The sequence below is a fragment of the Cryptomeria japonica genome, chromosome 10, assembly GCF_030272615.1.
Source record: "Cryptomeria japonica chromosome 10, Sugi_1.0, whole genome shotgun sequence".
Lineage (NCBI taxonomy): Eukaryota > Viridiplantae > Streptophyta > Pinopsida > Cupressales > Cupressaceae > Cryptomeria > Cryptomeria japonica.
Window position 1 is genome coordinate 32,705,759 of NC_081414.1, and position 72,089 is coordinate 32,777,847.

Consider the following 72,089-nt stretch of genomic DNA (forward strand, 5'->3'; position numbering starts at 1 on the left):
AAAGTTGAAATCAGAAGTGCACTTTGCCATTTTTTGCAAGTGGCCCATTGTACATGCACTAAGTATAAAATGTCAAATCATCATTTTGGGAGGGTTCTTTGATTGAGTGAATTTGGGGGGGCATCTTGTGTGATTGTGCCTCTCTTTCCTTATGCTCTTTCATTTTTGTTGCTATGAGTCCTCATAAATTTCCACCTTTAACTCCACATAATTATGCATCATGGAAAATTAAAGTATGGAACAAATTAATGGAAAAAGGTCTCACACATTACATAGATGGAACAATAGCAACACCACCTAATCCTAAGGTTGATCCTAATGCTCACTTAGAATGGCTCACTAAGAATTGAATGGCTCTTGGAACTTTGCATAAGTATGTATTAGATGACCTCATTTTTCACATTAAGAAGTTTACTACAATCAAAGAGGCTTGGGATATGTTTCAGAAATTGTATGGTCAAGTTGATGAAATCAAAGGTTATAAGATTGACAATGAGCTCACCAACTTGGGTCCCAAGAGTTTTGATACAATCCAAGATTATGTCACCAAAGCAAATGAGCGAAGAGAAAAGCTTAAGGATTCTGAAATTGACAAAAAGGATGCTCAATTGATATTCAATTTGTTGGACAAGCTTGCACCAGAATATGTAGCATTTGTTTCAAGCTTCCAAACTCATCGTTTGACAGTGGGGAGTTCCTACACTATGCCTCCATTTGATGCTTTCATAGAAATGTTGATGTTGGAACAACCTAAGTTGTTGAACTGTGGGCTTCTCAAGTATTCAAAGTCCAAGGCTTTGGTGGCTAATCAAGGGAATCAAGGAGGTCAAGGCAAAGATTCCAACAAGAAGAAGAAGTAGTCTAAGTCAAAGCCACAATAGGAAAAATGGAAATCATCCTCTCCATCACAAGGCAATTTTTCATCCTCTTCCAAGAAGGGGACACCACCTAAGAAGGATAAACCAACTTGTGCTTATTTCAAGAAGTATGGTCATGATGAGCATCAATGTCACACCAAGCAAGTTGATGCATTGACAAATCTTCTTAAGAAAAATAACATCAATTTGCAATCTGCCTACACAAAGAAGGATTCAATTGCTTCCTCTTCCTCACAATCTAAGAGAAAGGGCAAGCATTTGTGGCTACAACAGGTTCTTCACAGCAATGGATACTTGACTCGGGTGCCTCTTATCACATGGGTTCTACAAAGGAGAAGTTTTCTTCATTGGAGCTATCAAAGGTACCTCACATTTATATAGGTGATGATACACAAGTTGAGGTTGAAGGGAAAGGTTCAGTTGACATGGATGATGGAACATTTGAGAATGTTCTCTATGTTCCTAACTTGTCTACCAACCTTCTCTCTATCTACTAAATCACTCACTATGGGAATGGGAAAAAGGTTGAGTTTACACCTGATTCATATGTGGTAAAGGAAGTTGATGATGATGCCTTGGTAGCAATGGGACAAGTCAATGACAACTCAAGGCTTTATTCATTCTCCCACTTTGTGCCTAGTTCTCCTTCTAGGGCCTTGCTTACTCATTCAAATTCAGAAAGTAAGCTATGGCATGAGCGGTTTGGTCACCTCAACTACTACTATCTTCAGCAGCTTAGCACTAAAGACATGGTCACGAGTCTACCTCGAATCAATTTTTTAGAGGGTGTATGTTCAGGTTGTTCCATGGGCAAGCATCCCGAGGAGAAGTTTGATAAGGGGAAAACTTGGAGAGCTTTGGAAGTTCTTCAACTTGTTCACAATGATGTAGTAGATCCATTTTCATCACCTTCATTTAGTAAGGCCCGCTATGTCCTCACCTTCATTGATGACTACTCCCGCTTCACTTGGGTCTACTTTCTTATTCATAAGAGTGAAGAATTTGACAGATTTCAGGACTTCAAGACTTGTGTGGAGAAGCAATCTAGGAAACTGGTCAATATTCTTCATATAGATAATGGAAGGGAATATGTGAAAAAAAGACTTGAGGATATTTGTACATTTGAGGGGATTGATCTTCAACATTTTGTTGCATACACTCCACAGCAGAATAGAGTTGTAGAGCGCAAGAATAGAACTCTTAAAGAAATGGCTAGCTGTATGATACATGCATGTTCTCTTGATCACGCCTTTTGTGCAGAGGCTATCAGTGTGCCACACACATCCAGAATCAGGTTCCTCATAGAGTTTTGCAAGGTATTAATCCTTTTGAGGCTTGGGCTAGTAGGAAACCAATTCTGAGACATTTCAGAGTCTTTGGGTTTCCAGCATGGACTTGCATACCTCCGCAAAAACGCAAGGTATTGGAACCTTAGAGTAGGCTTTGTATTTTTGTTGGATATCCTGAGGGTGTTAAGGCATATAGATTGATGGATCCTAAGAGACATGAGGTGTTTATTGAGAGTGTTCACTTTGAGGAAAGCTCTCCTAGCTTAGCCTCTCTACCTCCTCCACCTTCCTCCATTGTGGATAGTGATGCTAGTGATTCAGATGATGAGACTCCTTCAACTCCGACTTGCAGGGTTACACCTCCATGGGGTCTACTTGCAGTTGAGGAGCCTCATTCTCCACCTCCACCTAGACCTCATTGGGCTCAAAACACACTTTATTTAGTAGGTTCTCTTGTTGGGGATCCTTCAAATACACAAAGGACTCGATCACAACATCAGGACCTTCCACATGCATTCATTGTTACTGCTTCCAATCCGTAGACATTTTGGGAAGCATCAGGGGTTCCTGAGTGGGACCAAGCTAAGGAAGAGTATAGTTCCTTGATGAGGAACAACACATGGGAGTTAGTTCCTCTCCCTAAGGGGAGAAAGATGGTTCCATGTAAGTGGATCTATCGAACCAAATTTGCAGCGGATGGTAGTGTGGATAAGTATAAGGCTCGGCTTGTTGGGAAAGGTTTCTCTCAGGTTCCAAGTGTTGACTATATTGAGACTTTTGCGCCCATAGCCAAGATGAACTCCATTCGCTTGACACTTGCTATTGTTGCAGCTCATGGTTGAGTTGTACATCAGATGGATGTGAAGAGTGCTTTTCTTCATGGGGATCTTGATGAGGAGATTTATATGGAGTATCCACAGGGTTTCATCCAGGATTCTTCGTTGGATTGCAAACTAAGGAAATCTCCCTATGGCCTTAAGCAGTCCCCCAGGGCTTGGTAGACCAAGATGGATTCCTTTCTTCTCTCATCAGGGTTCACCAGGTGTCATTCTGATCTGAATGTCTACATTTTGCGACAGGATGACTCACACTTGATACGTGTGCTCTATGTTGATGATTTGATCATTATAGGGAGCACCGCCTCCATCATTAGTAGTGTCAAATCTGCTTTGCATGACAGATTTTCTATGTCTGACTTGGGTCTTTTGCACTACTTTCTTGGGATAGATATTTCACAGTCATCTTCCGGGATCACTCTTTCACAACCCAAGTATTGTCCTACAACGAAGCAGGTTGCCAACATCTTTACCAAACCTTTCACTGAGAGTAAGTTCCAGCAGTTGCGAGCTCTTTTGGGAGTGCAGGATGTCTCATTAGTGGGAGTCAGCTGACTTATCCTTCTTCTTTGAGAGTCTTTTGTACATTCATCTCTCTTTTGGGGGGGAGTTTTCCCACTGGGTTTTCTCCCTTTTTTCGTTTGTGAGAGATTGCATTGCATAGTTTTGTTTGCATTTGGATATTGTACATGGGTACCTATTATGGCCTAGTAGCCAGGACCCATCTTGCATTGTTGACTTGAACCTTCATTCCCCTAAGTTGCACTTAAGGGGGGGTGTTGGTGTAAATAGATATTCATCATGGATATTATTACACTTTACTTAAGTTAACTTAGGATAATGCATCTCTGTGTAGTTTGGATATGAGACACTTAGGGAAGTGTGCACATAGGGATATAGCTTGCAGGAAAAATTCCACCTTTTGTGGTCTTATCTTGTTGTTACACTCCACATTCGGTCCACCTCTTATGGAATATTATATTATTTCTCCTACCTATCCCTAGTATTTCTTACCTACCCTTGTTTCTCATTGAGCCACATGTCATGATTGTGTGCTCGTATATCCATATGACCTTGCCTATATAAGCAGGCTCATATTCATTGTATTGGTTAATCAAGTTGATCATTTCTATATTGATGAGAATACAATTTTTTATTGCCATTCTATTGTCTCTCTTTATGCTTTTCATTGCACCCTTGATCTTGGCAAAATCTCACACTCTCAATTGAAAAAACAAACAAAAAATGACCGAATATGCAAATAATTGGAATCAGAGTGTGAATATTCCCTCACATTGTTTCTTTTCTATGATATTGTTTATGGCTAGGTAGACATCTTCACAACCGCATTAATATTATTATTATCATTAACTCTTCAACAATATAGTGTGTATCACTTGAAATGCTAGTTAGCTTGATATGGCATTCCACAAATATTCGATGATGTGAATAATTCATGATATTATTTACTAGAGCATGATTTGTGTTGACTTGATTATATTAGAGGAGGACTCGGAAACTCAATTTAAATAATCCATGATATTATTTCTTTAAATCATTATGTCACGAACCCTATTTTTCCATAATTATTTAATTAGGAAAATAATGTTTATTTTTCAAATGAAATTGAAATGAAATGAAAATAGAACTATTAATGAAATAAGATAGGAGATCGAATGTACTGAAATGATTTATATACAATTGAATGATCGGTAATAATTTTAATTGGGGATTGTCAATGCTGATGAATTATTGAGTGCAAGTGATGAAAGGACAGGTGAGCGAAATTGAAGGCGAGAACATGACTCAGGTAGAGTTGTTTTTAACTAATGACTTCGGTAGACTAGGGGAATTGAAGTTATATATACATTTATGTCTGCATTGATGAATGATTTTGAGTCATGAATGAAATTTAGTGAATAATGGTAAATGTTATGTTTTATTTGTCTATGAAGAGTGAAAATTTGTTAATAATTTGAACATAGTGACTCTATGATTTAACGTCCTCTATGTAGAAGTATGTAATTTATTGAAACTATATTTAATGTTGGTTTTCAAAATTATAATATAACCATACGTATTTTATATGTATATTAGTTCCAATAACTAGGACTCGATCATATACATATATATACATAGGTAATTATGGTTTATGTGTAATTATATTGATTACTCTTAATATGATTATTTATAAGTTAAATAATTTGGAAAAGAGTTAGGGATTTTATGAATTAACGTACCTTATATAGAATGATTTATTGTCTTTGGTATAAGAAAATGTAATTTTTTTAATGATTTCTTTGTGTATATTGATACAAGTTTTTATGCATGGTAGTTAGATAACTACGATTCCATTGGACATGCGTACACATATATGTATATTTAAAGGTGAATATTTGAATTAAGCTTATGCGATTATTATCTTATTATACAAACATGATTATTTATAATAATGTATTTATGAATATACATATATAAAATTATGATTATATATAGTTTTTTCTAAAAACCGTTTAAAGTTTAGACTTTCTTGCAACTTATAATTTAGTCGTTTATTATATATATTTAAATATATAATATGCAAGGTGGCGGGTTTGAATTAAACATAAGACAGCGACTATGTCGCATGTAAGTAAAGTAAGTTTATGAAGGTGCCGACTAGGCACATAGGCTATCGACTAAACACAAACTTAGAGTTTGCATCTCCATCGACGTGGATAGTCTGCAGTAGACTTGGCAGCATGAACAATAATCTCGCTCATGACAAACACTTAAGTGTTTGTAGTTATAGTTAACTTTGTCGACCCCTCCACCAAGCAAGCAATCTGCAACGTGATAGCAAACACTCCTCTATCAGTGACTGCAGACTCATCGATAAATAACTCCCTCATCCCGTGAAGAGTGAAATCAACTGCTAGTTCCACCCGCAAAGAGAAGGATTAGCAGGCACGTGGTACCATGGAATTAAGGATGACAATGATAGGAAGTTGATGCATGGTCGACTCATCTACAGAAGATGTAACTACAACTGCCATCTCTCCAAGACGTGTAGACTAGAGATAAGGATAACCGATAGCATGATAAAGACTTGAGAGAGAGTTAAGTTGAAGACTCATCGAAATGCAGAAGAAGACTTCAACTTAATAACCCTAACCGAGCCTCTAATTTAGAGAGAGATCATAGGGGAATTTAAAATAAATAGAGACATAGGATAGCGAGATGAAGACACACAGAAGGAGAGACACGAAAGACACACGAGAGAAGAAGAACGACAAGAAAAGATTAGAAAGAATAGAGAGAAGAGATTAGGAAGGATTGGAGAATGGAATATAGAAGAAGATAGGAAGTTAGTGAGAAGCAAGATAGAGGAGAGCAAGAACGAAGAAGAGCGACAAAGAGATTAGAGAGAATAGAATAATGGATATTTTGATGTGTTTACGATCGAGTCGTAAAAGATCAATGATGAGCATCTTCGATTTAGTGTCGAACTTAGAGGTTACGCTCGTGAATGAGTGTTAATTACTTTATTATTATCAGAGGAATTCCCAGAATATAGAAAGGATACAGACTAGGAATAGAGAGCTCGTGAGATAGAAGAGTGCAGAGGAGGAAAGCATTGGAATCCGGACGTATTGTCAACAATTTGAAGTTATCAAGGATCATAATAGACCTGGATCGCATTTCTTGAGGTAGGCTCAAATTTAGTATGTTTTGTTGAAAAGATTTAAGAGATAAAGAATGATCTAGTTTTAGATTTATGAAATATTCTAATGGAAGAGTTAGAGTCGCATTCTGAATCAATTTATAATTGTTTAAATTACGATCATGCAAATATAGATGCAATAATGATATATTTTATGAAAGTTTGCTGATAAAACTTAGTGAACTCTTAGAAATTAGATCACCCAATCCTCTAGAAATAGAATAAGAGGATAGAGAGAGAAAACTCTGAAATTGAACTGCGAAGAAGATGAAATATTAGGATTATGACTTATTAAATAGTGAAGTTTATTTTAAAATCATAAGAAAAGACTTACACTTTCAAATTAGATCCTTTCATGAAGAGAAAGATGGTTATAAGATGTCTCATTAAAAAGGCCATATAGAGAGGCGCTTTATAAATTTTCATCATGTTAGATTGTTGTTATGGTAAATTAGTAAAATTAGTGAGTTGAGTATTTAAATCATGAAAAGTCACATATTAGTATTAAACTAAATATGATGTTTTGAGAAAGAGGTAAATGAACCAAGACACATGGAAAGATAGAAAGCTTAGACGATAGAAAACTTAGATTTCTAAACTATAAGAAATGGAATGCATGTTAATGATTACGCTTTTAAATGTTTGATCATTGAATAAAAGAATGTGTACTCATTTTATTCAATTTATATGTAAGGTACATACATGTGTTACACCTTCTTTTTACTTTGTATTTATTCGAATAATGTTGTTGAAATTAAATTTGCTTTTCAAATTACGAAAGATTGTATTCAATAGGGTGAAAGAGATGAAATAGTGTTTATTTTACAAAGGTGATAGGGAAAATGTTATTTCAATTAGTCAAAAGATTGTATTCTTAAAATGTATTCTTGTTTGTGGGAACCAAGCTATGGATAAACTTGTGTATAGAAAGTTACCTTCCGGGACGGGTGCCGAATATGGAATCTTAGACAGAATAGTTATTTTTTCTAGCTATTTATTTTTGCTATGCATGACATTATAATCGACCGAGTAATGATTTGAATTATCCATAGAAATAGATGGAATTCTTTATTTTATGCTCTCTACCATATCCTTGATTGATAATGAATGCTTGTTTCTTAAATAAATTAGAAAAATAAAAATGCTTGTATTATCTAGGCACACACCAGATTCCCTCTTGCCTTTCGAATTCTTTGGTTAAAATAATTCGTGCAGGGTCGGGTATTTTTGATTGACCAAGAATAATGTTGTTGAAATTATATTTGCTTTTCAAATTACGAAAGATTGTATTCAATAGGGTGAAAGAGATGAAATAGTGTTTATTTTACAAAGGTGATAGGGAAAATGTTATTTCAATTAGTCAAAAGATTGTATTCTTAAAATGTATTCTTGTTTGTGGGAACCAAGCTATGGATAAACTTGTGTATAGAAAGTTACCTTCCGGGACGGGTGCCGAATATGGAATCTTAGACAGAATAGTTATTTTTTCTAGCTATTTATTTTTGCTATGCATGACATTATAATCGACCGAGTAATGATTTGAATTATCCATAGAAATAGATGGAATTCTTTATTTTATGCTCTCTACCATATCCTTGATTGATAATGAATGCTTGTTTCTTAAATAAATTAGAAAAATAAAAATGCTTGTATTATCTAGGCACACACCAGATTCCCTCTTGCCTTTCGAATTCTTTGGTTAAAATAATTCGTGCAGGGTCGGGTATTTTTGATTGACCAAGAATAATGTTGTTGAAATTATATTTGCTTTTCAAATTACGAAAGATTGTATTCAATAGGGTGAAAGAGATGAAATAGTGTTTATTTTACAAAGGTGATAGGGAAAATGTTATTTCAATTAGTCAAAAGATTGTATTCTTAAAATGTATTCTTGTTTGTGGGAACCAAGCTATGGATAAACTTGTGTATAGAAAGTTACCTTCCGGGACGGGTGCCGAATATGGAATCTTAGACAAAATAGTTATTTTTTCCAGCTATTTATTTTTGCTATGCATGACATTATAATCGACCGAGTAATGATTTGAATTATCCATAGAAATAGATGGAATTCTTTATTTTATGCTCTCTACCATATCCTTGATTGATAATGAATGCTTGTTTCTTAAATAAATTAGAAAAATAAAAATGCTTGTATTATCTAGGCACACACCAGATTCCCTCTTGCCTTTCGAATTCTTTGGTTAAAATAATTCATGCAGGGTCGGGTATTTTTGATTGACCAAGAATAATGTTGTTGAAATAATATTTGCTTTTCAAATTACGAAAGATTGTATTCAATAGGGTGAAAGAGATGAAATAGTGTTTATTTTACGAAGGTGATAGGGAAAATGTAATTTCAATTAGTCAAAAGATTGTATTCTTAAAATGTATTCTTGTTTGTAGGAACCAAGCTATGGATAGACTAGTGTATAGAAAGTCACCTTCCGGGACGGGTGTCGAATATGGAATCTTAGACAAAATAGTTGTTTTTTCCAACTATTTATTTTTGCTATGCATGACATTATAATCGACCGAGTAATGATTTGAATTATCCATAGAAATAGATGGAATTCTTTATTTTATGCTCTCTACCATATCCTTGATTGATAATGAATGCTTGTTTCTTAAATAAATTAGAAAAATAAAAATGCTTGTATTATCTAGGCACACACCAGATTCCCTCTTGCCTTTCAAATTCTTTGGTTAAAATAATTCGTGCAGGGTCGGGTATTTTTGATTGACCAAGAATTCCGGGGAAGTGTAAGCTTCATGGTTGGGTGGAAAAAGCGCCTAAATCTTGTTCTCGTCTTCATTCAAAGGACTGAAAGGAAGCGACTCAGAGTGGAGATCGACGGATGTATCTCACCTTCTTTCTAGTTGTATATTACTTAAGGCAATATGAAAGCCTAAATAGGGAATAAGGATATATATATATATATATATAGATTAATTTACGTCTTTACACATTATCTATCTAATAATTACAATGCATCTTTGACTGTATTTTTTATTTATTAATTAAATTAAAAATTAATAATATTATATTCTAATATTTAATTGAATTTATAATTACAAAAAATACAGTCAATGATACATTTTCGAGGATAATCCCTCGAAATCTTTAAATCTATTGATTTTGCTGTAAATCTCAAGCTTACTACAGATAAGTTGTAGAGAATTGTACCAAACTATTGATAATTCCACTTGTATGGATTCCCTTGAGTCTTATTGATATTTAAAATTAAAATCAAGGCACTACTTTTTCAACCAAATGTTAGTGAAGACAAATGAATATAAAAAATTTGTTTGAAGATTTTTAGGAAAGCCTTTTGGGGACAGGTCTCCGCTTTTAGTTGGTTGAAGTACCACCGTTTATATAATGCTTATTTTAAGTTCAGTGCTTTTATAATAGTAAGCGTTTTGGGATTCAGAATTTCAGAGCCACACGGATGAATATTTAATAAATAGTGTGCATCATTATTTGATTCCTTCCATGATTTTGAGATGATCAGAATTTTAAAAAAATGTTAAATAATTATACAATCTGATTGTAGAGAGGCGTGCATGGGATCGAATCATACCTCGTCTTGCGCACCAGATCTCATCAATTGGGCACAAAAAGAATTTAGCATATATAATAATAGGCATATATTATCTAATGATAAAATAGATGTAAAGGACAGTTGTGACATTCTTTCCCTTTAAAAATTTATTTTCTTTTGATGCATCAAACAATTTTATTTTTTTTGGGCATAAACTTAATATAAACCAACTTTATCATGACATCAAATATAAGGTTGCCAAGATTTTATATGCGAGTTCATTATAATTTTTAATTTGAATGCGCTGATTAGGAAGTTTGCGAATTTCACATGTATTCATAAGACCATAAGAATATGGTTCTTATGTCCTACAATCAATCACCCTTTTAATTTGAATGCATTGACTACCTGATCTTTACAGACTTCAAATGTACCCATAAGATCATTAGAGTACGGTTCCTATGTCCAACAATCAATCAACATTTCAACACAATTATTATATTAGAAAATAAGGATAAACAATGTATAAATAATCACATTTGGTAGACCATATCTAAATCCACTCCACTATTAAAGCTCACAAAGAAGTAATTCATTTGCATGGTTAATCAAACTAAGGTAACCATTAATCTCAATATAATTTTAGTCATCTACACTTCTCCTAACCAATCTTGATATAAATGCATGCTAACCATAAATTTTTATCCCTATCCAAGATATCAATAGTTCCATTTCCTATTTAAATAATAATTAGTTTAATTATCATCAACTTAAACTAATTTACATGATCAATAATGCAAAGTACAATTATGTTTCATATAAACACAATTCAAAGAGTTACTCATAAAACCCATAATTCAATATAATAAGAATAGTAGTTGTATAAATAATTGAAACTATATTGTATGGTTTGTCCTAGAATAATCTACCTCATTTTCTTGATAAAGAGGAAGATAAGAAAAATGATCAACTAGGACAATAAGGTACAAAGCAAGGAGGTTTTGATGAACTTCTTTGTTCTATTGAAAAGGATGAAGAGAGCGTACAAATGTCAAGTTCAACACAAGTTTTAGAGTAGATACAAGATACACATGACCATGAAAGTCTATGGTAGTTTATGAGGAGAAAAATACTTGGAAAACCATATGCCGACAAGGACAACCTTGTTTCTAAAAGTGGAGAATTTGACACACACAAAGTTGTTGGTTGAGATGAACATGATATCAAATCAAACCTCTGGATTCAAGAAAGTGGCCTTGATGTTTCTATCAGTCTTTGAGAGATCTAGTATCAATCAAAACCAGTCCTCTCATGCAATGCAGAAACATGAGTATGAAGAAGACTTTTTCTAGGATGATCTAGAGGTATTTTGTTCAACCTTAGATTAAATACTAGAACCTTTTGAAGAGGAAAATCATGATCAATATGAACAAAAGGTGGAAGTGATCATGTTTCCAATTGAGTCACTTGAAGTGAAGAAATCCAATATGCAATATGGTATATAAACAATAATTTAATTCGATGCTTGACTTCTTGCATAATGGGTAGTCAAAGGCTATTTGTCTTCTTAGTTTTAGTAGGAAAAACTCTCACAAAGATCACCATGGTTTATCACGGTTTAGAAAATTTAACAACTTATCTCCCTAGGTTTTTAGAGGGTGTGGCTTAGCAATGTTAATTTAGGATGTCTCACAAAACAAGTATTTGGGAGTTTTAAGCAACAAAATTGGAAGGAAAACAATACAAATAAATTTAAAACTTGTTAGTTATCCATGCCTCTGAGAGGAAAAGTAATTTCTTTGGTCTTCTTTTTGAGAGTTTAGGTTTCTGCAGTTATGTTTTCATTGAAGGAGTCATCCTTTGCTGGTGTTGAAGAGGTCCCACGAGGTCTTCACTTAGTGAAACTGGGTTATAGCACGTGCATTCATGGCATACTAAATAATCCCCCTATTTTCAAAAAATACTTCCCTAAACTCCTTTTTTTGACCCCGTCCCAATACACAGCCCGAATTAAAAGCTCCCCTATTTTCACCAAATATTGTATTTTTTCATAGCCAGAATTAAAAAACCCCCTATTTTCACCAATAGGCAATATATTGTACCCTCATTTTTGGGATATTAAACCCCCCAATATGAATGCACATGATATAATATTGCCTAGCCAGTGAAGCCCTCGTGAGAGGTCCATTGAGAAGGTTCACCATGCTGCAATAAAGGAGTATAAGTTTACAGAATGTTGGAAAAAGTTTAAAAGAAACCCAATTTACATTCATATCCATGTTGGAAATCTCACCTATAATATAAGGGAACACCTATATCAATTCTTTGTCAACCAGGATGATGTGTGCATGAAGGGATTTATCAAATGTTGAGACAAGGTATGTGAGACAACTATCACTATCCTTTTATATCAACACATAGTTTTTCCCAAGTACCATGTGTGAAAGGACACACATGTAGATGTTTAAATGAATATCTAGAAATCGTCAATAATGGAATCTTGTGTGTGGCATTGGTATTGAGTAACTTCTAGAAGACTAAATGCTTGTTTTATAAACATGGTTCTCCTTGTACGTGGATTCTAAATCAGGTTATAAAATATCTTATGACTTCTTCTCACCCTTCTCACCATGGTAGCCTTTCATCTCTAATTTTGTAAAAAGTTATTCTTTCAAAACACCAATAACCTATAAAATCCTAGGAACTTAGCATAGAGTTGTCATATCACTAATTGAGTGCTTTAAAAAAGGGAATAGAAATGTGATAAGTTTGAAAGAAAAGAGATATTTATTATGATAAAATCTTGTGAAAATAGTATAGTCATGTAGGAAAGGTACATAAGAAGAAGTAATTCCATCCATCATGATGTATGATTGTTATTTTACAAGGGACCATAACTAAAGTTCTCTTCCAGAGTATTTCAATCCTTTTCAACTTGATTGTGTGAATTTCACCTATTTAACAACTCCTCTAGCTAATTTCTTTCTTTAAAAAAGTTAGAGAAAGGTTGCTAATTTTTTCTCTTCAAGAAAGACAACTAAATTTGTCATTTGTATTAGATTTTCTCTCTTAGTGGTGTTCAATTTTCTCTTTGATTATAAGCATTGTTGGAACATGGATCTTTATAAGAAATGTGAGTTACAAAAATGATGGAGAAAGTGTTTGTGTTTCCAAGTAGTCTAAGGTGTGATTGCAAAACACATGGGTATTCAATGGGTATGTGCACAAAGATGGTGGTCAGAAAAGTGGACACGACCCCAAAAAAAACATGAAAAAACAAGTAGCGCGCACGCAGTTATAAAATTTGAAATCACCGCGTACACGCTTAGATCCGTTGTTCTTGAGCCTAAAAAAGGTAGTGCATACATGTTGCTTTTAGGAAAGTGAGCATGTATGCGCTACTTTTAGGAAAGTGAGCGCATACACGCTACTTTTAGGAAAGTGAGTGTGTATGCACTAATAAGCCATAAAGGATCGCATATGCGGTACCTGTCAAAAAAAGTTTTAAAAAAAATACTGGGTCTTATTTTCCCATGACATCCACATTTTTTTTCCCATTTCCTCCGCCAAACCACGAATGGGGTGCCTCATTTCTCCTCCAGACACTATGTATCAAGGTTAGTTTTTGTTAATTTTTGTCTTTCTTTCCCGTTTGTTCAATTTGTATTACGTTTTGAATTTAATTTTGTTAATTTTGATTAGGTTTTTTCATTTTTTATTTCAAAACCCAGATTTTGATGATCCAAAACAAGAACAACAAAGTGCACCTCCTAAAAACCCACAAGATACACCCCCAATTCCTCCTTTTCACTGCACACTTGAAACACATGAGCAATTAATTAATCGGTTAGGGCAAAATAAGTCTAAAATTAATAGAATGATTGATATATTGAAAAAATCCAAACTTGAGCATCATAAATCCCTCACCACTAGCCTAGAAACATTAGCTAGTGGTGTCATAGTTATTTCCACACAAATTACAAAATGGGGAAACTTTAGGGATAGGTGTCGTCAATATTATGTTGATGGGTTATCATACGAGGGAGTGGAAAACAAAAATATTAGTAAACAACAAATATGTGCCCTTTTTGTTGATCCTAAAACTAGTCATTCGTTACCTCTTAATGCAAAGAGGTTTCTCATATATTGGTGTACCAATGTGCAGATGAAGAATCTTTTTTGGCAGAGGTGGTGGATGGTCTTTGATGATCTACCTTATAATAATTATGAGGTGCCATTAAATTTTTTGAGAAAAGTATACTGTGATTTTGTGCTCAATGTGCGGAAAAACTATTTTAACATGAGAGAGTTTGATGGTAGAGGTGGCGGCTCTGCCCAAGATAGACCTAGAGCTTGTAGGCGAGTAGTAGCCTCCTAGCACCCAAACCCAAGGTGTGTCAGGTTGTCCTAGTAGAGCTAAAAGAGTCGATGTAGCTACAAACTCTTCAGGCGGCCACAACACTGACTGGTGCCATCATCCAACATGGGACATCGTTAGCACACCCTATTGTACTATATGATGAGCCATTAGTTGCTCGAGGTGGCTATAGAGAGCCCATTCAGTATATGTGTGTCAATTTCTCAGGGATATGCTCAAGGATAGATGATGTGGTCGGTGCAGATGGATCCACATCTCATCTGTGCACGATTTGTAGAAGTAGATGTCAAGCCCGCACGATTGAGGATTTCATGTTGATAGATGAGTTGATGGACATGGTGTTTGCCTATCAGCAATAGACACAGGTGTGTTGATTTGAATTCATAGCATTTTATTTATCAGTCACTTTAAATATGTAATTACATAAATGATTTTTTATTTATACATTGATTTAAATTGAGACAAATAATATGCATTTTAGGATGCAACAATGGTATCCCATACTCCTCCCACAGTTACTACAGCTACAACTTCGATGCTTGAGGTATAAATTTTGTAACATGTTAAAATAGAATATTACACCTTGAATTCAAAAATATTATAAGATATACTAACTATCTTTAATACTTGGTCCAATTTTAGGTTTGTAAGTGTTGATAGGGGACCAAATGTCCCAGATTGATGACATCACGCTCTCAGCGATCGATTGGCCTACAAGGCTATACGGTATCATATTTTGTACAACCCTTTTTATATATTGTTTTGATGGAATATGAAAGTCATTTCATTTTAAATTTTTAAATTATGTTTAATAGATTATCTGTACTAATATCTCATGTTAATTTTTTTTTTTAGGGTACCCCCTCCACGTCTAGGCCTCGTCCTAAGAAAAAGAATTCCTCGAAGACGGCAAAACGTGGGAAGAAGGTAATTGAACACATTTTTAGTTGTACAATTGTTTGAAAATGTTGAAATCAAGTATTAGTTGGGGTTTGTAGACTGATTAGTGTTTTTTGTCTATTTTCAATGTACAATGGTCATTGAGCTATTTGGATTTGTTGAATGCACCTAATTTGCCCATGGATCAAGAGAGGGCAGAGGTATGTGTCTCTACTTTATTTTCTTGATTTCATGATTATATGCACGCGTACATGTGAACTTGTGATATATTATAATTTTATATTTTTTTCAAACAAGAAATATCCATAGCTGCTTCATCAATGGTGACCCCTCCTTCATGCACTCGAGAAGCATCTCAGGACCCAATAATTTGATATATTACATTAATTTTTTTTAACCTACAATACTTATCATTATATTAATTGTATTTAATCTTTGATCATTTTTTGTATAGGTAATAGCGACAGTTTCTCCATCAATGGTGAGCCATCCTCTGTCAATTGGAGAAACATCTCAAGCACCGGTACGCCATTGTTCTCTATATTATAGCTTTTAAGTGTTTTTATGTGTTTATGTTAGTACATTGTATTAATTATACATTTAATCTACAATAGACCCCTTTGCGGTACAACTATATCTTCAAGAAAACTCCTAAGAGTGAAAAGGAGAGGAGAGTGAAGACATTAGCTCCTAGATTAGCCGATGAGGTAATCTACATTTCAATTGAAAAGGAATTATAGTTAAATGCATGGTTATGTTGTTAATTGTGAACTATTTTCTACAAAAGAATTCTAACTTGGCTTTTGAATTGTGGTTTTGCAACCATCTACAAAGTCACTTACTACATCAAAGAGGCTCAATTTTGATGATCCACCACAAGTTTAGGATCATATAGTGTTAGTTTTGGTCATAGAATGACCAATACATGTAGATATATTCTACATTTTTATTTTATATCAATTTGGACATGGGATATGCCACATTTTTGTAATACTTGTATTGACTTGGCAGACATGCCTTTTTCTGACATATATAAATGTTGATATTCGATCCAATAAATGTGTACTGAGTTCATTATTTTTTATTCATTTTTATTTCATGGTTGTTCTTTTATAAAGTTAATTGACCATTTGCCTATGTAATTAACAATATGAATATAAACAACAAAAATCTATGATATAAAACATTGCAATCGTGGAATATGTTTTGATAAAATTTCTAAAATGTTGAATTAACCCTACAAAACTCCTTGTATTTAGTTCATTATTGAGTATTCATTGTATTTGGTGGCTTCTCTTTTATAAATTTAAATAAATATTTTCCTATGTAATCAACAATATGAATATAAACAACAAAAATCGACACTATAAATATAAACAACAATATGTGTGTGGTGCGAGAGCACCCTCACTCTCACAATGGTCAAATTTTGGTTGTCATGTGCATAAACCAACGTCACGAGTGCATTCGGGTGGGCAATTTTACACTAGGTATGCTCCTCTCATGCATCCCAAAGCATTGGAACGTCGAGTCATACCCTACCAGTGCGATCTCTCAAGTGTCCTGAGTCCAAAACATTATCAAACTTTGACGGACTGTTTCTTCTAATCTAGGACACATATGATCGATCCATTTGAACCTGTGGGGTCACGTGAAGCTCCTCTACAATGGCCTATCTCAATTTTTGATGACTCAGAGCCATTTTCAATTGGTAGCATTTTTTTGCCTGCTGCAAAAACCGTCAGTTGCGTGCAATGCAATGTTGCAGGATAGGCTATAATTGATTTGGTTCATCGTGTGCACAAAACGATGTCACAAGTGCATCCGAGTGGGCAAATTTACACTAGGAATTCTCCTCTCATGCATCCCAAAGTGTTAGAACATCAAGAGTCATACCCTACCAACACGATCTCTCAAGTGCCCTGTCCAAAAAATTATCAAACTTTCATGGACTATTTCTTCCAATCTAGGACACAAATGATCAATCTGTTTAAATATGTGGGGTCATGTGAGGCTCCTCTACAATGGCCTATCTCAGTTTTTGATGACTCAGAGCCATTTTCAATTGGTAGCATTTTTTCGCCTGCTGCAAAAACCGTCAGTTGCATGCAATACAAAGTTGTAGGATAGGCTAGAATTGATTAGGTTCATTGTGTGCACAAACTGACATCACGAGCACATCCAGGTGGGAAATTTTATGCTAGGCATGCTCTTCTCATGCATCCCAAAGCGTCGGAATGTCAAGAGTCATACCCTACCGGCACAATCTCTCAAGTGCCCTGAGTCCAAAAAATTGTCAAACTTTGATGGATTATTTCTTCCAATCCAGGACACATATGATCAATCTGTTTGAACCTGTGGCATTACGTGAGGCTCCTCTACAATGGCCTATCTCGGTTTTTGATGACTCGAAGCCATTTTCAATTGGTAGCATTTTTTCGCCTACTACAAAAACCGTCAGTTTCATGCAATGCAAAGTTGCAAGATAGGCTAGAATTGATTTGGTTCAACGTGTGCACAAATTGATGTCATGAGCGCGTTCGGGTGGGACATTTATGCTATGCATGCTCCTCTAGTGCATCCCAAAGTGCCGGAACATTGAGTCATACCCTACCGACGCGATGTACAAGTTGCTTGAGAACTTTTTTGATAATTGTTTTGACAATAATGACAATTTTTGCTCAAATTCTATCTAGACTCAATCTATGACCCAATAATGACTCAAATAATTCTCCATGATTATTCAAGAATCAAGAATGCTCATGATTGACCTTATCACATCACATAAACTCAAAACATAGTCACAAAACATAGACACAAAAGATAGTCACAAAACATTGTCACATTCAAAAATTTGCCTCTAAATATGGTCAAATAAGCTCTTGGCTATTTGAATATACAAAAAAATGTCTTACAAATTATCTCATGGGCTTTTATACAAAATTTGGCATTACAATATGTGTGATTCATCTCAACGCCATTTTAATATACAAAATTTGGCATCTACATATGTACAAATCAGCTCATTGCCATTTAAATATATAAAATTATGCCCCTAAACATGTAAAAATCAGCTCATGGGCATTTATATATACAAAAAATGAATCTAGAACAATTCGTCGATGATATATAAAAAATTCTCAAAATCATTCTACTCTCAATCGTAGAATCAATCAAGTGAGCCTTCAAGATCGACTCTAGCCCATATTATGTCAAGTATTGCTTAGTGGTCAAATTCATGAACTTCTCATAAAATCTTGTTATGAGGTCTACCACGATACTTCATCAAATGAATATTTATTGCAATAACAAGGTTAGAGAAATGAAGAATATTTCTGTGTGTTTCAAAGTCCTCGAACAACCAAACATCAGAATTCTTCATAGGGTATCTCCTAAGCCATGTTCTTGTCACGACAATAGACCCTATTAGGTACTCAATACCCTCTCCATCAATGATTGTGGTTGTCAATTTTATTTTTGGCTCAACACAACGACACAAATAGTAATTTGATCCTTATTCATTGTTCTCTTTCGCAACAACTACATACACATGACCAACATTTTATAAAGTGTTAATTAATACCAAAAATAAAGTATGATGTACAACAAAATGAACCAAAAAGAATACTTGCAAAAAAATTAACTCAAAAAATCACTTGAATCCACTAGGTCGGATACATGGTCAAAATCCACTGATGTCTTCATCTAGCTCAATTGTAGTGCTTTGGGAATTTGATATGTATCAATGGGAACCAACGGTCTATAAGACCATTTGTCAACCCACTCTTGTGATTCACATTCTTCCCACAAACAATACATGCATGAAGAGCAAAAACATACCATCTGTCTCATATAAATTACTAGTGAACTTGAATTTGAACTCATAAATGAGTGCATGTCACTTGATCCTGCAACTGTACAACAATCTAGATAGTTTCCAATATTAAATTCAATGATCATCCAAAAATATCTATGAACCATTGACGTACCTAGATTACTTGGACCCATTATAGATTAAAATATCTATGGTGCCAAGAGGAAATGTGTCCTTACATAACTTGAATTTCTCATCTAACCATTGAGCTCTATGTGTATGCATTATGTACCCATAAACTAGTTTATCTTGAAACATTTTCATAAATTCAGGTACACATATATCATTTTTCACTAGCTCACATCTCTTCAAATCTTTTCCATCTTTAACTCCATATGTGATTGTCTTGTATTTTCCAAAAGAAACTAGTTTCCTACCAATTTCATGTTTGCTCTCCAAATGTACACATCTTGGTAAATGTTGCAAACCGTCACATATAGCACAAAAACCTTCCAAACAAGGCATCTTATAATAAATGCAGCCATCATATCTATTACATAGCACACTTGAAATAAATTCTCTTACCGACTTAGGAGGTGCTTGTATATTGCATTCCTGCAACACATCGTTAGTGTGCAAAGTAGAACAAATGTGACAAACAATATCATAGTGCATGGAAAATTCAATATGCATCTTACAACAACGCGTGGTGCGTACATGATTAATCTTAATATAAAAAGGTTTTTCCATTTCAAAAAATCTTTGAGAAATTCCTATTTGAGGAAACTTTTCAAGGAATCTTTCATAAAATTTAGTTTGAGTCATTTTCAAATAGTGTTTGGTATGTGGCTTATGATTTGTAGACCCGATTCGCCTTCTTTCAACATCTCTTTGGTTGGGCGAAACTCTCGTGTTGCCATGTAAAAAAAATTCAATTAATGTTCTTAGTGCATCATCAACAACCTTGTCTTTGCATGGTAGTCTACCCGAGAATGCCCAAAAATAATTATTGTTAGGTTCCTCTATTTTTTCTCACCTTTGTAATGTTTTACTTAATGTTGTTCTACTAGCATTTAATGACTTACTTGTTTTTCTTATCAAACAATTTTTTTTTATTTTCTTGCGTATTATGGTTGATGTAATGACACGTCGAGTAGAATTAGAATCTTTAGTATGTGATTTTGAACCAATATCTTGATATGCATCAAATAGATTTCTCACAATAGTTCTTTCACTATTACTTTCAAATGATCTTAGGCCTAGAATTTTCATTGTCTCTCTAAAATTCAAATTGTCGTATGTAAAATTCATCTTATTCAAATATCAATTAGAAATCAAAGGGAAATCACGAATCCCTATCTAATCAAAGAATTCTAACAAACAAGACAATGAAATAACACAATCAAGCAAATAGGAATTAAAATGAAATCAATTAAAACTCCCTATTCCGAGATTGCATATAGCTTCCATTGCTCTTCTCTTCTCTGTGGTATGATGGCTCTCAGATATTGCGTCGGTAACCTACAAGTGACACAAAGATTCAAAGTTCATGATTTAGAGAATAATTGTCTAGGATTGAGGAGGAGATTGAATACTCAATTTATAGATTTTTGGAGAGGATTGATTGAAAGGTGGACCAGATTGATCAAGAGGTGGAACTCAAGTGAGCTCACATGAAAATTGATAGTTGAACTGTTGATTATAGGAGTGAAACTCAATAGATTGAATAGATCAAAGGAGTCAACTAATTGAGAAAAAGCTGATTGAAGGAAGAAAAAGGGTGATTGGAAGAAATAAAGAAGATGACAAAGAAAGCTTAATTTAGAAAAAGCTAACTGAAAGATGGAAATAGAGATTTGAGAGATAAAAGATTTAATTAATTAATTTAGCATGTGCTTGCACTTAGACTTAGATTTTTAATTTAATCTTTGCATGAAATTTATTCAAATAATTGAATTTATTAATTCAATTTAGCATTTGAATATATTTAGAACTTGACTTTGATTTTCAATTTGGTTTTTGAAATCATGCACATGTGATTGAATTTGGAAGAAATTAGAAGAATATGAAATTAAATGAAATTAGAATTTGGGGAATTGGAAATAGAAGAATTAATTAGCTAATTAAATAATTTAAAGAAACTATTCAATTATTTAGAAATGGAATTTAATTAAATAATAAAAATTATTTAATTTAAAGGATTAAATCACAACTAATTAAATAATTAATATTTAGAAGAGCGTTAAATGATTAGATGTTTAGAGATAGAAATTGAGAATTAATTTATTTAAATAATAAAGATTATTTAAATTGGGGAATTAATCAGAATTAATTAGCTAATTAAATAATTTAAAGAAAGTATTTAATTATTTAAAAATTGAATTAAATTAAATAATATAGATTATTTGAATTAAAGGAATTAAATCACAATTAATTAAATAATTAATATTTAATTAATATTTAGGAAATGATTAAAATGATTAAATGATGATAGAATAGGAAATAGAATAATTAGTAAGATGATGAGGAAATATGAAATTAGAAGAATAAGATTAATTAACTTAATTAAATAATTAAAGAATTATTTAATCAATTAGAGGAATAATTAGTACATGATCAATGAGACATTTTTAGGTGTCTACACAAATTTTAAATCATTTGAACAATTAATTGACATCTTGCGGTTTGATTTAAGTTTTCAAAATAGTTTTGCCATGTTCTTTTAACCATTCTCCTACAAGTTTGTTCATTCACTTTATCAGGCACTAGCTTCAATATATTCTCATCAATGTCAATTAGATACTTTGATTTCCTACGAGTGATTCTAGGAGGTGTTAACATCAATGCATTATGTACATTCAATTCATCAAATAGAGAAGGTGTATGTTCATCATTTAATTGATTATTCAATGTGGCATCTTCTTCAATTGCATTAGGTTCATACTATAAATCAAATGTCTCTTCTTCAATTGCATTAGGTGCATTATGTTCGTTTGGTAAATCGAATTGATATGTTGAGGATGACATACCTTCTTCTCCCATTGTTCTTATGTCACGTAATTTCTTCATACGCTGCCTTTGTCTTTCCTTTTCAGCCTCTCATTGTTCCATCGTTCCTCGCTTGTTCTTTCCCATGGTTGATATCAGTTGTCCTAAATAAAATTATATGTAAACAAAAGTTCATAAACAAATAAATAACCATAAATATGCATCTTATCATTATTTTTTTTAATCAAAACTATTAAACAATCACAATAATATTGACAAAACTAATAAGAACAACAATTCAATCATTTGAAATCATGCAAAAACAAAAAAATCACTTACTTCTATGTATAAAATAGTGATAGAAGTGCAGACACAGTTGCAGTGGGGCCTTCAACGACCTCAAAAACTTCTTTTGAGGCCGTTGAGGCTCTTGGGTAAATAAAACTATGTCTAAGTACCTCGTACGTGCTATATTAATAACCACGTGCATGTTGTTAGTCCATAAAATGTTGGCAAGCCCAACGGTATATTTTTTTCCCACCTTGTACTAATAAGTAGCACGTACACGCTCCTGCGCCTTAAAAATGTTATGGTAGGGCAGAAAACTAATAGGCTCAGTACCCCGTATGCGCTTACAAGTAATAAGTAGCGCGTACGTGCTCCTACGCCTTAAAAATGTTATGGCAGGGCAGTGAACTAATAGGCTTAGTACCCCGTACGCGCTATTTGTAGTAAAAAAAATGTGAAGGAAAAGGGAGGGAGGGAGAGAGGGAGAGAGAGAGAGGGAGAGAGAGGGAGAGGGGGAGAGGGAGAGGGGGGAGAGAAGGGGGGGAGAGAGAAGGAGGGAGGAGGGGAGGGAGGGAGGGAGAGAAGAAGGGGTATGGAGGAAGGGAGAAGGGGAGAGAGGGAGAGGAAGAGAGAGAGAGAGAGAGAGAGAGAGAGAGAGAGAGAGAGAGAGAGAGAGGGGAGGAGGGGGGAGGAGGGGGGAGGGAGCAAGGGAGGGAGAGAAGAAGGGGTATGGAGGAAGGGAGAAGGGGAGAGAGAAAGAGAGAGGTACAGGGAGAGAGAGAGAGAGAGAGAGAGAGAGAGAGAGAGAGAGAGAGAGAGAGAGAGAGAGGGGGGGGAGGGAGAGATAAGGAGGGGGAGGGAGGGAGGGAAGGACAAAGAGAAGAAGGGGCATGGAGGAAGAGAAGGGGAGAGAATCAAGTCTATTTTTCACTTAACTCTCTCTCTCTCTCTCCCATTATTTATCTTTGAGGTCTCTTCCTCTCATCCTCTATCTCTCTATCTCACTCTCCCCTTCTCTCAGTTGTATCTCTCTCTCATTCTCTCCCTCTCTCCTCCCCCTCCCTCTCTCCCTTTCTCATTACCTCTCTTTCTCACTATCTTCCTCTCTCCCTCTCTTCACATGTCTCTCTCTCTAGTCTCTTTTACTCTCATTCCATCCCTTCCTCCCTCTCACTCAGACTCTCTCTATCTCTCACCCTCTCTCTCCTTCCCTCCCTCCACCTCTTAGGTCTCTCTTTCTCTCCCAATCCCTCTATCCACCTCTTAGATCTCTCTATATCTCCCCCACTCTCTCTCTCTCTCTCTCTCTCTCTCTCTCTATCTTTCCCTATGTTTCCCTCTCTCTCTCCATCTCTCTCTCCCCCACCCTTTCCCTTTCTCTATCTCTATCTCCCCCCTCTCTCTCTCTACATCTCTCTTTCTCTCACTTATCTCTTGTATCTCCCTCTCAGTCTCTATCTATCTATCTAACTCTCCTCCTCTCTTAGGTGTATCTCTCTCCCATTCCATCCCTCTCCTCCCCCTCTCTCCCTCTCTAGGGTCATATGATATTCTTAGGGGTCATATGGTATCCTAGGGATCCATGCATGTGTCATAAGGGGTCATAGGACACCATATGACCCATAACGACACATAAGAGGTCATATGGAGTCCTAAGAGGTCATAGGATACCATATGACCCCTTAGCACACCATACAACCTATAATGACACCAAATGGTGTCCTAAGGGGTCATAAAACACTATATGACCTTTTAGGACACCATACGACCCATAACGACACCATATGGAGTCCTAAGGGGTCATAGGAGACCATATGACCCCTAACGATACCATATGGTGTCTTAAGGGGTCATAAGGTATCCTAGGGGTCATAGGATACCATAAGACACATAACAACACCATATGGTGTCCTAAGGGGTCGTAGGACACCATATGACCCTTAGAACACAATATGACCCCTAACAATATCTAAGGGGCATAGGGTGTCCTAAGAGGTCATACGACACTATATGATCCTTTAGCACACCATAGGACCTATAATGACACCAAATAGTGTCCTAAGGGGTCATCAAACACCATATGACCCTTTAGGAAACCATATGGTGTTGTTATGGGTTGTATGGTGTCCTGAGGGCTCATATGGCATCCTATGACCCCTTAGGACACCATATGGTGTCATTATGGGTCGTATGGTGTCTTAAGGGGTCATATGGTGTCCTAAGGGGTCATAGGACACCATATGACCTCCTAGGAAACAATATGACCTCTAATGACACCTAAGCGGTCATATGGTGGGCTAATAAAATGATATATTATTTAAAGTTATGAATAGAATATCAATAGTTTAGTTTTGATATAGCTAAGTTAGACCATTGTCAGCATAAGAGAGACTCCAAGCAAACAAACAACGAGGCTTCACTAAAAAGCAAGAGTAAGAGCTTGACCTAACCCTAAGAGTACTGCCTTTCTAAAATATATGATGCTCTTAAATTTGCAAGGTTATAGGACTGATCTCGATTGTGACTATAGGAATTACACACTTGATTTCTTTCATGGGTATGTACCCTTCCAGGCCTTTTGACAAGTGATGATCAATTTGCAAGGCTATATGACTGATCTCAATTGTGACTATAGGAATTACACACTGTATTTCTTTCATGGGTATGTACCCTTCCAGGCCTTTTGACACCATGGATTGGTTAATTACTAGTTACAAGAAAGTTGTGGAGGACAATAAGAAGCTTAACCACAGAGTCCAAATTTTGGAAACAATCAGTATTGGCGGAGGCAAATCTATGGGAGAATATGTTGAGGATTTGACCAAAACTATTAAGGATTTGACCCCCTTAATATCATCCAATTTAAAAAAAAATTTAAGTAGTTTGGAAACTAGATTCAGAGTACTACAATATTTGTTCTTTGATTATCTTCATATCTTGAGTGGATGACTTTCAAATTTTGCCTCCAAGTTCAGGTTCACTTGATTTCAGAAAAAAAAAAAGTGTCCACTTATACCCCCCTTTTTGACCACCATCTTTGTGCACTTACCCCAATGCAACTTATTCTGAAACTAATTCCCTCCAATGGTGTTGTAATGTCATAAATTATAACCCATTTACAATTTCACACTCTTTTTGGGCCCTTGCTTTATTTTGTCTCCTTCTAGATCATTTTGAGCCTAATTTGGCCTTATCTCATCCAAATTGTTTTCATATGCTCATAAGGTGACTTGATCCTATGTCCAGGGCTTGTGCACTCTACAACCACCTTTCTTTTGTCCCTTTTTGGTTGAACTATGATACCTAGTGCCTTAGTCCCTCCAAAGGGGGCTCAAATTCATGCATTTACAAGTGTTGATTCTTGCCATTTGTGATTTGGTCTTGATATTTTGATATGACTGTTGGAAGTTGGCCTGAACGTGAAAATAATTTGATAGCCCTCTATAAAGAAATCATTTATCATTCATAAATCAAAGTTCAAAAGTTAAAATTCAAGTATTCCTAATTATTTCAAGAGAATATTTGAGTACAAGGAGCATTAAGCTACAACAACTTATCTTCAAGTATGCTTTCATAATGGATTTTGTTATGATTTGTCATGTTATTGCATCAACACTTGGAGGAATTATCTAAAGAACATTACATCACCACCATCATCAGCTTATCAATGAACAATATTTTATTTTTTATTATAACCTTTTCCCTACTAGTGGTAAGCTCTCTTTTTCATCATCTTAATGATGGTGGAGGTGGAAACACCACCACAAGGTTTGATTTAGGCAAGTCTCTATTCAACATTTGCCATTTTCCCCTATTATACAGATGTAGGTTATAGATTTGATAGCCAAAAGTTGTAGATTTGTATAGAGTAAAATGAGATGAATAATTCCATACTTTGAATATGTGAAAACCCTAGGTCTATGCCAATTTGCACACCTGGCCAACACTTTTAGGTTGTATTTTAGAGGTGACGATCTATAGAGCATCTTGATCCATAATCCAAATTTTAAGTGGGTGGAAATACCTTTAGGACTAGGGTGCCTAGCCCCATAGTTTGGCACTTTTAGCTCTAGATTTTAGTTACTAGTTCCTTTCTGCATCTCATTTCCAGATCTTTACTTCTATGTTAGCTTCTAGTTTTGTATCTATGAGAAGGTTTATGGGGTGAACTCACAATACTTGTTCCCACTTTTTGGCCAACTTTGACACTTAGATGAACATTTTGAAAAAAACCTTCACTTTTTGACACCTATAACATTTTAAACCATTAAGAATTTGAAGATGATGTAAACTAGTGATTTGTAACATCTTGTCTGCAGATTCTAAATATATTTTTTCCAAACTTTTTTGAAGAAAATTGTATTGATTTTTCTATCTCCCTCGAAAACTATTTTTTTATAGCAAACAATATTTCTAAGAGTGATGTGCATCCCGAACTGCATAACTTTTTTTTATAAATGATAAAAACTTAGTTATTTTAAATTTTGGTTTGTAACATCAATACCCGGTGCATGCAGTTGGTTTGATAGTGATATGTTGAATATTTTTCATTTTATTAAGTTTTGAAGTCTAACTAATTATAATTTAGACATAGGTGTATGTTTGTACACATAACTTGTTCTATATATATCAAAATTCAATTTTGTTTTCTTTGTTAGAAATAAGACATCAATACCTAGTGCATCGATATTTTTCATAATTTTTTTGAATTAGTTTACTATTTTTCCCAATGCGTTGAATAGAGAAGTTCATGTTCGGTGAAAAACCTATATTTGGTAAAATTAAAAAAAACAAGATCATAATAAACTCACAATGTAATAAAATTATAATCGTTGGAAATCTTGCTTTGAGGAATACCATCCTACATTTTGTGTTTTCAAGATTCTCTCATTTGAGCCTTGAACCAAAGGTTTGAAGGCCAAAAATCTGCAGAAATTTGTAGAAAGTTTTTGAGAGAAGTGTAAAAAAGGGGGTTCAAATGAACCCCCCCAATATAATTAAAAATCAACAAAAACAACGGTTAAAGGGGATTCATTCAAAAGATGGGGTTTGAGAGAAAGGGGGGGGGTTCGCTCGAACCCCAAAGGGTAGTTCATTTGAACACATGAACAAACACCCTTTGAAATTTGTTTCCCACCATTGTGTTTTCCTTTCATGGGTGAAAGTGGTAACCATTATTGTGAACTCACCCTATGTTGAATATTTCAATTTTGCATATATTCAAATGAAATTAAATCAAATCAAAAAGAGGAAATAATCACATATAGCATCAAGCTCTCCTTTGGGACTAAAGTTGGAACTTGTTGGGTATTTTCTCCAATGAATGATATTGATTTGGGATCTTAGTTTATGTCTCTAGGCTAGGATCCCATTTCAATACATTTTATGTGTATGCATCATTACAGTTTGTTGGTGTCTACATACATGATGGATATTGGGTTTTAGTTCATCTAAGGTGAGGAATGCTAGGTTACTTCATTTGTAAGGTTTGTTTGTAGAGGGTGGCTCATCTAAGAAGTGATACAAGGGACTTGAATTTGAAAGTATAAATCTAGATGGACAAAACAAACACCAATTCTATAGCAAATATTAATTTTCCATCACCAAAGGATGAAAATTGAAGCAACATTCATCATATATGATAAAAGAATGCCCCTTGTAGTAGAACAACAAACATAGTTTGATTTTGATAATCTTTTTGTCCTTCACCTTCTCATATAATAATTGTGTAGCATAAAAATAATGACACTTTTCTTTATGGATTTCCCATGTGTTTATTTACATTATGATAAATAATTATGAAATATCAAAGGTTCTGATGATATTGCAAGAGCATGGTCATCCATGCTTATTTTATTCAATCCTTTTAATATTTTAATTTATTTTATTGTTTAAATATTATCCAATATTTTTTTTTGTGTTTTAGGAAGATGCATGGGGACATGATATGATTTTGATGGGGGTTTATAGGTTAGATTCTCCTATCTCATTTTGTTCGTGCATTTCATTAGGTGAAGGATTTTTGAGGTGGAGGGACTTTGGATTAAGTAAAGATAAAATTTGACAAATTAAAACTAATTCAAAAATAATAATTTAATCTCAACTATAATTATAAAAATTAATATACTTTACTTCTTACATATTGAGACATTGCCAAGTAGGATGAGATTGTTGTGATTCAACTTAAAACATACTCATTCTTTCTTCTTCTTGTGTTTATCTCTCAATGAATAAAATAAGATGAAATGAAGAAACTTTAAGATATTGTATGTTTTTTTCTTTGTCAATATAATGCACTCATTTTGTAGGCACGAGTAGATAAATTTAAACTTGAATACACTTGTATTTACAACATGAATAATTCTTAATGTGTTTTTGTTATAACATGAGTACTCATGTATAATTTATAATATGAACACATCATCTTTTATTTTTCCTACTAAACATTGTGTCCCCCCCTCCCCCCCCCTCCCCCCCATTTTTGTGCACATGCCCATACTTTAGTATCTATATTATTGTTGATACTACATCATGTTCTCCCATCTAGCCTTTGACATAATACACATTGAGATAGATCTTCCTCATGGTCGTTTGAGGGAGATTTAGCTTAAAGTGGTGAGCATGTTTGGAAGAAACTTCTTGGTTGTGGAGGGATTTATTTTCAATGTACATCTTTCTTTTCTTATAGGCATAGGCATAAATTTGTATAGGCTTGTTTGTACAAAAGATCTAAGATTTTTGTAGATGGTTCTTGGTGGTTGGGAGTGATCATAAAACATTATATTTTCCTAGTTAATTTAGTTTCTCTAGTCTCATTACCTCATGCTTCTCCTCACTTGACCATGGTGCTCTCTCTTATGATGGTTGCTCCCTTGTCTAGTTAGTAAGGTTAATCCTCCATATTCTAAACATGTTTGTCTCATCTATCCTTAGAGTTTGTTTTCCCCTTGATTGCTTTGGATGTTATCCATTTTTGTGGTCCTTCTCATTTAAAGTAGGTTTTGGCTTTTCTTTAACAACATTGTCTTGTTTGCCTTAGCGAGGTATCCCCACTAGATACTATGATTGAGGTTCTAGTCTTTATAGTTGGATGTTGTGTTGTCATCAATCTCATCAGATGGATGTCCTGAAGACTAATCTAGAACCCTAAGTATCTCAATTGCTAGAGATTACCCATTAAAGTGAAGTGTTAGATTATTTGAAAATGTGTTCGATGATTATGTAAGTAAAAAATCTTGACAAAATTTTTAATAAGATACATACAATCATCAACATTAACCTGCATTGATAAGCACATGTCCTATCAACCTAGAGACTGAGTAGTTTATCCAATTGGAGATTTAGGTCCAAGACTCATCTCATCCCCTCCAGATGCCTATTTCAAGCTATTAGTTTAAGAGCCAATTCTAGGCACCAATGCCAGTAGATCCAACAACAGATGCAAAGCCATAACCAGTAGATCCAGTCGGTGAAGCAATTGAACCAAAAGCATAACCAGACACACCAGTAGCATAAGTCGATCCAAGACCAACATATCCATTAGTAGAGGTCACAACTGATCTTTACCTAGTTGTTGTTAGCTTGATCTTGTCGCCCTACAATTTTATGGGGCCATTGATGCATCAATCGATCCTATTGATCCAGTCGGTGATCCAACCCTCTATCTATATGGGGAACCAACAACAACATAACCAGTGGTTAAAGATGTAGTGGGAGCATATCCCCTTAAAATGGTAGGGGTAGTTCCAGATAGAGACCCAGAAGCAGTAGCAAAGCTAACAGTGTGACCACCATTATTAGCTATAGAGGTAGATACGTAGCTATATCTGCCAGTAGCAGTAGTATTTGAAAAAAGAAAGACTTAATATCCAATCTTAAAAGATATATTAGACTTAATATCCAATTGTAAAATATGTATATTGAACTTAAGATTAATTCTTAGAAGATCTATATTGTTTAAGTTTTACTTTATGAAGTCCTTAATGTCTTAGGAGTTTTGCTTTTGCTTTTCTAACCTAAAAGCTTGAGAGCTTGACTTGGCACTTGCTCACATTACTAATTTGTAATTTACAAATATTTTTTATCAAAATAAAGGCCTCCATAACTCTTTTATTAATTAAAATAGGAAAATTGCTATAATGACATTTAAACTTTCTCTAAAGCCATGGAAACATATGTCTTAGGAGTTTTGTTTTTGCTATAATGACATACAATCATCAGCATTAACCTACATTGATAAGCACATGTTCTATCAACCTAGAGACCAAGTAGTTTATCCAATTGGAGATATAGGTCCAAGACTCATCTCATCCCCTCCAGATGCTTATTTAGAGCTATTAGTTTAAGAGCCAATTCTAGGCACCAACGCTAGTAGATCCAACAACAAATGCAGAGCCATAACCAGTAGACCCAGTCGGTGAAGCAGTTGAACCAAAAGCATAACCAGACACACCAGTAGCATAAGTCGATCCAAGACCAACATATCCATCAGTAGAGGTCACAACTGATCTTTACCCAATTGTTGTTAGCTTGATCCCATCGCCCTACAATTCTATGGGGCTATTGATGCATCAATCAATCCTATTGATCCAGTCAGTGATATTGCCCTCTATCTATATGAGGAACCAACAACAACATAACCAGTTGTTAAAGATGTAGTAGGAGCATATACCCTTAAAATGGTAGAGGCAGTTCTAGATAGAGACCCAAAAACAATAGCAAAGCTAACAGTGTGACCACCATTATTAGCTATAGAGGCAGATACATAGCTATATCTGCTAGTAGCAGTAGCATTTGAAAAAAGAAAGACTTAATATTCAATCTTAAAAGATATATATTAGACTTAATATCCAATTGTAAAATATGTATATTGAACTTAAGATTCATTCTTAAAAGATCTATATTGTTTAAGTTTTACTTTATGAAGTCCTTAATGTCTTAGGAGTTTTGTTTTTGCTTTTCTAACCTAAAGCTTGAGAGCTTGACTTGGCTCACATTACTACTTTGTAATTTGCAAATATTTTTTCTCAAAATAAAGGCCTCCATAAATCTTTTATTAATTAAAATAGGAAAATTGCTATTATGACATTTAAACTTTCTCTAAAGCCATGGAAACATATGCTTTAGACATGAGGTGTACAAACTTCTAAAGAAGATGAAAACATGTAAATCGTTAATGGGATTGGAGAAAGATGCTATTATGCTTTTGTGATAGCAATTGGAGACAACTTTTTCTTGGATGCCATTTAACTTTGTTGTCCATCATCAATCGCACATTGAGTGGAATAAAACAAGAAATCTCCATCATTAATAAATGACAACATCTATCTCAATACAGTGGAATACAATGCACAACAATGATCCAACCCAAGTTCCAACCCACCATTACTAAAATTCTGAATGTTTGAGGTCCTAGTCTTTATAGTTGGATGTTGTGTTGTTGTCAATCTCATTGGATGGATGTCCTCAAGACTAATTTTGAACCCTTAGTATCTTAATTGCGAGAAATTAACCATTAAAGTGAAGTGTTAGATTATTTGGAAACATGCTCTACAATTACAAGTATATCAAAAATCTTGATAAAAAAATTAATTAATAAAAAAAATTAATAAGATAATTATCAATCTCGTTTGAAAAAAAGAAAGGACTTAATATCAAATCTTAAAATATGTATATTGACTTAATATCCAATTGTGAAATATCTATATTGAACTTAATATTCATTCTTTGAAGATCCATATCAATTGTTTTAGTTTTACTTTATAGAATCCTTAATGTCTTTGGAGTTTGTTTTTGCTTTTCTAACCTAAAAGCTTGGTGGCTTGACTTACACTTCTCACATTACTAGTTTGTACTTATTTGCCAATATTTTTTCTCAAAGTAAAGGCCTCCATAAATTTTTTATTAATTAAAAATGAAAATTGCTGTAATGGCATTTAAACTTTCTGTAAAGCAATGGAAACATATGCTTTAGACATGAGGCATACAAACTTCTAAAGAAGATGGAAACATGTAAATCGTTGATGGGATTGGACATAGATGCTCTCCTTTTGTGATAACAATTGAAGACAACTTTTTCTTGGATGCCATTTAACTTTGTTGTCCATTATGGATGGCACATTTGAGTGGACATAACACCAAACACAAAATTCCATACCAATTATTGTACCCACTAGAAAGAAAACAAGAAATCTCCATCATTATTGATAAATGAAAGCAAATATCTCAATACAGCGTGCAAAGTGATCCAACCCAAGTTCCAAGCCACCATTACTAAAATTCGGAAATTCTCATTACCAATCACAAACCCAACTCACGTCTTGTCACGGTGACCGGAAGCCCATTTTTCATAGTGAGAATGATCGAAAGCTTATGCGTCGCCCTATGATTCGCCGCGACTCGAACACGGAACCTGCTAATGATAGCGGCGGCGGCGCATTTCATCTGCATGTAAGCCATTTCCTTCCCCAAACAAACCCTAGGCCCCGCGTTGAAAGCCAAGAATTTATACATGGACTCATATTTAATTCGCAGCCGCCCATCTTCCCCAACACAAATCCATCTCTCCGGCTTAAACTCCAAGCAATCTGGCCCCCATATGCTCTCCATACGACCCAGCGAGTAAATACTGTACATAAACCTCATGCCGGGCCGAATGCAAGTGCCGTCGGGAAGAATGTCCTCGGCCAAGACTCCCTTGTGATCAACGGGCACCGATGGGTAAAGCCGCAGCGTCTCCATTAGCGCCGCCTGCAACATTTGGGAACGGATCATAGGTTTAAAGAGTATTTGGTGTGGTCATATTAATAATATATTTTTAGACTTAACAGTGTTAAAATATTCAGAATTGACATTCTAATAAATATTGCTTAATGTATGTAATTTAAGTCTGACCTGCAAATACACGCATTCTTGCAACTCCTTTCCTGTCAAAAACCGTTGTGCCGCACTGCCGCCACTACACTGCAACCGTTGCTCCGCCGCCGCGCCGCCGCAATCCTTGCTCCGTTGCCGGACTTCGTCAAGCTCCGCCAGAATATTGTCTTCCACGTGGGGGTGCTGGGACAGGCACCAGAAGAACCACGTCAGCGCCACGGCGGAAGTATCCCGGCCGGCGATCACGAAATTCATGACGGTGTCCCGGAAAAACTTGTCGGAGAAACTAGCGCCGGCGGCGCCGCCACCGCCATCGCCGCCGTCGTTGTTGCGCATGAAAGACGAGAGCAGGTCTTGGTCTTGCATTTCTCCGGCGGCGGCAATGGCTGCCTTCTTGAAGGCAATCAGATCGTCGACGAACTCTCTGAGCGGTTTCAGTGCACGTAAAAACTGGCGTTCCTTGCCGATATTGAGGAGCCGGGAAACCTGCCAGCAGATCCTCGGCATGACGTGGCGGAACATGGTGGCCTCCACGCTGTCATCGAAGGCCGTTGCGAAGGGGATCGCCGGTAACTCAGGGGCCAGACAGCCTGGATTTTTTCCAAACACTGCAGTACACGTGTTATCAAACGTGTAGCGCAGGAACACGTCCTGTAAGTCCACGGAGGCGCTTCTATCTGCCACGTCGGCAAGGAGCGGGACGAGCCGATTTTCCACCATGTCTTGGACTGTATTTGCCGTGAATTGACGGAAAGCCTGCGAAGTGAATTGCAGACTGGCGATTTTCCTCTGCAGCAGCCAAGATTCGGAATCGGCGTTAAAGATTCCGTCGCCGAGAAGATCTTCAAAGAGCCTGTGAAATTCCTGGCCTTTGGGATAGTTGGGAAAATTGATCTTGAGGGCGTATTCTATATTCCTAGGGTCACATGTAAGAACGCTCTGCATGCCGCATAACCATGGTCCCCTGAAAACACAGGTGCCTTCCTTTGCTTTGAGAATTTCTGTTAGCCACTCGTACAGGCGCTCCAAATTCACGACAAGAGACGGCAACATTCCTACCAGAGGCCAACATATAGCAGCTCCTTTTCTGTTTCTCTGCCGCCAAAAGTGGATCAACAGATAACTGCCCACTGCCAAACATACCTCGTACCATCTGAAACTGCATACCCAATTGTATACAATCATGGTGGTAGAAATTTAACTGCAAATTCATACGCAGTCAGTATCTAACATATATTGAAAACAAGCTGGGAGGATGATATTTCAGATTCATATGCACACTTTTAGCATGCTTGTTTTCCAAGAGATAGAAGATTACTTGCCTTAGGTCTTTGTTTTCCCTTGCTTTGCTTTGAATCCTTCATGCATGGAGGCTATTTGAGTTGAGGGATTGGCATTTCATATATATATATATATGTGGATGATTTGAGCATGAGTGGCTAAAATTTGCTTTACTCTCATGGAACTGTAGAGATAATATCTTGTTTTTTCCTAATGCATATATCGCCATCTTCTATAAGCTCCTATAAGCTTCGTATTATGCTCTCTTCCAGAAAAGCTTCTAATTATATCCAACGTCTTAAAATGAAACTAAGAAATGAACCTTTTGGACTCTCTTTGGGTTTCAGATCTAACGTCTTCTCAAGTATATGTCATCCAAAGCTCATGCTTTGAGCATCGGCTAAGTGTTGGTTTTGAAAAAGGTGAGGTTTACGACAAAGATGTGTCGCTACCCCCACAACTTCGATTACAATATTCAAATACCAACTAAATTTGGATTTTGGGTTAATGAAATCGACAGCATTTGGATTTTGGAGCAATGTATTCTGCAGCATTATTTAGATAAATGGTAGGAGATTGAGTGAGACTTATAGAGAAATAAATAATTAGATGATATGTAGTTAGATTTTTAAGTTGGGAAAGTGAAGTTGTAGATGTTTGGAATTGATTCGTTATAATGATGAAGATGTTTGGAATTGATTTATCTACATGAGTATAGATCTAATCTTCAAAAGTACAAACTTAAATCATATGTGTTGGATTAAACTTGCAATTCATAGAAATGACATACTAGATTACTGACTATTCGAAGGATTTATTTACCTTGGTCTTCTAATATTTGAATTCATGCAAGGACTATTGTGTTTACAAACACCATTATCAATTTGTTGACTTGCAAGGGTAATGTTCTTCTCAATTAGATCCCTCGTCAACCAAATTTACAACTCTAAGTGAATGGTAAACCATTTAACAAGAAGGAAAGTTGTGACAAGAGGATAAGAGTAACTAGATCATGCCACAAATATCAAGTGTTGCTCAACAACACTCATAGTTTTCTTAGCTAGGATCGCCACCATGTTTAGCACCCTTCTAATAAACCACAAATCTTGACTTATCCTCAATGGTTGTGAAGCAATTGTGAATTAGATGTGAAATAGTTTTATTCGAGCAACACTTCATCTCCATTTTATATGTATATTGATGTGCAAACTCATTCTTTGTAATTAAAGAATAAAGAGACAAGTGAGAAGAATGAAGAAACAAACATTGTACATCTATTCCTACAAATATTGCATATAACTTGTCATAATACAACTTTTTTATTACAATTCTACCTATGTTGTTAATGGTCTTCTTGTTAGGAAAAGGGTGTTGCACATCTTGCACAAGAAGAATTATTTTAACTATGAAAAATATTTTTTTATTTATGGTGCATCTTTAGGAGATGTGTTTGGCCACATTAAATATTTTTTGAGCCCACTTGTAAAGTTGTTTGTGATATCAATTGGTTAGATATTTTGTGTGGGTTGTAAATGAGAAAAATATTTATTATTGGGAAAGTTAGTACCAAAAACTAAATGTTGGGGTCAATGGTTTTGTCTACTCATGGTTTTGAGGCACATGTTTTTACCTTACCATTTGGTTTTTTTAGGTGAAATTGATTCTATAAAAGAAAGCATTTTTCTAGTGGTTGAGGTTGATTATTTGGCTAGTTCATTGTTTGGGTTGAATATCATTGTACTAAGCTCTCTTGGTGATAGAATATGTGAAGCAGGGCATAATATGTGTGGTTATATCCTTGGACACAAGGAGGATGCATTAGAGGATCTTCATGTTGTTGGAACATGTCCAATGTCTCCCCTCGAGATTTGTGACATAGTTTAATAGCCTCCTGTGAGATCCTTAATTAGGATGGTAGTAGTTTCCTAAATAGGTGCATCTTTTGAAAAAAGGGGCGAACTCAATTCCCTAAAACTGGTATCAGAGTAGGATCATAGGTTCAAATCCCCTTGGGTAATGTTAAGAAGGAAATTGTCAGAACGTCTCCTACATCTCCCCATGCGAAGTGTAACATGGATTAACAAACTCTTGTGAGATCCTAACTAGGATGGTAGTAGTTTCCTAAACAAGTGCATATTTTGAGAAAAATGACTAGCTCAACTCCTTACAAATTTTTCAAAAATGTTCATGGAGACTAGAAGCATATTATAATATTTTCATTTTTGAATAGTATATTGAGTGTGGATGCTTTTAGAGGTTACGTTTTTCCCCTTTGAAGGTTTTCCTTGGGTATATCTTCTGCAATCTTGTGGTATGCATTTGATCTTTGCATTATAGTTATAATGTAATGCATGCTTTCTTCTCATGAGGTTATGTAAGAAATGGTTTGATCAACTTACAGTATATTTTTTTAACAAATGGCATCAAATCCATTGTTTCAACTGAGGGATACTAGAGATTCTTATTTTGGTTTAACTCTTGTTTGAGTAGATTTGATACAAAGTGTAGACACCTAAAAATTAACTAAATTTTATTTAATTAATTGTGCCCCCTCCAATATTATTAATTTATTAATTAATTGTATTCCCCTTGGCCAAAGTTTAACTTATTTTAATAAACTGAACTACACCTTAGCCCACTAGCCAAATAATATTCTACACCCAACTAGTATCCTAGATTCCTACAAATCATCCCATTAATCCCACTCATTAAGCTAATTAACCTAAGCCTAATACTCATTATCATTTTTTTTAATTTTAAATTCTGTAGCATCCTAAAATTGCGACACTTGCAATTTCGACTGCATTTGGGTCTTCACAATGGCGACGCAACACTGAACCTAAATGGAGACCCCGAAACTTGTTCATGACATCAAAAACTGCATTTTCTTGCACCCTGGCCTGATCCTCCTTGCACCCTGCTGTCCCGGGAGGTGGGACCAGAGCGCCCAGCGCCCTGGTCCTTCAGGACTAGGGCGCCCAGCGCCCTGGTCCCCCAGGACCATGGCGCCCAGCGCCCTGGTCCCTGGCCCTATTTTGGGCCCGGTCTCCTATGGGACTTCGGGTCTTTTTGTTTGCAAATTGGAAAATAACATTTCCTGGTCGGCCTAAGGTCGGGAAAATTAGTCTATCAACCCTAACTGGCAAGTATATAAACTACATTTTCCTCTCTCATTTGGAGAGATGGAAAAAAGGTGGAAACGATATTCAAACATTCAAGCATTCAAGCATTTAAGCATTCCTTCAAGCAATTGATCATTCTAAGTCTCCATTCAAGGCTAAGTGTTGCATTCAAGACAAGGATTCAACCATTGAAGAGGAGATCACATACTACAACATACAACATACAATAAACAACAACATCTATACCTTCGCATATAAGGATACAAACATCCTTACAACAAGGTACTAGTACTTGTTTTGTAGTCATTTACATTTACAACATTTCTCAATTCTTGGTTAATTCCAAAACCGGGGTTTGACCTAAGGGAAAACCCCTAATCCCTAACCCCCCAATCGTCTTCGCTTTTCTGTGTGTAGGTTGCAGGTACGCGGCTGAAATTGAAGATCTGGAATCCTTGTGCAGAGACGAACAGATCCCCCTTCGTTTTGCGGATTTTTCGGAGGACCGTGTGCACGCCGGGCGCCATCGTCCTGTCAACTTTCGCTCAAATTTGCAGGACAGCGCCGTCTCGACATTTTACTGCTAATTCCAGGTCCGCAGCTTCATCCTATATCCCTATCTCGGTTTATAAGCGAATCTTTCTCACTTTCTATGCATTCCTAGCTTAATCATTCTATCTACATTCTTTACAAAAGAGGGTAGCCTTGCTGTCTTAACCCTTGAAACTCATTTAGAATCCAATCTTGCATTGTGTGGGATTGGATCTTGTGGTTTTCAACCCCTCTTTTGAATGTAAAGTCTCTCCTAAGTGAAAACCGACAATCCTAAGTGACCCTCCTTCCCCTCTCCTCGGAGTGGTGGGGGGAACACTTAGGGTTCGCTCGTGATTTTCCGCTTTACATTTTGGTGAACCCGACGTGAACATCCTTTCTGATTATTCATAGTTAGATCTGAAAATTGGATTCCTTGATTACATTTCCGTGTTTGATCTTTTGCAAAGTTTAGAGGTTGATTGCATAAAAACCCTAAATTTTCTTTTTGAAAATTGAACTTGTGAAATGTTTAATTGTTAATGCTTGTTTCAGATCTGCCCTTCTATTACAAATTATCAATTCATATTTGTGCTTTAATTCTGAAAATTAAGTGGTTAAGTGTCAAAACCCTAATTTTGAAACCCTCTTGATTCAACCTTTGTTCGACAATTTGACCGATCAAAACATCTCCAAATCAGCTGTAACTTTGGAATCCGCAATAAAATCATAATATCTTTCATCTCTGAAAATTTGGAAAAAAGTTGCGAGGACCGTGTGCACTCCGAGCCCCATCGTCCCCGACATTTTTTCTGAAATTTCGGGAGCTAGATCTTACTGTATTTTTCTGCTAAAATCCAGAATTTTGGCTGATTTTATCAATTATAACACTTTCAAAATTACAGTCAAAGTTGGTCTAGTGATTACTTGGATTAAGGCTCCTAATCATTCAAAAATTGTTGAAATTGAAATTTTGTGTCAAAATCGTGTTCTTACTGTCCTAAATCTGAAAAGTGTGTTGGCATTCATTCAAAATTTCAGTACTTTATTCAAAATTCTTGCAATTTGTGACTTTTGAAATTAAGTGCTTAATTACAACAACTTTGATTTCCGCTTTCAAAATTGAATTTTGCGTGAAATTGAGTCAACTTTTAAAATTCAAAACTTGCATTGCTTTTGGTATTCCCTCTAAAATCATAAAATTCAAAATTTCAGTTTCCCTCTCTTTTTCAAAATTCAAATTTTGCATTTTTCGACAATCTTGGTAGGGTTCAATTTTGAGATTGCAACTTTAATTTGGCCTATCTACAGATCGTAAAATCACTCAATTTTTTCAGGTTAGCTTTGAAATCATCATAACTTTCATCCCTGCAAATTTCGAAAAAAGTTGCGAGGACCGTGTGCACTCCGAGCGCCAAGGTCCCTGACATTTTTTCTAAAATTTTGGGAGATTGTTGTGATTGCATTTAACAGCTTAAATCCAGAAGATTGGCTGATTTTACTGAAATTTGCTACCTCTAAATTCAAAATCTTCTCTCCCTTTCTAGTGCATGAGTTTTACAACAATAAGCCCTACTTACACCATTCCCGTTAGACGAAGCCTTAGAATTAAGTCTTTCCAAGGTTTAATTACTGAGGAGATGGAACCTAATTTGAATAGCCTTTTTAATGAGGACATGGGTAATTCCTCTAATCCTCCTAATGATGAAGAAGCTCTCCATGAGGTTTCTATAGAACAACTTGCGAAATTGGATAACCAATTTGACGATTTTCGACAATGGATGTCTCAAGAATACCCCGATAGTCAAGCTCTTCCTTTAATTGAGGGTCTAAAACATATGCTTCAAAGTGATAAAAATGGAATTGATATTTTGTGTGGTATTGCACATATTGTGGATTCGAATGTGATGCCTATGAAGAGTTGTGCTGAAACTTTAGGTTATACACAACCTCCCACTCAAGTCAATCATTCTATTCCTTTGACAACTTCTATTGCTAGCATACCTACCTTTACATCAAACATAATGACTACTTCAATACAAGACATTCCTCCTATGATCACCAGTCATGGGGGCAATCCTTCGTCTTCAATTAACCCTCTTTCTTCATTCAATCCGACTTCTTCATTCATTCCTTCAATGAGTGTCCCTATTACATCTCCGCAAATAAACCTGGCGCAAGGGGGCAGTTCATTTAACCATTCCATTCCTCCTTATAGTGTTCCTCCTTTCCAATCCTCTCCTATGACTAACTATCATAGTGTCCCACCACCTTACTCTTTACCTTCTTTCAATAATGTAACACCTCCATCTCAATCTAACACGTCTAATATGAATTCTTCGACTGAAGCAACCATTAACAATCTTGCACAAACTGTCTCTTCTTTACAGCAACAAATTGCCTCTATGAATCAATCTAAGTTTAGTGTGCCCACATTTGATGTTGCGAGCCCACTTTCTCTTGACATTGTTTGAGCTATCCCTCCTAAACATGTTGAAATCCCGCATTTGGAGCTTTATAATGGTAAAGGAGATCCTCTAACACATGTTAAGACTTTTCAAACAATCTGTACTGATTTTGCTTATGACCAAAGGTTGCTTGCGAAACTGTTTACTAGGACATTAAGAGACAAAGCCCTACAATGGTATTGCTCATTGCCTTCTTATTCTATTACTTCTTTTGAACAACTTGCAAATGCTTTCATTCAACAATTTCAAAACAATATAAGTCCTAAAGTTACTTTGATTGATTTAATGCATTGTAAACAAGGTGTTAAAGAAAAAGTGACTGATTTCATTGGTAGATATAAGAATTTGTATGCTCAAATTTCTTTTCCAGTGCCTGACAATGATATTCAAAGAATCTTTATTTCTAATTTACAAAAAGATATTCGAGACAAACTTCTGTTTTCTGAGTTTACTTCTTTCCAACAGTTGTGTGCAACTCTTCACAATTATCAACTGACTGTGAGTCAAATGGAACAATCACATCCTATGGCTCCGAGTGATAAGGGTGATAGTAGTCAACAACCATTTGGAAAGTTTAAACCGAACAGAGATTCCATTAAATTCAATGAAAACATCATCAACAACAATGTGAATGCAGCATCAGGTGTGCCTCCTATTTCTAAGTTTTTCAAGAAAGAAAGAAAGTATACTCCTTTGAATGAATCATTGCATAGTATTATGAATAAGTTATTGGAACAAAATGTGCTTACTCTTCCCCCTGTAAGGCAAATTGATCCTACAAAGATTAATTCACCTTATTTTGATAACAAATCTTTTTGTCAATTTCATCGTCAACCTGGGCATGATACTGAAAAATGTTTTGCTTTAAAGGGTAAAATTCAAGATTTGATTGATAATAATACTATCTCTGTTTTTGGAGTGAATGATAAAGGCAACACATCTGTAGCTGCTCCTAACCAAAATCTTCAGATTTTTACTGATCCATTACCTTCTCATACCTCTAATGCGATTGAGACTAATGATTCCTCTTTCTCATCTGATGGTCTTGTGTCTTTGACTCCGAATGTGATTAAATTTGTAGAGCAGCAAGAAAACCCTAAAGAACCTTCCATCACATTTGATTCTAGTGAAACTATCAGGGCACTTGATCGTCCTTTATACATAGTTGCAAAAGTCAAGAATACACCTTGCCGTGGAGTGCTTATTGATCCTTCGTGCATGGTTAATGTTATTACTGAAGAATTTCTTTTTACTTTGCAATTAAATCAAGTGATCTATGACAAAACAGATGTGATTGTGAAATTATTTGATGCATTTTCTTCTCCTACAATTGGTTCTATTACATTACCTATTGAGGTCCATAACAAATCCCTTGATGTGAACTTTGCTATTATTCCTTCATCCGAACAATTTCGTGTGAAGCTTGGCTATCCTTGGCTATCTTCCATGAAAGCTATTGCTTCTCCTATTCACAAATGTTTGAAATTTCCCCATAATGGTGAAGTTGTTACTGTCAATCATAGTCTCTTTAAACCAGCTGAAAGAACTTCTAGTGGTCCTATTGATTATTTTTGGCCTAAACAATTCCAATCTCTTCCTCCGCGAAGTGATCATCTTTTCAAATCTTATCAAAAGTGGAAAATAGATATGATCCTATCTCTAAGTGAACCTAGAACACCCAAACTTGATATTCCTATCGTTCTTGAGAAGGAAGTTCTTCCTTTGAAAGATAAAACTAATGTCTTTCCTCAAGAAGATTCCCAACCCATCCCTATTGATGTGACTATGTCTATGCCGAATAAACCTTCTAAAAGTAGACCTATACCTCCTCGTCATGATGGACTTGGTCTCCTTCCTAAACCAAAAATTCCTCCTTTATATGGAGCAGTTCCTCCTCCGTCCTTTTATAGGGAAAAGAGACCTTCCTCTTCTCCTATTATCCAGCCTAAGAGACCACAACCTAAACACCCAAGTGATAAGGATGAGAACATTCCTCCTCCTCAATCTTCTCAACTTCCTACTAAGACTAGACGAAACCGTTCTGCACGTGAACGCCGACGAAAGCGTCATCTTAGAGCTCAAGCAGCTGCTTCTCAAACTTTGCAATCTCCAAAAACACCTTCAACAAGCATTATTTCATTTTCTCCTCAGCCAGAAATTGAGCCAAAATCTCCTAAACATAAGATGCATGATGGTCTTGATCCTGTGCGAGTTAAAGATCCTATTTTTATAAATCTTGATGATGATATAGATGAAAATGTTACTCCTCTCGCTTCTGATAGTGAATATGAACTTGTTGATATTGATAACCATTTATCTAACGAATTTTCTAAAGCACTTATCCTAGCTCCTAGACAAGAACAACGTGGCTTGGAACATGAACAAAGCCCTTGTTTGGATCTTGTGATAGCTCCATCTGCTATGTTGGATGTTCCTCCTCTAGCATGTTCCCTACCTTCCTGAAACATTGATCAACAAGATCGGGGGGTAGATGATGTGCTAGACTAGTTTCATTAGCATAGTAGATTCTCTCCTCCTCTCTTTTGTTACTTCTTCTATGTGTTATTCTCATTTCTTCTATTTGTTGTCCTTAGTGTTGTCTACTTGAGGACGATGCAAAGCATTGAGATCTCTTTTGGTCTCTCTCATGTTGACTCAAAAGACACATGTGTTCCCTTCTTCTAGGTGACCTTCCTTGATTGGGGAATGAAGAACGATTATGCATACATACATATGATATATATACATAACTTATCATACAGCATACTGACCCCGAGGAAAGCGAAGTCACCTTGTGCTTTGTGTTTTGTGTCTATTATCCTTGGGTTTATCTCACACTTGGGGGCTAAATCTTTGTGATAATGTGCTCCTTTCCCTTCTCATTTCTTATGTGTATCACTATGTTAAAGCAATCACCCCCGTTGAGGCGTGTCCGATCGCTTTAACGTAGGGGGGCATACACCCCATCTATCCCTTCAGGATACTTGAAAATTTCTTGGCGAACTTAGCTTTGCCTTGAAAATTTTTGGTATTTCTCTTGCATGACTCATAGTGAGGGAACCTTACTACTGATAGTCATGGTTCTCCCTCGTGATCTTCCCTTTTACTTTGTCAATCGAAGTCGTAAGATCCTTAGTCCACTGGGGGCTTGGTGTATCTTGCCTCCTTGACGTGGTGAAAGTCTTTCAATGTTGTTTCCTTGTACTTTACCGGAAGTACGAGCATACGCTTATACTCCCACTAAAGTGGGGGCTAAATGTAGCGTCCTAAAATTGTGACACTTGCAATTTTGACCGCATTTGGGTCTTCACGATGGTGATGCAACACTGAACCTGAATGGAGACCCCGAAACTTGTTCATGACATCAAAAAATGCATTTTCTTGCACCCTGGCCTGATCCTCCTTGCACCCTGCTGTCTCGGGAGGTGGGACCAGAGCGCCCAGCGCCTTGGTCCCCCAGGACCATGGCGCCCAGCGCCCTGGTCCCCCACGACCATGGCGCCCAGCGCCCTGGTCCCTGGCCCTATTTTGGGCCCGATCTCCTATGGGACTTCGGGTCTTTTTGTTTGCAAATTGGAAAATAACATTTCCTGGTCGCCCTAAGGTCGGGAAAATTAGTCTATCAACCCTAATTGGCAAGTATATAAACTACATTTTCCTCTCTCATTTGGAGAGATGGAAAAAAGGTGGAAACGATATTCAAACATTCAAGCATTCAAGAATTCAAGCATTCCTTCAAGCAATTGATCATTCTAAGTCTCCATTCAAGGCTAAGTGTTGCATTCAAGACAAGGATTCAACCATTGAAGAGGAGATCACATACTACAACATACAACATACAATAAACAATAGCATCTATACCTTCGCATATAAGGATACAAACATCCTTACAACAAGGTACTAGTACTTGTTTTGCAGTCATTTACATTTACAACATTTCTCAATTCTTGGTTAATTCCAAAACCGGGGTTTGACCTAAGGGAAAACCCCTAATCCCTAACCCCCCAATCGTCTTCGCTTTTCTGTGTGTAGGTTGCAGGTATGCGGCTGAAATTGAAGATCTGGAATCCTTGTGCAGAGACGAACAGATCCCCCTTCGTTTCGCGGATTTTTCGGAGGACCGTGTGCACGTCGGGCGCCATCGTCCTGTCAACTTTCGCTCAAATTTGCAGGACAACGCCGTCTCGACATTTTACTGCTAATTCCAGGTCCGCAGCTTCATCCTATATCCCTATCTCGGTTTATAAGCGAATCTTTCTCACTTTCTATGCATTCCTAGCTTAATCATTCTATCTACATTCTTTAAAAAAGAGGGTAGCCTTGCTGTCTTAACCCTTGAAACTCATTTAGAATCCAATCTTGCATTGTGTGGGATTGGATCTTGTGGGTTTCAACCCCTCTTTTGAATGTAAAGTCTCTCCTAAGTGAAAACTGACAATCCTAAGTGACCCTCCTTCCCCTCTCCTCGGAGTGGTGGGGGGAACACTTAGGGTTCGCTCGCGATTTTCCGCTTTACAAATTCATACCACCTACCCAAGTCCACAGGTGACACCTGATGGGGTTCACCTAGTTTTCTTAACACTTCACTTAGTTGGTGTTGCTCTCCAAGCCTCCAAGTCCTTCTCAATCTCTTCTAGGGCTTGACTCATCACCTTTCCAAGGTGTTTGCTTCAAGTGTTTTGGCTAGGAACCCTACCAATTCACAGTGCTTCCCATGTGCTCAATTATGGCTTCTTGGCTTCAAGTTGTCAAACTGACCTCCTACCATTGTGAGATGATGCAAAGGTGTGGAGGTGTCTTCTTTCATGTTTTGAATGCATTTAGGGTCCATTTGAGGTTTTACATCAATAGGTTTCTTACCGATTTCAAATTGTTGCCTAGAAAAGGGCTACAAAGAATTAGCCCAATTAGGCCTCCTAAAACCGATTTTTTAGGGCTTGAGTGAAAACGGTCCAAAAGACCCCCTAACAATTTTGGATTTCCTTCAATTATTCACCTAACCTTGATATATTTTTTTGGTTTTAGCTTCTTGTTCCACCATTAAATGTGCTAACCCCAAAATGAGGGTTTTGGAGGGTTTCTAGGCCTTCTAGGTGGCAGTGACAGGTCAAGTTGGGGTTTGTGCAACAAATGAACTTTTCAAGGCTCCTCCTAACATTGGAAACTCTATCCCAACTCCTTGGACCCCTTCAAAAACTTAGAAAGTGATTTGACATCCATCCCTGCACTTGGCACTTCATTTTCACCTTATTTCCTCTAGCCGGGTTGCTCTTGGACTCGCCTAGAATAAGGTGATAGTCATATCAAATCTCTTCTCCAAAACTTGCACCTCCTAACACCGGTTTATGAGGGCTTGAATGAAAACAGTCCAAAAAACCCCTAACAATTTTGGATTTCCTTCAATGATTCACCTAACCTCAATATATTTTTGTGGTTTTATCTTCTTATTCCACCATTCAATGTGCTAACCCCAAAATGAGGGTTTTTGAGGGTTTCTAGACCTTCTAGGTGGCAATGACAGGTCAAGATGGGGTTTGTGCAACAAATGAAATTTTCAAGGCTCCTCCTTGAATTGGAAACTATGTCCAAACTCCTTGGACCCCTTCAAAAACTTATAAAGTGATTTGACATCCACTCCTGCACTTGGCACTTCATTTTCACCTTATTTCCTCCAACCGAGTTGCTCCTGGACTCGCCTAGAATAAGGTGACAGTCATATCAAATCTCTTCTCTAGCACTTGCACCTGCATATGTACACTATACAAATGGTTCCCCTCCATTTCCCAACAAGTCGTGATGGTAGCACGTGTGGAACTTGTGGGGCAACCATATTTACAAGAAAACTACTATATACAAGCCAAAACTGGTTGTTTGCAAACTAAAACAAGAAAACTCTAATGAATAGTATCTACAAAGCTCTAAATTGAATCATCAACACAATACCATACAAGAGAAACTCAATCCATTGCTGGAGCAATGGATCAATGGTTTTGAGTCACCCTGTTAAAGGATTTACAGTAAGCCGGTTAAAGCTACCATGTTAAGGGATTTCCCAACTGTTGAAGTGGTTAGAGATCAAAAGGTATTACAATGATCTGGTAGCAGCACTCAATGCCAATGCAGATCCGCTTTAGCTCCTCTTCACCTTCTGCACTTACACTCTACAGGTATCACTTCTCTCTTCTAGTCTGGCAAGAATCACGTATCTCTTCTCTTGGATACACACACACAACTTTTGCCAACAACCTCAGAAAGAAACACAACATCGACCTTATAGGAAACAGATAGGTCGATAGCATAAACCCTAAACCTTGAACCTGTTAGGTTAAGGAATTCAAATGGTTCAATCCTAACCGTTGAGCATATTGCATTAAATGCAACAGTCTTGATCCAATCTCAAGACATTCTCCATCATTCATTTTCCATCGATTTCATGGCAGCTGATAACCCATCACGCGTTATCACTGTTTACAGACTTCACACATTCCTAAGGTAGATGGGAACAATCTCCTTCATGCAAGATCCTTCACGCGCACAAGGCTGACATGGCAACATGATTTGTTCTTCGTTACAATGCTAACTCATCACACAAAGTCACTGATTGAGTCACACAGGCTTGAGACACTTCAACCGGAAACCCTGAAGTTGAGACTACCAACTGGTAGTCATACAAAGCTTCCATGTGCTGGTTCCCATAACCACATGCCGGTTGACCTTAAACAAACACACTGCTTCACTTTGGCACAAATGTCGGTTCACAGTGTTATACCGGTTCTCACATATACCAGTTCTTGGTAACATACCGGTTCTCACATATACCAGTTCTCTTCTCTTTAGGATATTGACATCAATGACAACATACAATGTCATTATGTCCTCATATCGGTTCACATAATGCCAACAATCTCCCCCTTTGGCATTGATGGAAATATACAAAGATATCTCTCTGCTTCACAACTTCTCCCCCAATTTCTGCAAATATCTTCTCCACTTCTCTTCTTCTCCCCCTTTGACAACAATGGCAAAGTGGAGGTACAAGCTTCCTTGTTCCATTATGCTACTCCCCCTGAGGAGTAGCATCCTTCAACACATCAATCTTGAAAAAAGATTTGACTAGATTTGACTATGCAATACTTGACTGATGTGGAGCATATACCTTTAGTTTATTTCTTGAAGGGGCAACACCCCTAATTCACCTCTTAAGTACATAAATGTAGCCTTTGAGAGAGGCTTGGTGACTATGTCTACTAATTTCTCCTTATTGGAAACATCTTCCAGTGCAATCTCTTTGTTCTGAATCTTTTCCCTCAAGAAATGATACTTAAGCTCAAAGTGCTTGGTTCAAGAATGTAAAACCGGATTCTTGGAGATGTTAATTGCATTAGTATTGTCACAAAATATACTTACCAGTTCAGAAACAGGAACTTTGAAGCCATTCAATACATGCTTCATAAAAATTGTCTGAGTGCAGTTCATGAAAGCTGCAACATACTCTGCTTCTTCTGTAGACTGAGAGATACAACTCTACTTCTTATTCATCCATGAGACCAGTCTACCACCGAGAAAGAATGCACCACCAATTGTGCTCTTCCGGTCATCTACATTACCTGCCCAATCAACATCTGTGAATACTTTCAAGTTGAAATCCTTGCTATATGGATACTACAATCCATAATCAATAGTTCCCTTCAGATACCTAAGAATCCGCTTGATTGCAACCATGTGGGATTATCTTGGGCTTTTCTAGAACCTTGCAGTAATGCCAACTGCATGTGCAATATCTGGTCTACTATGCACTACATAATGCAACTTACCAATCATTGATTGGTATTCCTTCTCATCAACCAATGCTGAGTCATCCTCTTTGGATAATTTACAACCAGTCACCATCGGTGTACCAACCGGTTTTCTATCTTCCATGTCAAAGGTCTTCAACACCTCTTTGACATACTTGGACTGAGTGATAAAGATTCCATCTTTCATCTGCAAGATCTGTAGTTCGATGAAGAACTTAATCTCCCCTATGAGTGATATCTCAAACTCTTTCTTCATCTCATCTGCAAACTCATGACTCATCTTGTCATCTCCACCAAAGATAATGTCATCAACAAATACCTCACAGATTAGGATCTGATCTCCTTCAGACTTCAAGTAGATATTGCTATCTTCACTTGTTCTCTGAAAGCCAATCTTCACAAGATGGGAATGTAGGCATTCATACCATGCTCTAGGTGCCTTCTTTAGACCATATAAGGCTTTATGTAGCCTACATACCATGTCACTGTCTTCAGATAGGGCAAACCCATCTGGTTAATCTATATACACCTCCTCTTCAAGTACACCATTTAGGAATGCAGATTTTACATCCATTTGATATACTTTAAATCCTTTAAAAGCTTCATATGCAAGAAGCATATGAACTCCTTCCAATCTAGCTACAGGAGCAAACGTTTCTCCATAGTCTTCTCCTTCTTCTTGGGCATATCCTTTGCACACCAGGCTGGCCTTGTTTCTAATCACTGTGCCATCCTCATTTAGCTTATTTCTGAAAACCCATTTGGTACCAATGACATTTTTATGCTCCGGTCTAGGTACCAAAGACCATGTACCATTTATCTCTATCTGGTCAAGTTCCTCTTCCATTACCTTGAGCCAGTCTTCATCTTTATGTGCCTCTTTGAATGATTTAGGCTCAAATTCATAGATCATACATGATTTTTCTATGACCTTTCTTCTTGTAAGAATTCCTGCATCCTTATCTCCTATGATCTACTTAGGATCATGATTCAACTTGACATACCGAGGAATGGTCTTGATAGATTCCTCTTGCTTTTCTTTTTCATCCTCATCTCCATCAGTATCAACATCTACATCTACCAGTGTAGGAACACTATTACTATTACTTGGTTGACTGACTTACTACCGGTTCATTTACCACTTGCTCACTGTCGGTTTCCTTAGTTTTCTCAGAGGCTTCATCAACTCTCACATTGATGCTTTCCATAATTCTTTGAGTCCTATTATTGAAACACTTGAGAGATTTTCTCTTGGTGGAATACCCTAGGAATATTCCCTCATCACATTTCGCATCAAATTTGCTCTGGTGTTCGCTCCTCTTGATGTAACATTTGCTACCAAACACTCTAAAGTAACTAACCACAGGTGTCTTATTGGTCCAATACTCATAAGGAGTTTTATCCTTACCTTTCTTAATGAGTACCCGATTCATTGTGTAGACTGTAGTGCTCACTGCTTCTCTCTAAAAGGTGTGAGCTACCTTTCCTTGAATCAACATAGTTCTAGCTGCTTCAACCATAGTCTGATTATTCCTCTCTGCTAGGCCATTTTGCTGTGGAGTCCAGGGGGCAGACAGTTGCCTCTTGATGCCATGTTCTTCATAGTACTTGTTGAATTCACTGGAAGTGAATTCCCCTCCTTGATCAGTTCTCAAGCACTTGATCCTTTTACCACTTTCCTTCTCCACTAATGCTCTGAAAGATTTGAACTTTACAAAAGCTTCAGACTTATCTTTCAAGAATGTGACCCACATCATTCTTGAGTAGTCATCAGTGAGAATCATGAAGTACCTATCACCCTGCACACTCCTAGTTTTCATAGGACCACACAAATTAGTATGCACAAGATCGAGCAAATTGTCAGCAGTGAAAGGTTTACCTTTAAAGGTTGAGGAAGACATTTTCCCCAATTGACACTCTTTGCACAAGGTATTATCTGGTTTGCTTAGCACTAACAACCCTCTAACTGCCTTGATCTTACTAGCCTTCACAATGTTATCAAAGTTTACATGGCAGAGTCTCCTATGCTATATCCAACTATCATCAAATTTAGCCATAAGACATGTACTTATATTTGCATTCAGATGAAATAGATTACCTATGGTCTGCATGTTGGTGGCCACCAATTCACCATTCTTTCCTTTGATTTTGCATACTCCATTCTTGAATTCCAGAGTGAGACCACTGTCATTTAGCTAGGCAACACTCAAAAGGTTGTGTCTGAGACCATCACCCCAATACACATTGTTAGCACTACTCTTTCCATTCAGAGAGATGGACTCTTTTCCTTTGACCATACATGGTGCATCATTACCAAAGCGAACCACACCACCATCATACTCTTCCAAGGATAGAAACTTGCTCCAATCACCAGTCATATGGTGAGAACAACCACTATCAATAATCCACTCATTGGAATTATCAAACTGGGAGACAAGAGCCTTCTTGTCTGACACATCTTCCTTGACAACAATAAACACAATATCTTCATTTTCTTCATCTTCTGATTCCTCATCTGTGACACCTTCATCAACTACCACAAAATAGTTTCTCTGATTTCCTCCTTTGAATTTCTTAAACCTTTTTGGTTTGTCCTTGTTGTCGCCATTAGGATAGTTTATAGCCATATGTCCTATCCGGTTGCAAGAAAAGCATTTCAAAGGGATCTTACCTCTATATTTGTCAGTTCCTTTAGGGAGTTTCCTGGCAAGAAGAGCTTCAAATGCCATCAGAATCTCCTCATCATCCATTTCTCTACTCTGTCTTGGTTCACCACTAGTTCTAGCTTCTTTTCCTTTTCTGGATGGTACAACAAAAGTTTTAAAAGCTGATTCAGTTTTTTGAACACTGCCATCAAAACTATTTAGCTCATAGGCTGTCAACTTTACAATGATGGAGCCTAGGGATACCTTAGTCTTGTCTATTGATCTCAACTCCTGAATAGCAGCAACCCTTATTGCATAGACCGGTAATAAGGATCTCAGGACTTTGCTTGTCCACAATGGAATCTTCCATTTTACCACATGCACTCTTGATATCTCCAACAATAGTTTTGATTCTTATTCCATACTGTTGAATGGTCTCACCTTCAACCATCCGCATGTCTTCAAACTTCCCTCTAAGGCTTTCTTCCTTAGCTTGTTTTACATGCTCATCACCGCCATAGATATTTTCAAGAGTATACCATACCTCTTTGGGATTTACCTTATCTTGGACATCAATAAACTCAATGCCAGATAAACTACTAATTAGGGCTTCCATGACTTGCCCATTCTCCTGCATCTCTCTCTTTTGGTCATCGGTGAGAGTACCGGTAGGGGCAACATAGGCATTCTCAACATAGCTCCAGTGTTGAGCACCCATGCTTCTGATGTATATCTTCATTATGTCTTTCCATATACTAAAATTTTCTCTATTGAACTTTGGACCTTCCCTCTTCATCATTAGACTGGGATCTTTACCTCAAGCGGTTAAGCTTATAACATAGAGGACCTGGAGGATGCTCTGATACCAATTGATAACTCAATGATGAATGGATAGTACCAAACTGGTACTGAGAGGGGGGGGTGAATCAGTACAGACAAAAACACAATCTTAAACTGGTTTGTCAGCAGACACTATGCTTAGGCAGACAAACAGTAATACCGGTCTTAAATAGAGTACAACCGGCAAAACCCAGAATAACTGAGACAAGCATAAACCAGTTGACACTTATCTTTTCATACAATCTAATACTTCATTTCATTTCACCCTAGTGCATGAACATGTAATCTACCATCAAAGATATATATATAAACAACTAGATCAAAATGATTCATCGTTTGACAGCAAACAACATAGCATCACATGAAAAAGACATCACATATGATACACATATTTTTCACATGGAAACCCAACTAGGAAAAACCACGATGGGGATGAATACCCACAAGCTGTTTTTGAACTCTTTAGAAGTCCGCTCTATTAGGAGCCTTGTCTGGTTAAAGACTAATACAATAGGTTTTGTTAGGAACCGATCCTATTAGGGATCACCTGGTTAAGGGATGGCTAGAATACCTAGTTAAGGGTTAAACCCTGTTAAACATTACCTTGTTAGAGGATTTCAAGAACTCAATGGTTTTGAGTCACCATGTTAAAGGATTTATAGCAAGCCGGTTAAAGCTACCCTGTTAAGGGATTTTCCAACTGTTGAAGTGGTTAGAGATCAATAGGTATTGCAATCATCTAGTAGCAGCACTCAATGCCAATGCAGATCCACTTTAGCTCCTCTTCACCTTCTACACTTACACTCTGCAGGTACCACTTCTCTCTTCTGGTCTAGCAAGAATCACGTATCTCTTCTCTTAGATACACACACACAACTTTTGCCAACAACCACAAAAAGAAACACAACATCAACCTTATAGGAAATAGATAGGTCAGTAGCATAAACCCTAAACCTTAAACCTGTTAGGTTAAGGAATTCAAACGGTTCAATCCTGACTGTTGAGCATATTGCATTAAATGCAACAGTCTTGATCCAATCTCAAGACATTCTCCATCATTCGTTTTCCACCGATTTCATGGTGGCCAATAACCCATCACGCGTTATCACCATTTACAAATTTCACACATTCCCAAGGTAGATGGGAACAATCTCCTTCATGCAAGATCCTTCACGCGCACAAGGCTGATGTGGCAACACGATCTGTTCTTCATTACAATGCTAACTCATCACATAAAGTCATCAATTAAGTCACATAGGCTCGAGACACTTCAACCGGAAACCCTGAAGTTGAGACTACCAACTGGTAGTCATACAAAGCTTCCATGTGCTGGTTCCCATAACCACATGCCAGTTCATCGTAAACAAACACACTGCTTCACTTTGGCACAAATACCGGTTCACAGTGTTATACCGGTTCTTGGTAACATACCAGTTCTCACATATATCGGTTCTCTTCTCTTCAACATATTAACATTAATGACAACATACAATGTCCTTATGTCCTCATACTAGTTCACATAATGCCAACAGTGAGACCTGATGGGGTTCACCTAGTTTGCTTAACACTTCACCTTGTTGGTGTTGCTCAATTCCACCAACTCACCAGGCCTAATTTCTCTCCAGGCCTCCAAGTCCTTCTCAGTCTCTTCTAGGGCTTGACTGATCACCTTTCCAAGGTGTTTGCTTCAAGTATTTTGGCTAGGAACCCTACCAATTCACAGTGTTTCCCATGTGCTCAATTATGGCTTCTTGGCTTCAAGTTGTCAAACTGACCTTCTACCATTATGAGATGATGCAGAGGTGTGGAGGTGTGTTCTTTCATGTTTTGAATGCATTCATGGTCCATTTGAGTTTTTCCATCAATAGGTTTCTGTAGCATCCTAAAATTGCGACACTTGCAATTTCAACTGCATTTGGGTCTTCACGATGGCGACGCAACACTGAACCTAAATGGAGACCTCGAAACTTCTCCACGACATCAAAAACTACATTTTCTTGCACCCTGGCCTGATCCTCCTTACACCCTGCTGTCCCAGGAGGTGGGACCAGAGCGCCTAGCGCCCTGGTCCCCTAGGACTAGGGTGCCCAGCGCCCTGGTCCCCCAGGACCATGGCGCCCAGCGCCCTGGTCCCTGGCCCTATTTTTGGGCCCGGTCTCTTTTGGGTCTCGGGTCTTTATGTTTGCAATTTGGAAAATAATCTTTCTTGGTCGGCCTAGGGTCGGGAAAATCAGTCTATCAACCCTAATTGACAAGTATATAAACTACATTTCCTCTCTCATTTGGGAAGATGGAAAAAGGCGGAAGCGATACTCAAACATTCAAGCATTCAAGCATTCAAGCATTCCTTCAAGCAATTGATCATTCTAAGTCTCCATTCAAGGCTAAGTGTTGCATTCAAGACAAGGATTCAACCATTGAAGAGGAGATCACATACTACATATTACATACAACATACAACATACAACATACAACAACATTTACACCTTCACATGTAAGAATACAAACATTCTTACAACAAGGTACTAGTACTTGTTTTACGATCATTTACATTTACAACATTTCTCATTTCTTGGTTAATTCCAAAATCGAGGTTTGACCTAAGGGCAAAGCCCTAATCCCTAACCCCCCAATCATCTTCGCTTTTCTGTGTGTAGGTTGCAGGTACGCGGCTGTAATTGAAGATCTGGAATCCTTGTGCAGAGACGAACATATCCCCCTTCGTTTCGCGGATTTTTTGAAGGACCGTGTGCACGCCGGGCGCCATCGTCCCGTCAACTTTCGCTCAAATTTGCAGGACAGTGCCGTCTCGATATTTTACTGCTAATTCCAGGTCTGCAGCTTCATCCTATATCCCTATCTCAGTTTATAAGTGAATCTTTCTCACTTTCTATGCATTCCTAGCTTAATCCTTCTATCTACATTCTTTACAAAAGAGGGTAGCCTTGCTGTCTTAACCCTTGAAACTCATTTAGAATCCGATCTTGCATTGTGTGGGATTGGATCTTGTGGGTTTCAACCCCTCTTTTGAATGTAAAGTCTCCCCTAAGTGAAAACCGACAATCCTAAGTGGCCCCCCTTTCCCCTTTGGAGTGGTGGAGGGAACACTTAGGGTTCACTCGCGATTTTCCTCTTTACAGTTTCTTACTGATTTCAAATTCTTGCCTAGAAAAAGGCTATAAGGAATTAGCCCAATTAGGCCTCCTAAAACCGGTTTTTTAGGGCTTGAGTAAACGGTCCAAAAGACCACCTAACAATATTGGATTTCCTTAAATTATTCACCTAACCTCGATAGATTTTTGTAGTTTTAGCTTCTTGTTCCACCATTAAATGTGCTAACCCCAAAATGAGGGTTTTGGAGGGTTTCTAGGCCTTCTAGGTGGCAGTGACAGGTCAAGTTGGGGTTTGTGCAACAAACAAATTTTTCAAGGTTCCTCCTTGCATTGGAAACTCTATCCCAACTCCTTGGACCCCTTCAAAAAATTAGAAAGTGATTTGACATCCATCCCTATACTTGGCACTTCATTTTCCTCTTATTTTCTCTAGTCGGGTTGCTCCTGGACTCGCCTAGAATAAGGTGACAGTCATATCAAATCTCTTCTCTAGAACTTGCACCTACATATGTACACTATAAAGATGGTTTCCTTCCATTTACCAACAAGCCATGATGGCAGCACATGTGGAACTCGTGGGGCAACCATATTTACAAGAAAACTGCTATATATAAGCCAAAACTATTTGTTTACAAACTAAAACAAGAAAAAACTAATGAACAGTATCTACAAAGCTCTAAATTGAACCAAAAACACAATACCATACAAGAGAAACTTAATCCATTTCTGGTTCAATGGATTCCATCCATTTTCAATTACAAAATGAGTAAAATCAAGCCAAAACGCTACCTAGTCTGAAAATGAGTAGTTTCAGATTGTTAAGCTTGCAAAACACATTCACCAACCTTGGCAACCATGAAAGAGAGGGTTCTTATAGCTTTCACATGTGTGGAGTCATCCTAGGGCATTGAACAATCCCTAACTCCATCGCTAACCAACTTTTTGCAACTTTGCAAATTTTGCACTTTTGTTCTTTCCAACCTATAAGACCTATTCCAAGTCATCACAAATGAATTTTAAAACTTCCCTAATACTAATTTAACCGTCCCTAATGCATGTAGCAAATTTTGACACTTTTGACCATCAAAAAGGTCAATTACCTACTCAAACTCACTATTTACACAAAAATGCAAACCTAAGAAGTATGAACACAACCTAGGCCTACATTGACTCAAAACTCTAACTCTTGGACCCTCCTGGATTCCTTATTCACTACTAACTTGGCTAGGGTCAGTACAAGCCAAAATTGAAAAAACTAAACAATCTAAGTCCTAGGTGCTCCTGCACCAACACCCCTCTTACATGACTTGCATGAACAAGTCATTTCCAAGCCTCCACCTCACTCTTTTACCAAGGGTGATCACACATGTGTGAGGATTCTCTTCCCCATTGAGCCACCCTACAATTTCAATTTTCATCAATTTTTCATTTCCTCCTTTCTATCAATCTTCCACTTTACCACTTTTGGCTCCACTTGTCACTCTCTTATTCTTCCCAAGACGTGCTCACACATGTGTGAGCACACTTTTTTCTCTTCCCCATGACAAGTGTTCTTCCCAAAATCCTCCACCTTGTGACACTTGTCACAAGGCTTTGAATCCAATCCACCTCATCTCCTCACACTTAATCTTATCCCTTCATCAGCTTTCAATCTCAACCGTTCATTTCAAATCCAAAAATCTATAAATAGGAGCCTTATCCCTCATATCCATAACAACAATTTATTCTAACCTTATGTTGTCAAATGAACCACTTGTTATTCAACAAAAGAGAGAAGTTCACATTCCAAAACCTTAAAGAGAAAATCACTGGAGAAGGGTGCTTTCATTACTAGCTCTATCCATGGAGTAAAGAAGGTATAAGTCTTAGTTTTGCATTTAATTTGAATGTTTAATTGTTTTTTAGGCTCATCTTTTATTTGCTTTCATTTTGGCATGCCCGACGGAACCCACGTCCCCTGTAACTAAAATTTAGAATTTTGAGTTTTTGAGAAGATACAAGTCACAAACTTCGTTTTTGAGAAGATACAAGTCACAAACTTCGCTTCGGCATCTCCAATCATGAATTGGCCTCTACACCTTTCAACATCTTTGCTTGCCAAATGATGTCTCCGTCCTATTGACCTATTCTAACTATCTTGCAGGACAAACACACTTATTTTGTGATTTTATGAAAAATCTAACTTATGTTTTAGTGTATTTCTATTAACTTACACTTTGGAAGTCTATAAGAAACATTTAATAATGTTATCCCTATTTTAAATTTTAAAATTGTTACCCTTTATTCGTAGGCTTGGTGATTTCCCAAAGTTATGTTGTGTGTTGCATCCCTTTTCTAAGTTAGTCACAAAGTTAGAAAGTTCTTAAAGTCCTCGATCGGTCGATGTTTCCCATCTTGTGTTTGGTCGCTCCCTTGCGGGTTGTAGAAAGCTCACAAGTCCCGACCATACGTTCATTAGTTAGTATTTTCCTCAACTAAGTGACTTGACAAATCTTTCCTAGGTTTTGGGGCACCACCTTTGTGTCAAGTTTTATATGAACTAAAGTTGTCTACCTTGTCAGCAGGAACAAGCCAAATTAAGGAACCATTTTAAAAGGCAAAGTAAATGTGATATTTAAGGCATGTCACATCATTTAAGTACATGAATGGGGTGGTGGATGATTTTTGAATTGGCCTCCATTTTTTAGAATTCTCTAAGTGTCTCATCTAGCTTGCACTCATGTCGAGTATAATTCAAAATCAGTGGGCAAGCATGCGGGAGCTAGAAGTAGGAGAGAGAGCTTCGTTGTGAGAGACAATTGTTCAGTGTGGTTTGACCTCTGCAACTGGCTTTCCATTTGTTGTTCCTTGCACAAATTTGGTTGTTGCCTACTCTGAGAGATACAACCTTGAAACTCAGAAAATTTGGGGGAAAGGTGGTAAGGTAGTCGCATGAATTAACCCCGAAATTGTTTCTCGCACTTTGTGCCTCCCTAAAAAAGAAGCTATTGAGAATATATCTATTTCAGCTAGCGAGGAATATTTTCGCATGCATGGAGACTTTAGCATGAATTGTATAGCCAAGAACTGATTAAAGTCAGAAAAGGGAGGTAAGTCTCAAATGCCCACCAAGCTTAAAAGAATGCATTTCAAAGATGAGGTTGCGAAGATTATAGTCCTTTTGCATCGTGTTGTGGGTAGTAATTCCACCGATTTTTTTGAATTTTGGATGTGTCATTTCATTCTTACTTTCTGTACTCCCGATGATGAACTTATAAGGCACTGAGAGGGGGGTGAATTTGTGCAAGTAAAAATAGTACAAATCTGATTATCAATTTCACCAACTTAAAACTCAATAGGCATATAAGAAATAACACCAAGTATGCAGTCACCACATAAAGCATAAACCACATGACACAAGAGGTTATACGTGGAAAACCCAAATGGGAAAAACCACGATGTGAGTTGGTACCCACAAAGATCCACTATCTATAGTATATAGATGTGACTGGTTAAGGTCTGCAATACCCGGTTAGGGGCACACCCTGTTAGAAGTGTCTAAGCCTGGTTAAGAGCTATACAATAAGGCCCATGAGGACCAACCTTGTTAGGATCTACCCAAGTTACTAGGATTTGCAAACACAAGTTAATGTGTCACTTGGTTAGAGGATTTAATGATCAAACCTGTTAGGATCCGACTGCACCCTATTAGGAGTGACCTTGTGAGAGGATTTTCTTGTTGCAACTGTTAGGGAAACAATAAGTTCAAATGATCTTAGTATAACACCATCAGTGTCTGATAAGATCCGCTTCAGAATATTACAACATCACATATACTTCATCTCAAAACTACTCTGATCATCGCACTATCAAAAATACAAAATTTGCTAATGATCTTTCATACATTCAAGCTCATGCTCCTATATATCTTCATACCTCATCACACATCTTAAAAACATCATTAGGTCAGCTAGAACCTTGTAAAAATTCCCTAGGTTCAATTTATCTAGACAATCTTGCACTGCACAGCTTAGTTATGTCGGCCATCAACATAACAAATCCAATTTTGTGTTGTTTTACCGATCTAAGTGATTTTCATCACTATCGGTTGAATGTCCATCGAAATACATTCTCTATCAATCAGATCTCATTCACCTAATCGAATCACCATATGCGGTCACAGACATAACTTCATCTACCAATCTGCATTATTGCTACAAAACCGCATCATCCCATTCTTCGTATATTTCCTGTATCGATTGTCGGAAAATTACTATCTATCTTTTATCGGTTATAGTCCTAATTACCAGTTCTGATAAAAATTATCTCTGCTTACCAGTTAAGACTTGTCGGTTGACCTATAGGACTCAAATGACTATAGAAACACAGTTGCCATCAATGACAACATACAACATAGTCATCATACAACAATCTAATCTCCTTACAAAACAAATATGTATCGGTTGCATCAAGCAAACAAACAATTACCAATTAAGATCAAATCATCAAATGCCAACAATCTCCCCCTTTGGTATTGATGGCAACACTTAGGAAATTTTTTTGTCAACTAAGTGTGTGATGCAGAGATCTTGTGCCTAGCTCTCCAATTCATCCTTACTCACCCCAACTCCTCAACTCACCCTTCTACTCAAGCTCCTCCAAGGTAACTTGTTTGGGTACACTCCTTAGATCTCCAAGGAATAAAATGTATTGGCTTGCCTCCTAGGTATATCCTCTTGAGGTTTCTTGTTGGTCTTGACCCAAATCTCTAATTTTGAGATGGTCTCCTACTAGTTTCCCAAAACTCCAGCTAGGCTCCAGCTAGGCTCCGAAGACCTCTGCCAAGGATGTTCACTCTAACCATGTTTAAATTTTGTGGTTATTTTTGTAGGTATTTTCAAGTTCATTTTATTCATTATAAAGGTCTACACCTTCCTCCCAAGCCCTAGGATTTCAACTTGCTTCTACCGGCTGCTATTAGGCCTAAATGACTAGCCCTTCTGGGACTGTTTTTTAGTATTTTCCCCAAAAATTTCCTAACAACCTATAGATATTTTTACATATTCAGATACCCATTTTGAATTTAAAAAATATCACAAATTTTCCCATTTGGGTTTGTCATACAACTAGGGTAACTCAAAATGAGCTATTTTTAAGGGGTTTAGGGCTTCCAGGTAGTTTTCGAAGATGTGCTCCAAACTCTTCACCAGTCAAAATATACAACTAGAAAAATCTTGGATTATTTTAGTACACCCATATACCTTTCCAAAACACTATGGGTTGCTAGGGTATCAGTTCTCCATGGCTCTGAAAATGAGCAATCTCTGCTGCCCCCACACACTAGCTACAAGCTTGTGTGTTGTTCATCTCACCCATTCTCCTCCTTGTGGCCTGAAAAAACACAAAATTCCTACTCTAAACCCATTTAAAGAGCCTACCCAAGCCATCCAATGGATTGCAACTTGTTCCATTCATGGATGCTCAGGTAAAATACATTTTTACAATCAAAACCCCAAATTTCAATGGTTTGTGAGCAACTTTCACAAAAACAGTGATAACTTTTGATTCAAATTACTTTAGACCTTCATATTATACTTGTTGGAAAGGTAAAATTTTTTTATAACCTCCTATGCTACTATGAGAACTGTACCATACCGTACAGGTTATACAAAATCAGAAATTCAAAGCAAAAACAATCCAAATGTGAGAAAAAGCATAGGAAACCCCTGGCAAATGAATTGAATGCAAACCAAAAGTTGATTAACCTCATATTGGAGATGTTTAGAAGGTTTTATAAACAATTTCAAGTTGGTTCCAACCAACTTCCAATGCCATTTCCTTCATGGACAGCTTTTTCCTAAAAATGCAAAAGTTGTCATGACAATTTTGACAACTTTTACCTATGAGTGCAAAAACACACTCCAAGGTTCTCAAGGCATTAAAAATCACTCAAATGGTATCCTAAAATGGATTTTAACCATTTACAAACATTCTAGCAATTTTCCAGGCATCCACCTGGTACAAACCAAAAATTGGCATTTTGACAACATTTCAAGATAATGACAATTTTCGATCCTGAGCACAACAAAAGTGTGGACAACCAAACTATGGCTTCAAACAGCATAATAGGAATTATTCCACCTTATTGCAACATAAAATAACTTGAAATCACACAAAAACTCTAAAATGCAAGAAAAAACAACTTTGAGTTAGGTGCCCTGCACCATACTCCCCTGGGGCAAGGAACTCAAGTCCCTTGAGTTATCAGGTCTGCTAGTTGCACTCCATGATGAATTATGTTATCTTCTAACATCCACATAGCCTCTGAATCAGGTAGACCTACCCACTTCACAAGATAATGATTGTAGATGCCCTTTCTTGTCTTCTTGATCACTTTGGTATCCAAGATGCTTCCCAGCTGAACTGGTTGACTAACTGGTAAATCCTTCACCCAAACCTCTTTAGATTGCACTGTGGTATCCATCTAATAGGTCTAAGATTCTCCTTTATAGGGATACAAGTCACAACCATTGAAAATAGGAGATATGGCCAAAGAAGGAGGTAGTTCAACTTCATAGGCATTTTGGCCAAACTTATGCACAATCTTGAGTGGCCCAATTTTCTTCTTCATCAACTTGGTTGGCTATCCTTTTGGAAGTCTTTCCTTTCTGAGATAAGCCAAAACTAAGTCTCCAACCTTAAATTGCAAGTTCCTCCTTGATTGATTAGCTTGTTCCTTATATTTTTCTGATTTTTGTTGCAAGGATTGCCGTACTTTGTCATGAATTTCCTTAATACCTTTAGCAAAACTCTCTCCTTGAGCACTCTTGTGGGTCATTGTATTGATATCACTAAGTTCTAAGACACCTCTAGGATGCATTCCATAAAAAATTTCAAAAGGACTTCTACCTATGCTCCGGTTGACTGAATCATTGTATGCATACTCTGTTTGGCTGATCACCAAGTCCCAAGTCTGACCATGCTGCTTAGTGAGACACCTTAGGAGATTACCCAAGGACCTATTGACCACCTGAGTCTAACCATCTAATTGTGGATGGTAGGCAAATGAAAATGAGAGTCTAGTACCCAACTTCTTCCATAAGGTTCTCTAGAAGTGACTAAAAAACTTAACATCTCTATCACTCACAATGTTAACTAGAAGTCCATGGATTCTTACTATTTATTTGAAGAAAAGACCTACAATATAGGTGGCATCATTGGTACTCTTACAAGGGATGAAGTGAACCATTTTACTTAACCTATCTACCACCACATAAACACTATCAAATCCTCTTGGTGTTCTTGGTAAACCCAACACAAAATCCATGCTCAAACATTCCCAAGGCCTTTGGGGTATGACTAAGGGCTGATATAAACCTGCATTACTTGCTGATCCTTTTTCTCTCTAACATATGGCACATTGTTCAACAAATCTCCTTACTTCTGATTGCAACTTGGGCCAATAGTAGAACTGACTAACCTGCTCCATTGTTTTATCATTGCCAAAATGACCTCCTAGACCCCCTTGATGTTTCTCTTGAATGATGTTTTGTCTCATAGAGCATTGGGGTATACAAAGGAGATGTCCTTTAAACAACAAATCTTCCTGTATCATATACTCTGAGTAGGAAACATGAGAAGTGTTAGAAAAATTAGAACATGTAGCATTTATATCAGCAAAATCTTTGTCTTCTTTGTAGAGGTCTCTCAACTCCTTCAACCCCACACTGTGCAATTTAATCTCTTATATGGTCATGACTCTCCTACTGAGTGCATCAACAAATTTATTTGAGGTTCCCTTCTTATGCTTGACAGTGAAGGTGTAAGATTGTAGGTATTCTACCCACTTGAGGTGCTTCTGATTCAACTTCTCTTGTCCATTGAGAAAACTAAGGGCATGGTTGTCAGTATAGACCACAAACTCTTTGGGCAGAAAGTAATGATGCCACTTCTTCAAGGATTGCACCATGGCATACAACTCCAAGTCATACACAGAATACTTTTGTTTTGCTTCATTCAACTTTTCAGAGAAAAAGGCTATGGGAAGACCCTCTTGACTCAAAACAACCCCTATTTCTCTTTGACTAGCATCACACTCAGCTATAAATAACTAATTGAAATCAGGTACCCTAAGGGTAGGTAACTTAGCTATCTTCTTTTTCAACAACTCAAATCACTTTTGGGCCTCCTTTGTCCACCTAAACTGACACTTGACTCCCCCTTTGATAGTATTGAGCACAGGAGCACACACATGACTAAAGTTTCTTACAAACTTCCTATAAAAGGATGCTAACCCATGAAATCTCCTAACATCACTGATATTCTTAGGTGTATGCCAACTAAGGATTGCCTCAACCTTATTAGGATCCATTTTTAGATAACCTTGTGAAATGACAAAACCAAGATATATAAGTTCAGTCTTGAGAAACTCACACTTTTCAAGGTTGATTTTGCATTGTTCCTTTTTCAGCTTCTTCAAGACCATCTCCACATCCTTGAGATGTTCTTCTTTGGACCTGCTAAATATTAGAATATCATCAAGATATACAATCACAAATTTACCTATGAACTCAGTCAAAACTTCATTCATGAGCCTTTGAAAGGTGCTAGGTGCATTGGTAAGGCCAAATGGCATGACCAACCACTCATACAAGCTGACATTGGTCCTAAAGGCTATCTTCCATTCATCCCCTAGTCTGATTCTTATCTGATGATAACCTGATTTTAAATCCACCTTTGTGAAGTAGCTTGCACCCCCAAGATTGTCCAACAAGTCTTCTATCCTTTGGCATAGGGAATTGGTACCTTATAGTGATCTTATTGATTGCTCTAGAATCTGTACACATTCTCCATTTTCCCCCTTTCTTGGGTGCTAAGATAGTAGGTACAACACATGGACTCAAACTCTTTTTGATGAATCCTTTGTCCAAGAGCTCCTGCACTTGTTTGGCAATTTCTTCATTTTGACTAGGTGTCATTTTGTAGGCAGCCTTATTAGGAAAACTTGCCCTTGGAATCAGATCTATTTGGTGATTTACATCCCTCATTGGTGGCAAAGAATCAGGTAGATCTTCTCCTATTACTTCTACATATTATTTGAGTAGACCCTTCACCTCTTGTGGCACTTCTTCCATTGGATCTGCCTTACCTTCTTCACTAGGTTTGAGCACAATAGCATATCCTTGATCTCCTTCTTGTTTCATCACCTTAAGAAACTCTTTTCCACTCATCATCATCACACTTGATCCCACTTTTTTTTCCTCTTTTGGATCAGGTAATGGATCCATTTGATACCTCTTACCATTCTTGATAATGATATAGCTATTCTTTTCTCCATCATGTTGAGCCTTTACATCAAATTGCCATGGACGTCCCAACAGCAAATGGCAAGCATCCATAGGAAATATATCACATAAAATCTTGTCCTTATACTCACCAATCTCATAGTCTACCCATGCTTTCTCATCAACTAAGACATGTTGGCCCTGGTTGAGCCATGATACCTTGTAGGGAGTGAGATGTGGCAGCCTCTTTAACTTGAGTTTATCCACCATTTCAGTTGAAACTATATTCTTAGTTGAACCTGAGTCTACAATCACTTTGCAATTCTTTCCTTGAGACTTACAAGTTGTTCTAAACAAACTCTTCCTTTGTGGTGGCTCTTGGGCTTGAGGAATCTTCAACAAAGACCCTCTTAGCATTAAACTTTCACAATCTATCACTGGGTCTGCCTTGCTGAGAGGGGAAGACACACTTTGATTATCTTCTTCCTATACTAATTGTGTTCTTCTCTCACCCATGTATGAGTGTGAAGAGCTGGTTGCTTTCTCCAGACACCTTCCCATTGTGTGGCCAACTTGATTACAATTGTAACATCTACCAGTGAAAATTGAATTTCCTCTTCCCGAGCTTCCAAATCTGCCCCTAGAATTGTTTCTTCCTTTGAAGGATCCTCTAAATGGCCCCCTTGAAGAGTCTCCACCACCTTCTTGCCTGGAGTTTTCTTCATTCCTTGATGTTTGCTGTCCTCTACTAAAAATGCCCCTTCCTCTAAAGGATTTGCCACCTCTAAACTTTTTATTTTGTTCACTCCTCCTCTTGATTTTGTCTTCTGCCCTTAATGCTAACTGAAAACACTTATGAATGGTATCAGGAGTAAGGATACTGATTTCATCTTGTATATTTTGTCTCAATCCATTCATGTATCTAGCCAATTTCTCCACCTCATTCTCATGCTTCTTAGCTCTGAGGCTTAGTTTATGGAATTCCTCTGTGTAAGCATTGACATCTAGCTCCCCTTGTTTCAGATTTTGTAGTCTCTTATGAATTTGAACTTCATAATCTCTTGGAAAGAATTGTGCCTTAAGTCTGATCTTCATATGCTCCCATGAAGTTATCTTATTTTTGCCTTCTTGTATCCTTTCTTCTTGCATCATATTCCACCAAACCAATGCTGATCCTCTCATTCTTGATTTGGCCACATTAACTCTTTTCTCTTCTGCTACCTCTTTATAATCAAAATGATTATTGAGAGCTTCTATCCAATCTAGCAACTCTTCTCCATTGAGGTTTCCTCCATATGTGGGTAATCCATCTAGATTGTCCTTAGAAATGGATTTAACTGCATCTAGGAACAAATTTTGGTCTTGAGGCATAGCTACTAATGCTAGTTCCTCTCCATCTTCCACTTCTTCATCAGTCTCATCACCCCATTCTATCTTAAGCTTTCCCTTCTCCTTCTTTGTCTCTCTTGTTCCTCTGCTTCCTTCTGTATCCTTCAATCCTTCTATCATCTCTGCCACCATCTATCGGATGGCTTCTGGAGTCATTGCCTTTGGAGGCGTTGAACTTGATTCTGATTCTTCACAATTTGACATACACCAAATCTTTCAAAGAATGGCTCTGATACCACTATGATGCAGAGATCTTGTGCCTAGCTCTCCAATTCACCCTTACCCCAACTCCTCAACTCACCCTTCTACTCAAGCTCCTCCAAGGTAACTTGTTAGGGTACACTCCTTAGACCTCCAAGGCCTAAAATATATTGGCTTTCCTCCTAGGTATAGCCTCTTGAGGTTTCTTGTTGGTTTTGACCCAAATCTCTGATTTTGAGATGGTCTCCTACTAGTTTCCCAAAACTCCAGCTAGGCTCCAAAGACCTTCGCCAAGGATCTTCACTCTAACCATGTTTAAAGTTTGTGGTTATTTTTGTAGGTATTTTCAAGGTCATTTTAGTCATTATAAAGGTCTACACCTTCCTCCCAAGCCCTAGGCTTTCAACTTGCTTCTACCGATTGCTATTAGGCCTAAATGACTAGCCCTTTTGGGACTGTTTTTTGGTCTTTTCCCAAAAAATTTCCTAACAAATCCTAGATATTTTTACATATTCAGATACCCATTTGGTAGTTAAACAAGGTCACAAACTTTCCCATTTGGGTTTGTTGTACAACTAGGGTAACTCAAAATGAGCTATTTTTAAGGGGTTTAGGGCTTCCAGGCAGTTTTGGAAGATGTGCTCCAAACTCTTCACCAGTCAAAATATACAACTAGAAAAATCTTGGATTCTTTTAGTACACCCATATACCTTTCCAAAACACTATGGATTGCTAAGGTATCAGTTCTCCATGGCTCTGAAAGTGAGCAATCTTTGCTGCCCCCACACACTAGCTACAAGCTTGTGTGTTGTTCATCTCACCCATTCTCCTCCTTGTGGCCTAAAAAAACACAAAAATCCTACTCTAAACCTATTTATAGAGCCTACCCAAGCCATACAATGGATTTCAACTTGTGCCATTCATGGATACTCAGGTAAAATACATTTTTACAATCAAAACCCCAAATTTCAAGGGTTTGTGAGCAACTTTCACAAAAATAGTGATAACTTTTGATTCAAAGTACTTCAGACCTTCATATTATACTTGTTGGAAAGGTAAAATTTTTTTATAACTTCCTATTCTACTATGATAACTTTACTAGACTGTACAGGTCATACAAAATCAGAAATTCAAAGCAAAAACAGTCCAAATGTGAGAAAAAGCATAGGAAACCCTTGGCAAATGAATTGAATGCAAACCAAAAGTTGATTAACCTTGTATTGGAGATGTTTAGAAGGTTTTATACAAAATTTAAAGTTGGTTCCAACCAACTTCCAACATCATTTCCTTCATGGATAACTTTTGCCTAAAAATGCAAAATTTGTCATGACAATTTTGACAACTTTTACCTATGAGTGCAAAAACATACTCCAAGGCTCTCAAGGCATTAAAAATCACTCAAATGGAATATTAAAATGGATTTAAACCATTTCCAAACATTCTATCAATTTTCCAGGCATCCACTTGGTACAAACCAAAAATTGGCATTTTGACAACATTTCAGGATAATGACAATTTTGGATCCTGAGCACAACAAAAGTGTGGACAACCAAAATATGGCTTCAAAAAGAATCATAGGAATTATTCCACCTTATTACAACATAAAATAACTTGAAATCACACAAAAACTCTAAAATGCAAGAAAATACAACTTTGAGTTAGGTGCCTTGCACCAGTGTGCAAGACAAAAATTTAACTACATGATATGTACTTCCCCTTAGAAATTATTCCTATCACTCCCCCTTTACATTGCATACACAATTTTGACCGACTCTTAACTATTGCTCCCCCTTTGACAACAATGCCAAATAAAGAAGTAAAATACATGAAAGATATATACATTTTACATCAAAATTTGCATCAGATCATATATAGATATAAGAGTCATAAATTCTTTACAAAGCAATTTTAGAAAAAGCTTCACTGAAATGAAACTTAAAATGTTTTAGATCATTATCCCATGTCTCTAACAGTGTGCCGGTGATCTCAACATGTGTCTTTATCTTCCCTACTAATTCCTCCATTGCATCAATTGTGCTCATCTCAGGTGTAGCCAAAATAGCCTCTGACTCCTTGTATGCTCGCTATAAAATTTACACTTTAGGAATCAGTTGAGTCTAGAGCTCCTTCAATGATCTTACCCATTTGACCTTCTCATGTTCATACATCTCAAGTTTGTGGTGTAAGTCTACATCTGATCTACCAAAATGAATAGTTGAGTCATTCAAGGGTCTAAAAGTTTCACTCAAGATTTCAAGTTCTATCTTAGCATCTTCCCTTTTCTCCTTCAAGTCAGCACAAAATAGTGAAAACTTTGAAACATTAGCCAAAATCTTTTCTCTAGTTTCTAGTGCATTCTTCAACAAGTATTTATTAATCGTAAGTGCTACCTTACCTTTCTCTATCTCAGACATCAGGTGTTCTATCCTTTTCTTCTTGCAATCCTTTTCAACTAATATGTATGCTGCATCTTCAAAAGTCTTGAGTTGATCTCCGACATTGGTAACCAACTGTCCAAATTTGTCAATGGGAGTGACAAAACTTTCCATATTAGTTTCTGGTAGGAGACTAGATAAAATATCAATTGCTATCTTGATTGTCTCTTCCTCTCTCTATTGTTCCTTCATTCTCTTCTTTTGAGCTCTAGATTACATTGTTGTTGCAATCTCCATCAATTGAGAAGAACTCAGATTGTCCATATCAATAGGTCCTTTAATGCTCACCAAGTCATCATCATCATCATCAATTATTTTATTCTTCTTTTTATTTGCCTTATCTTTCTTTGTTTTATCTTCTTCTATCTTCTCTTCTTCAGTGGTGTCCTTGACCGGTGGTGGTTGAGTTTCCACATTTTGTTCATTCACCGATACTTCCTCATCAATATTTTCATCAGTCTTTTTCTTTTGACTGTCATCAACATTTACACTTACTGATGGAATTTGAGTATCAGTAGGCTGTGTGGTCACTGATGGCTCATCAGAGCTCTTTTCTTTAGTTTTCTTTTCCACTTGTTCCTCTTGTTGTTCATGATGTTCAAACATTTGAACATCTATGTTATCATTAGTATCTCAGGTGTTATCATCAGGAATGAATATCGGTTCAGTATCAATCGAATCATCTTGCATATACTTGTTATCCGGTTCAAAATATGTGATCTTAACACCTTTAGGAAGTTCTTCTGACTTGAACTTTTCATAACTATCTTCCTCAACTTTTTTTTCCTCTTCTTCATCCAGGATGAGACCTAAAACCTTCTTGATCAACATCTTAGTCTCCTTTTGGACTGATTCGGTCTCTCCTATTAGCATTCTTGTTAATCTCTTTTTGGATTTGAATGATGATTTTTCATTAACCTATATTGCTTTAATCTCCTCTTCACTTGCTTTTGGTTGTAGGTGCTTAAAGATATAATCAATGAATTCTTTGTCTTGGCTAATGGTAGCCTGCCACCTTGTATCAATAAGATTATACAAAGAATATGGAATCTACCTTTGTAGCTCAATGAGGTCTTTGCTAAATTGATTCATACTAAATATGACTGCATCTTCAATCTCCCTTTGTTGACTTTCAGATAAATGAATAAATAATGTATTCAAACCTTTGTATATTCCATAATCCTTAATTATTTGAACCATCCTATTGAAAGAGTCTTCTAATGTAAATGGATTCTTAGGTGATTTTTGCTTATTGGATCCCTTAGGCTTCTTAAAACTTGATCTAAGTGCTCTTTTATCCTCTTCTGATTCAATAGCCTCTTAATCATTTGTCAGTTTGTGGGCTTGTTGCTTCTTCCTCTTTTTTGGTTTGTACTGGTGTAACAGGTGGATCAACAATTTTCTGCTTTCTTTAGAACTGAATTTTAGATGGTTTCCCTCTTTGTGATTCGACTGGTTTGTCTTCTTCCATCTTCTTTTCTACTACTTTGGCTTTTGCAGCTCTAGTCTTACCGGTAGGTACACTAGATGCTTCACCTTTCTCTATTGTGTGATTTGCCCTAGCTGCTACTATTTGGTCTTTCGTAAATCTTTCCTACTTAGTGAATGCTTCTACCTCCTTCCTTATCTTCTTTGCAATTACTGGTCTTTGCAGCTCAAAGTGGACTTGTAGTGATTTTTCTTTGTATGTCCCAAATCTTTCTGCAATGGTATTTGTCAGTTGCTCTAACAGATGATCAATATTAGAAATGACTAGATCCTTGTCTACCTCATATCCCATAGGCAAAACCCATATGGTTCTAGGGATAACTGCTTCCATCATACAGGTATCTGTATCCATCATGAAACATATTGTCTTCTCATACCGGTTGACTACTTCTGTTGGTATACGCTCTCTAGCATGCATTTTATTTTGAAACTCCTTGAAGTAACCCCATGAAATATTATCAAACTTTTCCTTTAGCATCCTAATGTTGTTCTTAATCTATAGTAGTGCAGGGGTACCTTCAATCCATTGAACATCTCCAATACCAGGGAAATGGTTTTGGAAATAGAAAAACAATCACAAAATCAATTGTCCAAATTTGAATGCCAACTTCTTGTCTTTCTTCACAGCTTCTAGATTCACCATTAGTTGGCTTCTAAGTGCCTCAGCCAAATCATAATTAACATTCTCTTTTACCATCCAGTAGGCAGTATGAATAGCCACTGTCAGTATGCTATTCATTCTGCTTGACTAGTAAATCCTATACCCGATCATCATAGAGGCATATTTCACAGCTGGATCATTGATGTTATTTACTGTCATGGCTCTACCATCACATTTTGATCCTGTCAACTTCTCCACATCATTCTTGGGTATTGATCTTAGTAAGGGTACTTCACCAGTTGAGAAAAATCTGGTTAGTACATGGATGACTTCCTTGGTTATTTTATGCGGTCAATTCAAGCACATAAATTGATCATGAATGCGACTCAAAACAAATCTAAGTAACTCATTATCAAAATCATTAATGAAGTAGATTGCATGATGGAACCCTTTCTCGGTGGCACTCTTAAACTGTTCTTTCAATATGCCCTTGTTATCACACAATTAATTATATTGTTCATAAATAACTGATACACCCATGTCCTCCAATTTGTAGTGATAAAATGATCTGACATCTTCAACATGCAAAACTCCATAAGGTACACTAGATAGGGCACCGACAAGGTCTATTTCTTCTGATTTAAAAGGATGTTATTTGAACTTTGGTCGTGGCCTCTTGATCACATCAACAAGGTGCAGAGTGTCCATACTAAAATATGGAAAATCTCAAAGCAAAGAGTAAGATTCACTGATAAATACCTTTCCTACTTCTAAACTAGGGTTTCACACCATCAAAACCTTCAACAGTCGATCACCGATACAAAAAGCACTGTCGATCACCTTAGATCTTTGCTCACTTGCCAAAATGCTCTCAAGATCGCAATGTGACAAATGAAATTCAAAATGTTCTTTTTTTCTACCGCATTAAATGCTTAAACCAACAAAACCCTAAAACTCCTTAAAACACTCTTAAGCTTATTACCGGTTACTAAAACTCAATGGTATTTACTGGTTATGATTCAAAAAGACTTATAAACATTAAAATGCATCAAAATATGTAGATTTAACTTACAGTACTTCATCCAGGGTTTCATCTCAAGATTTGACAATATGTACACCCCAAGTTGTAGAAACAACTTAATTTGTCGGTAATGGATTCTCCACACTACGTGAAGAATTTGATTCCTTAGATGGTTTGTCATCACTATTCTTCTTCCAGGTTCTATTCATCTCAGCTCTGGTTTCTTCAATATCAACTTTCTTCTTTCCTTTCCGTTCTGCAGAATGATTCATCGGTTGGTTCTTTTGTGTTCTACAAAACTTAGCAATGTGTCCCATTTTGTTACAATGATAAAATGCCATTCTAGATTCTCTCCATGGTCTTGCATTGCCTCTACCTATCCTTCTTCTACAATTAATTTCCAC

General features: G+C 36.9%; 1 protein-coding gene across 1 annotated transcript; it reads right to left on the minus strand.

The window, feature by feature from the left end:
* Positions 1 to 32,794: 32,794 nt before the first annotated feature.
* On the minus strand, positions 32,795 to 34,971 carry LOC131038222 (cytochrome P450 86B1). The gene is made up of 3 exons (XM_057970579.2): positions 34,814 to 34,971; positions 33,510 to 34,692; positions 32,795 to 33,365 (listed from the first exon to the last, which is right to left on the minus strand). The coding sequence occupies exons 2-3, from the start codon at positions 34,674 to 34,676 to the stop codon at positions 32,916 to 32,918; spliced, it is 1,617 nt and encodes a 538-aa protein (XP_057826562.2). The 5' UTR covers positions 34,677 to 34,692; positions 34,814 to 34,971; the 3' UTR covers positions 32,795 to 32,915.
* Between the last annotated feature and the right edge of the window lie 37,118 nt (positions 34,972 to 72,089).

What these genes read in the sequence shown, in the direction of transcription:
- LOC131038222 (XM_057970579.2), bottom strand. Translation starts at nt 34,676, where the DNA reads ATGATTGTATACAATTGGGTATGCAGTTTCAGATGGTACGAGGTATGT. An exon ending in AAGAATGCGTGTATTTGCAG is followed by an intron (nt 33,366 to 33,509) that starts GTCAGACTTAAA and finishes CAAATGTTGCAG; the next exon opens with GCGGCGCTAATGGAGACGCT.